This window comes from Trichechus manatus, unplaced genomic scaffold, assembly GCF_000243295.1.
Source record: "Trichechus manatus latirostris isolate Lorelei unplaced genomic scaffold, TriManLat1.0 scaffold00027, whole genome shotgun sequence".
In the NCBI taxonomy this organism is placed as follows: Eukaryota; Metazoa; Chordata; class Mammalia; order Sirenia; family Trichechidae; genus Trichechus; species Trichechus manatus.
Genome location: NW_004443963.1, coordinates 22,234,944 through 22,305,914, shown reverse-complemented (window position 1 = coordinate 22,305,914; position 70,971 = coordinate 22,234,944). Strand labels below are relative to the sequence as shown.

At 50.1% G+C, this 70,971-nt stretch overlaps 1 protein-coding gene across 4 annotated transcripts; it reads right to left on the bottom strand.

The window, feature by feature from the left end:
* Positions 1–36,143: 36,143 nt before the first annotated feature.
* On the bottom strand, positions 36,144–46,887 carry SMUG1 (single-strand-selective monofunctional uracil-DNA glycosylase 1). Of its 4 annotated transcripts, none has more exons than XR_002823670.1 (3): positions 42,919–43,248; positions 39,990–41,887; positions 36,144–36,220 (listed from the first exon to the last, which is right to left on the bottom strand). XR_002823670.1 is itself a non-coding variant. In XM_012554861.2 (3 exons), the coding sequence occupies exons 2-3, from the start codon at positions 43,150–43,152 to the stop codon at positions 41,357–41,359; spliced, it is 765 nt and encodes a 254-aa protein (XP_012410315.1). In that variant the 5' UTR covers positions 43,153–43,220; positions 46,851–46,887; the 3' UTR covers positions 38,177–41,356. The 4 variants fall into 4 exon arrangements, 3 of the variants coding, with proteins under 3 accessions (XP_012410315.1, XP_023584866.1, XP_023584865.1); XM_012554861.2 differs by lacking the exon at positions 36,144–36,220 and adding an exon at positions 46,851–46,887 and having other exon boundaries at positions 38,177–41,887; positions 42,919–43,220; XM_023729098.1 differs by lacking the exon at positions 36,144–36,220 and adding an exon at positions 46,785–46,827 and having other exon boundaries at positions 38,177–41,887; positions 42,919–43,220.
* Positions 46,888–70,971: the final 24,084 nt, after the last annotated feature.

Genomic DNA, 70,971 nt, shown 5'->3' with positions numbered 1-70,971 from the left:
TTTTCATCCTTAACAATGAACTAAGCTTTCCCTAAAAGGAGAAAAAGGGAAGGAAACAAATTCCTGACCCCCTTTTGGGTCAGGATCCCGTTTCTGATTTCCACAGATTCCCATGCACGAGTGTAACCAGGGTGGCTAGGCTTTTCTGTTTCCAAGAACCTTAAACCTAGAGACTGGAATGGAGACTTGGTTTCTGATTCACCTTATATTAACTGCATATTTACTAAGTGACAGGCCCCAGGTGCTCACATAAGGGTTATCTCTTTCAGTGTGGGGATTTAAGATAGTTTTCCTTCTCTGATTGACTTTTTCATTTCTTTTCCCTGTTACCTAGTCTAAGACCACACATTACTCCATGCCCTTGTTCTGGAAGACCAGATACAGCTCCTGTTTCCTGGTGCCCACATCTCATGAAGCCTTAACTTCGGAGACCATTTTGTCTATCTCTCTGTCTCCAGACAAGGCACCGTTTAAGTTATATCTCTGGTTCTCAGGCTGACCAGCTTGGGGTGGTGGACAGAACTGTGTCCCAAAAAGGGCATTATGGCAGCCACAGTTGCACAACTCCGGGGGGGCATCATGCACATTGAATTCTATGTGCATGGCACCACCTAGAGTTGTGCTCCAGGAATGCAGTGAATGGTGTCCCCTGGAGCTGAGCAATGCTGCAGCCCTGCAGTCCAGAAATGCCTGGTCATTCAGTCAGCCTCACACAACATTCAAGGATGAAAAGCCCAAGTTTCAACAACCAAGGTGTCAACACCTCAGCCTCCGAAAAAGGGCTCAGAGTGGAAATCCTCCCCACCTCATTGATGGCTGGAAGATTTAGGCTCAGCACACAGCTCACCAATCTTCTCTCCATCAACTTCAAAGGCAGCTTCAGCCCCAGACAGGACCCCAAGGGTATGGAGTGAAGCTGGTTTGACCTGAGCTTGGTGTTGGGAGATGCTGCCGGAGCACAGGTCAGGTTGGGCCTAGAAATCATAGTGAGGCATAAGACCCCATCTGGCCCAGAGTTTGGGGAGGGATGGAGGTGGGTAATGGAAAAGGAAGGGGTTGTCCTCAGAGTATAGAATGACTGTTTACAATTGCCCAGACCTCTCCTAGACCTAGGCCTGCCAAACTCACACTTGGTCCTTAACCAGAAGGCAAAACTTCATCTGTCTCCTCATCATCTTTGAAGTATATCCCACTTGGATATCCTCCTGGATCCTCTGCCTAGCCCATCATTTCTACTCCTCTCAATCTCTTTTACACTCCTGTCTCCCAAAGGCTCTTTCTGGATAAAACTCACTGACCTCTGTCTTTTCCACAACATCCCCCTCAAGCACCGATTCTCTCAGCCTGCAGATCATTAAGGCCCCCAAGTCCTTACCTCACGGGGACAGGGGCTGCTTCACATGTCCCATTCACCCTATTTTAGCAGGATATCCCCTACACAGCAGCTCGTGGAAGCTCAGTCATCAGAGCTCCAGATAAAGCTACCATATCATAGACAAGAGACACTTGCGGAGAGGGTCAACTAGTCAACAGCCAACCTACACTGACTGGACTCTTCTTCTATGTTGGGCACTGTGGGCCATAAAAAGGGAAGGGGTAGTCTGGCGCCAAAGAACATTTGGTCTCATGTTACAAAAAAGACACATCTATCCCAGATTTTAAAAGTAATAATAAACCTGACCATGAAGGTGAGCCTTATGGACAATAAATTTCAGAGGGGGGAGAAAGTGGTGTCAACTAGGTCTCCCAAAAGACTCCCAGAGGAGGTCAGATAGGAGCAGCCCTTGTAACTTTAGGAAGGCTGACAGCCCATCATAGGCCCCCCCAGGCTACTGAAGAATCATCACATGAGTTGTCTTTTCTTTCCCCAGAACATTGGTCATGGGAGAATGGGCTCCAGCAGGATAACATCATTAAGCACCTACTTTCTGGTAGGCATTGTGCAGGCACTAGAAACACAAGAAAGAGTAAAGAAGTCCCTGCCTTCAAAGCGTTGACAGTCTAGAAAGGGAACGTAACCCATAAGCAGATCTTTCTAAAGCAATATGGGAACACCCTACACTAGAGCTAAACCCAAGACCTTGTGGGCATATCATGTGTGCGCCTGAATCTTTCTGGGATAAAGGGGAAAGGAAAGGGTCAAGGAAGGCTTCCTGAAGGGAGGTGGTGGGCAAACTGTAAGCAAAATGGTATGCAGTACCCCTTTGTTATGGATTGAATTGTGTCTCCCAAAAATATGCATTGGCATCCTAACCCTTATATCTATGGATGGAATCCCATTGGGGACTAGAACTTTCTTTGTTATATTAATGAGGTCATATCAGTATAGGGTGTGTCTTAAACCTAATCTCTTCTGAGTTATAAAGAACAATAGAGACATAGAGACAAGCAAGCACATACAGGAGAAGATAGACACTATCTGATGACAAGGAAGCAGATGAATCTACAAGCCCAGGAACTCCATGGATTGATGACTACTTGAAGATGAAATAGACAAGGCTCTCTCCCTAGAGCCACACCCTGATTTTGGACTTTTAGCCTCCTGAACCTTGAGAAAATAAATTTCTGTTCTTTAAAGCTACCCACTCGTGGTATTTCTGTTATAGCAACACTAGATAACTAAGACACCCTTCTTCTCCCTACACCCATTCCAACTGAAGGTCACCTTCCACCCCAAGAATAAGCCATTAATTTCTCAAACCAAGGTTACAGTTGGGCGTCAACATCCCAGTACTCTCTCACTTATCCTCCAGGCAGATTATCCAAATCTGAACTGAGATTCCAGCCAGATTTGGGGTGCCTCCCTAACCCACCTGCCTCACAGTCCATCTCATCCCGCCTGCATGATGTCCAGGTTCTCTCTGATTCCTGGGACTGGAAGGAGCCTGGGAGCAGGGATGGAAGGGCCAGTTCTCCTAGAATTCACATACTCTGCAGCCTTCCTCTTTCACACCTTTGGAGAATATGCTCTTCCCCTTTGTTTTCCGTCAGTGATCCAGCTCCCACCCACCCCTATTCCTGCAGCTGCCCCTTCCTCCCCCATTGAAGAAGACTGTATCCCTTCTCTCCAGCTCCCCCAACACAAGGGGCAGAGTCGGAGGGAGGCAGCATATGGCCCTATTTTCCTGGGCCTGAGTAGGTTATTTTGGAAATGAGAAACTCCCCTTCCCCTTTCCTCCCCTCTGGGGAGCACCCTCCCTCCCCTCTCCACATTCCCTAAAAGTTCTCAGGCCAAGATCCCTACGTGCAGTTATGTGGGGAAATCACCACTTTCCTGCCCTGGAGGCTCTGAAGCTGAGAAGGGAACAGACTCAAACCTTTGATGTAGGCACGTTTTAAGAGGCCCACCTGTCCCCTCTCCCTCCCCAGCCCCCAGCCTGAACTGCTGGAGCCCTTCATCACAGCTTTAAATCCCAGGCTACACTCTCCCAACACCACCAGGATCAGGTCACACACACCCTTTCCCGCTGGGGTAATCAAACTCAATCGTGCTCACTTGGGGACATCTGTCTCCGGTGAGTAAGAAGCAATCCCAAACTTGAGGGGTTCTGTGACACTTAAAAGCTTCAAGCAGGAAGATCTGCAATTTCTCAGGGCCTGTGGGGAGGGTCACTTGGAAACCCTCGTTTGATGTTGGGCTTTCATGGCTGCAGTGTGATCCAGATGTTCCCCAGTTGTGGAATTTTCTCATTGGGAGGAACGGGGCACTTGGTTATGAAGACATTTCCATCACGTGCACATTTGGATCAGGTTGGCTGGGCGGGGGCGCTCTTCTAGCTGATATCACGTCTTACTCTTACCAACCCCACCCTTTCCTCCCATGATCATGTTCTTTCCCTTCACATCCAAAGAAGAGAAGTGGATCATAAAGGGGGCATTCCCAGCTCCTTTGTTAGTTTGCCGTGTGACTGTCCAGAAATGACTCTGCCTCTCTTCCTCGGGATCCAAAAGATGGAGATGGAGATGGTTCCCAGAGATGGTTCCCAGATCATGAGAAGAGTAAGAGAGGGATTCCAAGAACCAGATTTCTGGCCGTGGAACAGATAATTATCTACAAAATTATGAATGGAATGGGACAAAAAAATGGATGAGTCAAGGCTCTTAAAAGAGGAAGTGATTGTCCCTCTTTTGGGACATCCTGCAGAGGTGGATATAAAGTTTTCCAGATTCACAAGCCTCTCTGCTTTCTTAGAGTTTGAATTGATTAAAGCCATCTCTCTTTAAGGGCTTCACTAAAAGCCCCAGGAGAGCTTTCCTTCAACCTTGAGATTTCAGAAGTTCTTCCTGTTGTTCAGCCTCAATCACTGATTGTATACACCTCGGAGGAGGTGGCTTCTCAGGGGAAGCTGCATCAGTCACACTCATTGATCCTCTAAGGCCCATCAACATCTTTCTAGACACTTCTGCCTTATGGAATCAGAAGAAGGACTGTCAACTATGTAAAAAATCAGGTTGCTTCTGGAGCTATCCTGGCTACCATATAAACATGTCGATCCTTGTCTGTATTGTGGAGGTCATAGCCTAAACTGGACATGTGGATGTTGAGCAACAGAGGACAGACAAACCAAAGAATATCCAAACTCTGCTAGACCAAAGCATCAACCCTCAAGTCAATTCTGAAGGACTTTCATCAGCCATAAGAATGGGTAAGTGTACTTTTTTTAGGGAGGGGGAAGGAGGCCCAGCATGGGGAGAGAAGAGGTCTGGGAGGCTTCTCTCAGGAAGGGGAGTTTCAGAGGAGACAAGAGAGGTTGGGAGCCACTGAGTGGGTAAGGAAGACCCAGGACAAGAGGTTGGGAGACCCATGAGAGACAAGCCAATGGGAGAATAGAATGCCGATTCCCCCATTGGACTAGATACAGGGGAGGGCTACAGAGAGGCAGGGGCACAGAAAGTAGACAGGAAATCTCCATATCCTATGGCTGCCCCACCTGGAGAACTTGAGCAGCTGTTTCAGATCCCCTTGTCCCGTGTAACTTCAGGGAAATGCACAGTTTGGGGATCAGCTTTGCCTGGGGGGCCTGAAGGACAGTTTTCATGCCTCCTCCTCCTTCCAAATTTTAATCCAGTCAAGCACAGATGGGTCAGGTCTTGATAGTGTTGGGGGTGGGTAGCCTTGGGCCTCACTGGCTTGAAATTTTTCTTATTCCCCCACGTCCTCTCTTTCTTAGGCAATAATTTCTTATTTTGCCTGGTCTTATATACCCCATATGTCTCTACCTCAGAGAGCTAAGAAAGATTCCATCATTCTTAAGCTGGGCCTTACCACCTGCAGACCCCTTCTCCCCCCCACATGATCACATAACTTGGGCAAGTGATTAGCTTCGCCATGGCCCCCTTCAGCCCCGCTTCCCATCCTAGCTTTCTCATCTTTCTGACCAGAGTTGGTGTTTCCTCTCGAAGTTGTGGTGGGGGGTGGAGGGAGCATGGTCAGGAATTGTCACAGGTGAAGAGCCACTGAAAAACCCCTCCTATTCTGTGCACTCACAGTGAGTCCCTGAAGGGGACCAAGGACAAGGGGAAAAAGTGCTGGGAAATCATGCGGTCGGGAGAGAGAGAGAGAAGGGCTGGGATTCATGTTTGACAAGTTGCCCTGGGTCTGGGAGAGGGCCTGGCCAATAGTTGGGGCAGCTGAAGACTTTCCCATCTCCCTCCTCTCTGCCTCTTCCACTCACCATTAGTATGGAATCCAAGCGCTGCCCTCACTCTTCCCTGTAACTCTTCTTCCGCCATGCTAAACCGTTTCCTTATGCCCCAAACAAGCAGTCTAAACCATCTCCCCTGCAGGGTTACTAGAGTCTGACCCAAACTCCAGAGACAAACCCATTCCCCAACTCCCACTGATACTATGATGGAGAAACTAGAATGGTACCAAAACAACTGCTTCTGTTGCCTCTCTAGCCTTTTCCCAGAATCACCATTCCCAAGCTGAGATGAAGTACCATAGAGGGGAGGAGTCATTGTGTACAAAGCTGGGGCTGGGGGCAACAATGCCCCCACACTCTCTTATTCGTACATGTGAACATAAGGGTTTCGCCCAGGATGTAAGGGTTCTGCTTTGGTGCCATGGAAGGCACCACCAGCACCTGCTACTCATCCTCCTCCTTGCCAGTCCCATAATTACCAAGACAGAGTTGTTTAGGCAAGCTCTACCCCCAGGCTTGGGTTAACAAGATTGAGTGGGAGGACAGAAGTGAGAGACACTTCCTTAGTGTTTCCTGAAATCCTGTCCAGCTGTGTTATGAACTGGCCTTCCTGAACCTTGTAGTCAGACCCAATGGAAACCTCCCCAGGGTGCACGTGAGGTCACTGGGCCCCCTGGAGCTGATAAATAAACTCGTGGCCAGTAAACAGTAAACACTGAGTACCTACTCTATACTTGGTTCTAGGCTGGACTCTGCTGGGGGAGATGGGGAAAGAGGGACCATGTACCACATTAACCCATAGAAGTACATATTACAAATACTTGAGATGATTATGCTTGCACAGACCCCCATAATCTTACCTTCATTCCCTGTCTTCTCTAAACCTGAGCAGAGGACATTGAGTTTCAGCTCCCCTTGGGAGGTAGAGCAAGGAGTGATCATACGTGTACATGTGATCATATGTGCATCTGAAGCACACAACTAGACAGAAGAAAGAACTTCCCTGCAGAGTGGATTGTCGATGCTGTAAGGCAAAATCATCAGACTTGATGGCTTCTCTTCTGGGAAGGTGGTGAACCAGGAAAGCCTTGTCTTGCTGAGCCAGGGGAGAGGTAAGGCACCTGTCTGAAGGCAGGGAAACAGCTGAGATGACCCCTCAAGGTCCTACTCAGGACAGGGTAAAGAGGTAAAGGTTCTAGTATATGGGGCATGAGAAGGAGAGGGCAGACAGAGGGACAGACAGATGGAGGGAGGGATTGGAGGAGTGGTGAGGGGGAGCAGTGAGAGAGAGGAATAGTCTTGGCTGGACTGATAGACGACTTCAGGATGGATGGATGGTGGCTGAGGTTTGTTTACTGGCAGCCCCCAGCCCACCATCACCCAGAGAGAGGAATGGCGGCTGGCACATCAGAGGGCTCTTAGGGAAGCTGATGGAGATGATTTAGATGGGAATGAATCAGCTCCATATGGATTAAGTGTCCCTGCAAATCCCAGGATCTTACAGATGAGGGGATGGGGCAAGGGCACCAAGGAGAGGGGAGAGAGGGTGGAGAGAAGAGCGTGGAGCTGGTGCAGGGAAGCCCAGGCCTGCAGCCAGTTGGAGGATGCCTCAGAGGGCACAGGGTGTGACAGCCTGGGAAAGATGAAGCCCCTCCCTGGGACTGTTGATACCATCGTTCCTTTTGCTTGGTACCAGGCTTTAGGAAAAGACCTCCTCTCCACCCAACCCTGTCTGTTGGACTGTTCTTTGTGGCTGAGTTTCTATCTGTCTCTCTTTTTCTCTGAGTCTTCATGTATCTCTTCATCGTCATTTTTCTGCTCTCTCATTCCCTCCGTACTGTCTCTGTCTCTCTGTCCTCCTTCCACACTCCTCCCATCTGTCTCTTTGCTGCTCTGTCTCTTTCACTAGAGGTTTAAATGGCACAGGGGCTAATGTCCAGTTTCTAGTACCTTCAAGCCTCAGTTCTGCCCTCCAGTGCTGGGGGCAAGTCTAGTGCTGCCCTCCCTAGTCCACCTCAGAGGTCCTCAGGTTCAGAGGTAATCACGGGAACAGAAAGGGTGGTCTAAAAAGTGACCTTTTGCATACAAAAAGTTCTTTCTCTTCCAGGCTGCCCTCGCTGCCCCCTTGCCTTCCCTTCTCCCAGATCCAGAGGAAGCTTAGATTGGGGCACCCATGCTCTTTGGATCCTGTGTTCCTGGACCACAGGAGGCAACGGGTCATCTGCTGGCTGTGGGGTTACTGGGGGCAACATCTCCCCACTTCCTCCCCATGCCCCATGCAGAAGATCCGGAAGTCAACTGTGGCTATGAAACCAGCTGCCATGTGGATGACCTGGAGTCAGAGCACAGAGTAGTCACATATGACAATGGGTTGAAATATCACAGCCGCTCTCCCCCCACCCCCACTGGTGATCTATGGACTGCGTGCCCTGTAAAAATTATTTATCAGGGCCTCAGAGTGTCCTGATTTAATGCCGCTGCCTCTGGGGCCGAGGGGTCTGCCTGTCCACTGGAACCTAAGCGTTAAACGACGCTAAAAAGTTAAATGGCCAACGTTGGGGGCTCACTTGAGGAGGTGCCATAAAGCTGTCGGAGCTGCTTAAATCAGGAGCGAGGATTCCCCAGGACATCTTCTCACCATATGCCACAAGCCAAGCGGGCTCTCTTCACCCCTCTGCAGCTCACCCACTCCCAGCAGCCCACACAGGAGAGATGACACCTGGGCCGAGGCCTGGGATGGAGGGGAGGGGAGGTCATAGATGGTTTCTTCCCTGCAGGCCTTACTCCCAGCATTAACAGGAGCAGGGACCAAAGGGGTGAGAGGCTATGTTGTCCAGACCTCTGTCTCTGAGCTTCTTTGCTCAGACCCAGTTTTTAAAGACTTCAGGGAAGCTCAATGAGGCAGCCTTTCCCAGTGGCCAGTGTAGGAAAGTTCTTTCTGGTGTCTCACTTCAATCCATTTTTCTGTGGACAAAACCCACTCCTTGCTCTACCTCCCAAGGGGAGCTGAAACTCAATGTCCTCTGTTCAGGTTTAGAGAAGACAGTCTATCCAAGTCAGCCTGTGACCTCTGGCCTCCTTCCACTGCACTCCGCCCCTCCCCCCCCCACATACACACCCTCATGAGCACTGCTCTCTAAGGAACAGAGCCCCACCCTTTGATCACCATCCTCTCCCCGGGCAACCCTGAGTGCTGACACCACACTCATGCTTCCCAGACCGTGTTTAGAGGCTGAACCCCAGTCCATGCTGCCACCGCCCGGCCGCAAGCATCAGAGAAGGTGGGTCTCCACAGGCTGTCTATCACACCTTCTTTCAGCAGCAATAAAACTTGCCCCTTAAAACCTCCGCTTGGGTCCCTAATATTTGCCTGGCCATATATCTCTGGTGATATATGGACAGAAATTGCTCGTAAACGGCTATAAAACCTCTTAGTCGAGCTGGGGAGGAGACGCATGAGGGTGGGCACAGCCCAGGCAGCAGGAGGATTGGAAGTGGAGCCACTCCACTGAGCACCCCAAATGCAACTCCAGGTCCCAGGATGGAGGCTGGGTGGGGACCCTCGGGGGAAGGATGGGGAAGGAGACCCAGGGGAAGATTTTCAAGCATCTCAGTGGGACGATGGTGCAGTCTCACCAGCTGCTCCAGTGATTTGCTGTATGGTCTTGGATGAGCCACTCAGCCCTTCTGTATAACCATTTCCCATCACTGACATAAGGACAATGACACCTGCCTAGGATCCCCACCAAATTGTCATGAAGATCAGGTGAGGACATGTATAGAGAATTAATCAGTGCCTTGTAAACGAAAGAGGTCATATATATTGGAAACCCTGGTGGCGCAGTGGTTAAGAGCTATGGCTGCTAACCGAAAGGTCAGCAGTCTGAATCCACCAAGCGCTCCTTGGAAACTCTATGGTGCAGTTCTACTCTGGTCTATAGGGTCACTATGAGTCAGAATCGAATCGATTCAACGGCAACGGATTTGGTTTTGTTTTGTTTTTTTTTAACCCCCCCGATGGTCATGCTATATTTTGAAGGCCTCCTGTGTTCTGGGTACTTTATCTAATTACCTCACATCCTGGCAACAACTCTGCCATGTAGACATTACTGTCACCATGTTACAGATGCCAAAACTGAGGTTTAGAGAGGTTTGCCCAGGTAGCCAGTGCCAGAGGCAGGACCCAAACCCAGGCCTGATTCCAGAGCTGATTCCCTTTCCACATATCAGAATGAAATTCTGAAGACAGGAGGGATAACAGGTAAGACGTTGGGGGAGGACTTCCAGACAAAGATTGGGGGGATGTTGGGGCAGATAGCTGGAGAAGACTGTGGCCCTTCTCTCCCTGGCCCCTCCCTGCTCCCCAAAGTTCAGGGACTGTCTTCCCTCCTGACATTGTGTTCCAACCTTCTACAGACTCCCTCAGGCCTGAGAGTCAAGGGGTTCCCCTCAGTGTATTCCCACCTGCTCTATCCCATTACCCGGAGAAACAGCTCCCAAAGAGGAAGGTGAAAACTTGGGACTTTGTGGAAGGTGAGAACCCTCTACCTTGGAGACACGGTCCTGGGTGGGCCAGGGGAGAAGTGGCCTTTGTAGGAGCAGGTATAGACCATGGCCCAGAGTCCCCAGCCCAACCCCACCAAGGAACCCCAGCCCCTGACTGTCCCTTCTGGCTGCACCACCCTCTGTCTCCCCATCATGTCTCCCCAGCCCCTGGCTATCCTCTCTGGCTACCCCACCTTCTCCCTCTCCGCACAGTATCCCCTCAGCCCCTGGATGTCTCTTTCCTCCATAACCCCCCTCATTCTTCTTCCCTTCATCCCATGTCTCCTCTGCCCCCAGCTGCCTGTCCCCTCTTGTTGCCCCATACTCTCTCTCTCTCCCATAGCACCCCCTCTCAGTCCCTGGCTGTCCCCTCTGGTCATTTCACCCTCTGTCCTCTACAGTGTCCCTTCAGTACCTGACTGCCCCGCCCCTGCTCTCTGCCATGACCCCTGGTTCTCTTCTTCCTATCTCCCTGTGTCCTCTCAACCCCTGGTGGTCCCCTATGGTTACCCATCTTTTACCTCCCCACTAGTGTCCCCAGCCCTGGATGCCTGTTCCTTCCATGACCATCCAGCCCTTGCTCTTCCTCCAAGTGTCCTTATAGTCCCTTCTCACCTGCCCTCCAGGACCCCCAGCCCCAGCCCTGCCCTTTGTCCCTTTCTTGTGACAAACCAGGATAAACAGCAGGAAGGCCATCCTTCTGCCCCACACCTCCCCTTCCCTGGTGGCTTCCGCCCCCAACCCCACTTTAAGTTTCCAAATCAACCTCCGTCCAATAATAATGATAAAGCTGGAAGCTGGGCCGGAGGACAGTGCAGATTTTTCTTCTTGACACGGAGTTTCCGATTAAAGGCAAAAGGACATAAATCCTCCCGTGTAATTGCTGTGCTCCAGCTCAGAGCCACATGGAAGGGAGGCTACCACCCGCTCTGCCCTGCCCCTGGGAACCCCCACCCCCATCCTGAACTGGGCTTGGTCCCTAGAGCCTGGGGGTGGATTGGGAAGACGGAAGGGAATATTGCTGGCATTGGCAGGGCTGTGGGAAGGGAGTGGGATAAACTGGGGCAGGGCTCCCTGCATTTTCCTTCCAGGGGTCTGAGTCCAGATGGACTGGTGCCCACAGGCCACCTCAAAGCCCTTTTCCCCACCCCTGGCAGCACCTCAACTCCTTACCTTGAAAGTGTGCTGTATACTTTGCCAAGTGTCTTGTTCTTTATTATCTCATTTGATTCTTGCAAAGATCTTATAAGCTAGTAAACAAATATCAGATGGGAGGGGGGGCCCTGAGAGATCAACCAGTGCAACTCCGCTTGTTTTACAGATGGGGAAACCAAGATCTGTAGAAGGAGCTGGTTGGGGACAGAGCTAGGACTAGAATACTGTCCTAGCCCCATCTGATCTTGACTTCGCACTCACCAGGAAGGGGCTGACACGACTTCCATCTATTAAAGTGTGGGTCTGAATAGCCTCCTCCCAAGTGGTTTTCTTAAGAAGTTTTTTTAAAAAAAAAAAAATCATGCATGCTCTATGTTTTTATTCCTTCTTTATAGATTAGAGAAAGAAGACACTAGAAGTGGGCATGAATTGCTCAAGGTCAAGGGTTAAGGGCAGAGCCTCCTGACTCTACTTTCTTTCCTTACATCTGGAGATGCCAGTCTCTCACGACTCTACAAGTTGAACTCTCAGCCTGGCCAGGAAAACCTGCCTCGAGGCCAAAAGTAGCCCTCACCGGCTGTAAGAGCCACACAGAGCTCCCCCCAATTCTGCTTCTCCTTCTTTCCAAATCCTGCTGCCCACTCACCTCCTCCACGAAGTCCTCCCTGATTCAGAAGCTTTGGTTCCACTTTTTTTGTTTCTCCCTTCACTGAACAACCTCCTCCAGCTAGTCCTAAGTCAGGTTCTTGGTGTGAGTCTCTTCTTTCGCATCAGACCAGGGAAATGAGTCTGTGTCTCCTCCCTCAGAACTGCCATCCCCTAACCCTCCACCCTACCTACCCATTACCTTTGCCACCACCTCCTACCTCCCACCCCTGACCCAGAACTGGTCTCTGCTCTGTGTATGTATGTGTCTGTAACCATGGGGACCCAGGAGTCCTATCTCCTCTTCATCAGGGGAAATTTTCACAGAAGCCCCAGGATTCCCACATCAGGTATGAACTTCTGAGTTCCCCTGGCCCTCTGGAGGCTATCTGGCTTGTTGTCTTCCCAGATGCCTTTCCTCCAGCTTCTCAGATTGAGGGGACCCTCAGCTGGGATTGAACAAAACAGAAGTGACATATCCTTTTTCTGCTTACCCATCTCTGAATAAAACTTAACCTAACTAAGCAGGGCCTCCCAAGGTCTAGCCTCTAGGTCTCCTGCTTGAGCTCCTTGGACACTCTGATGAGGTGGCAAATAGCTGGGTCCCTCTCCCCAACCTTGTTGGAAGTCCTCCATGCTCCCCCCAACCCACACCCATGTAGTGTGCACCAGTTGAAGGACTCAACCACAGCAACGCTTATTGGACAGCAAGGGCCAGCGAGGGCAGGAGTCCTCAAGAAGGATGTTCTGTCTGGGTCAGAAAAGCAAGCACACACTGGGGGAGCTAGAAGACCTGCTTGGAAGACTTAGGCTCTCCTGTAGGGGTCTGTGTTGCAGCTCCTGTGCGATGTTTGGGGATGTGCCATAGCACTACCTGGGCCTGGTAGTTTTGGGTGCTACTACAGGGTTTTGGGGGTATTATTGTAGATTCTGATGCTGTCGTAGAGTTTTGGGTGTTACTGTGGAGTTGCTCTGGAGATTAGTGTGGGGTTTTCTGGGCTTCATAGTAGGGTTTTCTGGGCTTCATAGTAGGGTTTCTCTGGGGTTTCTATAGGGTTACTCTGGGAGGTCAGGAGCCTGTGCTACTGTCTAGGCCCACAAGAGAGGAAAGAGCTAGGGCTGAAGAAGAAAGCTAAGGAGTTTGGAGGGGGACAAGGGTGGCCCAGGTTCGCAGAGGAGAGCGGTAATCTGCAGTTGCAGGGAAGAGAGGCCCTAATCCACACTGGCTTGGCATTCAAGTCCCAAGCCTGGCAGACAATCTCATTTGTTGGCAGTGAGGGGTTGGGAATGAAGGATCCTTGCTCCCTTGTGAGTGATTACAGGCCAGATAGTGTACATGTTCCTGGCTTTCTAAAGGGAGGAAGGACCAGGCACAGGGGCCTAGGCAGTAGGATGGTCCTCCCAGGGATCCCTAGTGGTCTTGCTGGGTGTGTGTCCCCAGCAACAAACAAGCTCTGAGCTCCCACTTCATTTCTCAGAGTCCTGCCCTGGGTGCTACTGAGGCAGGGAAGACTCCAGAGTAAAAAGATATAGATTCTTCTCGTTGGAGACCCTAGTCTTATAGGGATGACAGACTTGCATCTTGGACTCAAGCAAATAAATGGGAATTGTCCTTGCAGCTGGATCATGGAAAGCTTCCTGAGAGAGGGAAGTGTGGGGCAAGAATTGGGCAGAATTGTGGGAAAGAAGGGACCCCAAGCAGGAGTCAGGCTGACGTAGGGTTTAGAGGTGAGCCAGGATGAAGGTGAGTTCTCACCCCAGAGACCTGGGTAAGAGAGAGAAGAGTTACTCATTCTTGTATCCATCATTCACTTCACAAACATTTGCAAGAGTAGCTATGCATCAGCATGATATAAGGGACACGGAAGAACACAGAGACAAATTAGAGAGGCAGGGGCAGCAACTACGGAGGCTCCCAGAATCTCAGTCCCTCCCCCAAATACCAGCATCCACTTGCAGAGTCTCTGGGTCCATGCTGTCTAAGCTTCTGCCTCCATGCCTCTCCATTCCAAAAGAAATTCATTCTCCATAATTCTAGCTTCCTCTTTCCCAGGGTCCCACCTCGTGCCCTAGACCTTGCCCCAGTCCCTGCCACTCAAATATGCCATCTTCCTTCCCTCTGGGCAGACTTGGGAGCATCTTCTTAGCCACACCTACAGCAGCAGGGATTGGAGCTAGACATTCTGAGCACCTTCCAAGTGGCAGGAAGGAGTGATGCCAGGGAGTTGCCCAAGAGGCCCAGGAAGGAATGTGTGAACTTCTGAGTCCAGCCCTGAGATCCTCAGCCTGACTTTGCATCTTGCTGGAAAAGGCATTATTCATCTTCCCAGGGGTGAAGATGGGGCAGGGGGAGGGGAATGAAAAACACCCACAGCCCATTAACCTACTTTTGCAACTTCATTAAAACAGAGTCTCCGACATGTCACCATAAATTGTCTTCTGAGGAGGAAGCCAGATTCCACATCCCGCTCTGGCAGCAAAGCCTCCCGAGAAGCAGCTGAAATGACCAGCGTGGAAGGGACACTGTGTGTGTGTGTGTGTGTGTGTGTGGCTGCGGGGAGTCACTGAGAGGCTGTGCAGGCTGGGCCAGTCCAGTTGCTCTCTGCAGGATTTCCTGAGTGGGCCGGCCACTGGGTCAGGGCCAGGGAGGGGATTTTATATAATATTGTGCCATTCCTGCCCTGATCAGCTTCCTGGAGTCCTTCATAATAAACCTAACCACTCATCCTTTAGAGATCTCCTTTAAGAAGCCCTGTTCTGTCCTGAAGCCCCCTTCTCCATGGTATACAGCACAGCCCCCAGCAGCCTCCAGAGAGCCTGAGGCCAGCACCGTCTGGGCTGGGGAAGGAGGGCTGGTTCAGTGGCAAGAGCACTGGCCTGGGTGTCAGCAGGGTCAAGCTCCCACTCCTCAGCAGGATGACCTTGATCTAGGCCGCAGTAGTGACTGACTGTACAGGTCCTGGAGAGGGACTGCCAGGGTTCAAGTTCTGCATTTGCCATTTGAGGAACTCCACCGAGTTATTTAACCTCTCTTTGTCTTAGTTTCCTCATGGGAATAACAACAATACCTTATAAAGTTGCTGAGTTTTAAATAGAATGACCCACGGAAAGTGCATAGCCCTTAGGGCCTGGCCCATCCTACAGGGTCAGTAAACAATAAACTATTGTTGCCATTTTTAAGGGCTTATTTACCTAGGGTTTCATGGGTCTGAAAAGGACCTGGAAGTTCATTGGAAGCTGATCTTTTGGTTTTACAGATGAGTGAACTTATCCCTGGAGAGGGGAAGTGACTTGGGTCAGAATCAGAGCCCAGATTTTCTTCCGCTGAATCCAAGGATCTTCCCTCTACACTTCCCCTCTGGGCCTCAGTTTCTTCATGTGTGCAATGAAGAGATTAGAGTAAACCGGTGGTCTCCTTCTTTCTTCTCCTTCTTCCTCCTACCCCTCCTCCTCCTCCTTCTTTGCCTTAGAACCTCTTTTCAAACAAACATCACTCAGAACCCTAATATAAAGGTTGAACTGCTCTGGAGAAAATCGTGAGGAAGGAAGTCTGGAGCCTGAGCAGTGGCTCCTCCTTCCTCTGCCCCAGCAGCACCCAGAGGCCTGTTGGAGAAGCTCTGGGGTTTCACATACCCCACATCAAGAGCCTGCCCTGGATGATCTCAAAGGCCTCCACCACTGGTCCTCTAGGAGGCTGTGCCCCTGAAAGAACAAGAACCTCTAAGGCCACATTGAGAGAGGAGGGGAGGCCTTAAGAAAGACTTCCTGTGGTTAAGGATTGTTTCAACACCCTCTGTGCACAGAAAAAGGGTAGAGGAGGGGGAGATGCCGGGAAATGGACCAGAGGGCCTCCATGTAGAGCAGCTCCTTCCGCCTGTCCAGGTATCCCACCCTGACATGCCTCCACCCTCTCCCCACTTCCCAGCTCTGGGCCGCCTGCTCTCCTGCCATAGCTGCAGTCCAAGAAAACATGGCCATAAAACAGACATTTGCTTTAATTTTCACTTGAAGGGGCAATTTAGCACAGGCCGTTTGCCAGCTGTTGGAGTTCTTTATGAAGCTGTATCATGTTTTCCCCAAAATGCTCCCCCAAGGAGATTCCTGGGGTCAAAGTTCACGGATAACTATTTAGAGGGAAGAAGGGTTAGAGGGAGCATGAGAGATTGTGGAGAGTAAAGCATATGTGTGTGTTTGTGTATGTGTGTATATGTGTATTTGTATTTGAAATCAGGTCAAGAGTGGCTGAGAAACTAAGAGCAACAGAAAGCCGGGTCAGGCCAGCCCCCGGTCAGATGCTAGTGCTGTGTGACTTTGCCCGAACTTCCTCCCTCTCTGGGCCTCCTGCAAGCAGAGGCCAGTCCCAGTCATAAAAATGAAACACTGTGACTCAGCCCCAGCCTCTGGGGCCCTCACACATTTATTCACAATGGCCTGGATACTCATATTCACAACCAAACCAATTTCAATGAATCCCGACCTTGGCATTTTCTGTTCTGGGATCTCTGTTAACTCTCACTTCCAGCAACTTCAGCCTCCAACAAACTGCTGCCCCTCTCTGCCCTCAATTTCCTCCTCTTGGGTTCCCCCTTGCTTGCTAGGGTCCTTCTTCCCTAGGAGAAAGTGGTAGATTTTACTAGATTCTCCCAGCTGCTCTGTGGAGGGGGGAAGTTACCAACCTCACCTCCTTTTAAAGCTGGGCTTGGTTTCCTCTACCTCCATTTTCCCATCGTTATCACCTCTTCTCTCTGGAGCCATGGGCTGAAAGGCATCAGTGGGAATAAGCCTTCCACACCATAAACAGAGCAGCTGCTCCCGAGTCTGGATGCACCAACATCCTCGGAGATCACAGAGTGGGTAGGGGCTGGGAAGCTGGGATCCATACTCCTGTTCCCTTTCAGCTCCTGCAAAGAAAGCGTCCTGCCTCTAAGGTCTTATGGAGGCTGAAGCACAGAGGTGTGGCGGTGTCCTTTGGGGCCTTCATCCAATCCTCTCCCAGGGGTGATGTGGGAAGTGAGAGTGAGCCAGAAGGCATAATATAGGACAGGGGTCTTTCCTCATTTGGACCCCTTCTTCCTCATTTCTGAGGAATTTTCCTGGCCTTTCTGAATAGTTACAGCCTCAGTGTTCTCAGAAAGGGTGATGAGGCAAGGTGGACATTTCTCAGACTGGGAGAGACCCCAGAGGTCAGGGTAGATGGGGGGCAGGATGTCCTGGAGGCAGAGGGATTGGGAATATGGGAATCTGGCGTGGTGGGAAATCCTGTGATTCCCAAAGAAGTGGCATTTTGCAAAGGAGACTCCACAAAAGGAGCTGACCCTTGGAAGCTCATTGAGTCATTCTGCAGCCCAGACCCTCCAAGCAGGCTGGGGATCAGGGACCACATTTAGGCCTGATGTCAAGCCACTGGGGATGATTTGAGAGGAGGTGAGTGTGGGTTCTCTCCAGCAATAATTAAGGACAAAAGAAACAGGGCAAAGCCCACAAGAGGAGAGAGGTGAAGGGAGGGAACCCAGACACAACTCCCCAAAGAACTGAGTCCCTACTACGTCCTGTGTGCTGTGAATTAAGCTTCCACATGCTTAACTTTCTCTAATACACACAAGAATCCTGTAACACTATCCCCATTTTTCATGTAAATAGACTGAGGGTGAAAGATGTAAAGGAGCTAGTCTAAGATCACACAGATCTGCCTAGACCTGACACCAGTCTGCTTTCTCCCTAGACCAGGAGCTCTTAGGACTGTTGGATTTAATTGCCACTGTTCTAGTTACCCCCTCCAGCCTTGTTACTCTCTATTCTGTGTATCTATCTGTACTTATCTGTCTACATCTTCACAACCACAGAAATACAGAATCTTAGAGCAGGAGGTCCCACCTCCTCATGCTGCAGTTAGGAAGCTGATGCCCAGAGAGGGGAAGCTGCTTGCCCAGGGTCACACAGCCAGGAACAGCCAGAGCAGAAACTTAATCCAATTAAGATGGATGTTCCTCCCTAGAATCAGGTTCTTGGCTATTTATACATACTGCTGCCAGGCACCATATTAGGCACCAGGGAAATAAAGATGAATGAATACAGGCCCTGTCTCAAGAGGCTCAGAAGTGGGGAGACAGGTCCTCCTACCCCAACCTGTATGAAGACTTATCCTCTAAATGCCAAGACTACATTCTAAGGGAGAAGTTGCTATAAGCTGGGACAGTCAAGAAAGGCTTCCTGGAGGAGATGGGTCTAAACCAGTAGAGATGTGTGTGGAAAGGGGGCACTTCCCCTGGTGATTCATTCAGGAGTAGGAAATGTAAATGCATATGATTCAGTCTTCTTGAGGAAGGTACTTCTGTGGGAGCATTACAGGAGATGAGGCTGAGGAGGCAGGTTGGGGCCAGTTTAGAGACCTTGAGTGCTAGGCTAGGGAGTCTGAGCTTTACCCCATAGGCACTGGGAAGTCATGGAAGGCTTTTGTCTGGGGTAGGAGGAGACCCAGAGATGTATTAGGAAATTTACCCTGGAAGCAGCTTACAGGGCAGACTTTCTGGGAGAAAACCCAAGGCACACAGGCATGAGTGTGTGTGTGTGCTCTCTAGGGGTGAGGGTCTGTGTGTGTGTGCACATGCATGTGCACATACGCGTGGTACTGAAATCAGGAAAGCCTGGTGTCTCAGTCATCTAGTGCTGCTATAACAGAAATACCACAAGCAGATGGCTTTATCAAAGAGAAGTTTATTCTCTCACAGTCCAGTAGGCTACAAGACCAAATTCAGGGTGTCAGCTCCAGGGGAACGCTTTCTCTGTTGGCTCTGGAGGAAGGTCCATGTCATCAATCTTCCCTTGGTCTGGGAGCTTCTCTGCTTAGGAACCTCAGGTCCAAAGGACGCGCTCTGCTCCCAGCACAGCTTTCTTGGTGGTATGAAGTTCCCCATTTGTCTCTGCTCGCTGCTCTCTTTTATATCGCAAAAGAGATTGGCTTAAGACACTATCCAATCTTGACCTCATCAGTATAACTGCCGCTAATCCATCTTATTACATACATCACAGTGATAGAGTTTACAACACATAGGGAAATCACATCAGATTAAAAAATGGTACACAATTATACAATACTGGGAATCATGACCCAACCAAGTTGACAGATATTTTGGGGGGACACAATTTAATCTATGACACCAAAAGCAGATCAAAACCTCCCTGATCTGCTTTTGGGGGAGGGGGGATTATGGATCACCACCTCTCTGCCCCCCTTCTTTCTCCCTCTGGTAACCACCCTGAATGGGCAAGAGCATTGCCACCTCCCCCAGACCTTCTGCATGCCCCACACTCTCAGCAAGCACATGAAGAAAGCCCTCCTAGGAGCAGACACACACACACACCCAGGAACAGAGTGAGCTTCTTGCCACTGGACCCCTCCCCCAAATCTTCTGCAATACCAAGGAGGGGGGGAAGGGCTAGGATGGGGTGAGTAGAGAGGACACCCATCCAGCAGCTCAAGCAGCCTGGAAGGGCAGCAAGGAGTCAGGTGCTGGAGGGTGGGGGTACTTCTGGAAGACAGCCCAAACAATCAGGACCCATGTAAACTCAGAAGGGAGGGGTCACTAGGAAAAACGCTCTGCAGAGACAGAGATAGAGATCAGGAGGGGGAACCATTCAGAAGAGGGGTCACTAGGAGCATTAGGAGCCCACCTGCCCCTTGGCTTCCTGCTCACTACCCTCCTCACTACAGCACTGACGGAAGTAAGGGGAAGACCTACCTAACCCAAACAGCTGTTTGATTTTGTCCTCCTTTGGACCCGAGGTGCCCAGGGGCTCAGGACACCTCTCCCTCTTCCTTCAGCTCAGAGACCTCAAGAGATGGGGGGCTGTGACTAATGAATCCTGGTGGGGTTGTCATTACTGTGACCTGCAGTGTCAATTAACAGTGATGAGCAATTATCATAGCCACATCATCACAGCCACAGTTGCCCAGGGAAAGGGAACTGGCAGCCAGGATGCCTGGTGCTATTCACATGGTTTCCCCTCTGGAAACTTATGGAGAATCCTAAAGCTACAGAACCATAGGAACTCAGAGTCAGAACCAATCTTGTAGAGGTCCCAGTCCCTCCGTAACCCTCTGTTTGCCCACCTCCAGCTTGGGGAGCTCACACCCCACCTGGCATCACACTCCACTGTTGTTAGCTTGTTGAATACATGCCTTTGCCCCCTAAAACCTTGGTGCCCCTGTCGGGAAGTCTGGAGGATTTCTGCCATCTTTACAGTCCCAAGATCTTCCCCATCCCTCCTCCAGCCAGCTCAGACATACAGCCTGCCATCCTGATACGTGATAACCTCCTCCAATGTTCAGTCCAGGGTAACCTAACTCTGCCCTCCAAGAAATCATCCTAAATTCTAACCTCAAGCCCTCCTACTCTAATTCCAGCCTTCTTCTGCAGCTGTGTTGCTACGAGCCACTCGCTGGACAGGAAACAGATTTGCCTTTTAAGGAAACTTCCAAACCTGCCCCCACAGTTCTGTCTTCTTCTCAAGTGTATCTCCTCCTTGACTGCCAGGAAGTTCTCCTTGATATTTAACCTGAATCTCGCCCTCACTAGGAAGGACTTGGAAAGGTCATTCATTCAAAGTCCTATCCCAGCCTCCCAGGTCACTGACATTGTGGCTGTGATATGTTTTTTTCCCTTCTGTCAACCTTCCAGAACAGCTCCCTCACTCCACACCCCAGGCCAGTGCCCCCACTTCCCCGCATCACCCCAGAGCAGTCTGGGAGTGCCTGCCTCCAGGCCTGGCTATAGCTCAGGACATCAGCCTCAGCCCCAGTGGATTGGCGGGGTGGGGGTGGGGGGGCATCATGTAGCCCAGCCCCCAGCCCTTACTAGAAAAGGAGGTAATTAGGAGCCGCGTGGTCCCTGTCCCCCAACAGGTACAGCTGAGCTGCTGCATCCATCATCCAGGGCAGCTGCCAGGGAAGGGGAGGGTCACGTGGCTTGGCAGGACCAACAGGAGGGCAGAGGGTGGCCGCGGGGGCCAGGGATTGGCTAGTCTGCGGCTGGAGAGTCAGGGCTGTAGGGGATAACCTGAGAATGACCTTGTGGGGACTTTAGCCCCCCCACCCTGGCTCTGTTCCTCCCTAGACACCCCCCACCTGCCCCTAGTTCCTCACCCCTAGCCCTACCAGACACCATAGCCCTGGCATTTTCTCTTTCCCTTCCATGGTACCTGCCTAGGGTGTAAAAGCCCCTCTTACTTTTTTTTTTTTTTTTAAGGAAAATGGCCTCTTATGTGTGCTTAATCAGCCTGAATAAGTTTGTACGGGGTGGGGAGGTGGGTAGTTTTCTGGCCTGAATAAGGGCTGGTGACTCCGTGAGAAACACACTTGGGCTGGGCTGCTTCAAAGGAAGAAAGAACAAGAGGGAGGGCGTCTGTTTGGGTGAGGGAGTGCTGGCGCCGGTGCGTTTCTCTCTAATTGCCTGCACCACTGACCCGCCATGAGTGTGAGGAAGCCGTGTGCTGGCTGTGCGTGCACCGCGCTCCCGCGTGCGTGCGGCGAGGATGTGTCTTGCATACTTGCACTGACCTGGGCGTGTGACCACATGCGGCAGTGCACTTAGGGCAGAGATGGTGTGCTGCCCTTGTGCCTACCTTTCTGTGTGCAAGCTCGTGTTCACACATGCACACGTGTTGCTGGGCCTGTCTGTGCACACCCACACAATGCGCTTTCACCTTGACTGTGTCTGACCCAGAGAGAAGAGTGCCCCCTCACCAACTCACCTGTACCTCAACCCCTCTTTCAGCTGAGTGGGCGCAGTAAAGAAGAAAGGGAAAAGGGGAGGGGTGGCCTCACCAACACCTGTGAAGGTTCTTCGTTAGATATGCAAATGTCCTCATTAGAGATGCAGAGTGCTTCCCAGGCTAATCACTGCTGCTGCAGCCGTTTCTGTGTAGATGTGCTGAGCAGAAGGAGGCTGCAGGCTGGGGGAGAGGGAGGAGGCAGGTCCCCACGTCCTCTGGCTGGACAGTGCCCAGGGAGTCCTGGAGATGGGGGTGAGAAGTTTGTGCCCGTGCCAGGGACGAAGGCCTGCTATGCGTAGGCAGGGCAGAGTCAGCAGGCCATAGCATTAGACACTTGGGTTTGCCTGGGCAGGCAGGCCCAAGCGGCCCCCTACCCGAACCAGGGTCAGGACTTGCCAGCAGGGTCCTATGGGAAGTGCTGCAGCCGAGTTGCACTTGGGCACAGAGGCAGGGTGGGGTGCTCACCCCCCACCACCACTTCTCCATCCACCAAGCTCAAAAGCAAAGGTCCCTCTGGATCCTAGAGCAGTGAGCTGACCCCTGCCCCGTAAGACCCTAGAAGCCTCCATACCCGCAACGGCCCAACCAGACGCACAGACAGAATTATACATAGCCTGCTTCCTCAGGTCTCATCTCTTCCTCTTGTCACCTCTTGTCAAACACCCAGAAAAACAGTCTCATTGTAGTCTTTTTCTGCCACTTCAACCATACAGAAAGGAGCCTGACCATCGAGAAGGGAGTCAGGTCACCTCCCCTGACCCCTGCCTTCAGCCCCATTAGACACCCATTTATAGACCAGCCATTTCTTGGGGCTGCCTTGTGCTTTTCCAACCTCACTGCCACCCATGTGGCAGCAGAGACAAACACATATGGTAACACACAGTCAACTCATAACCATCCTCAGAAATATGCAAACAATCGTTCCCCTCATCACAGGGACACACACTATTCCATTTATGCTAACTTGTACTTGAACACACACCCATACTTAAACAGTCCTGCCAGCCTCCACTGTCCTTGTGCACGCAAGTCACCCCATTTTGGGGACAGAGTCCACAGAGACCTCCCCTGCCCTACCCCCCACCTCTTCTTTCTTCACTTCTCCCTCTCCCTCCCGCCCTCCTCCCTGGGCACCCGTTTGCCAGGGTTATTTATAGAAGCAAGCGATAAATTCAGTGTGTTTCTCGGCGCACAAAGCTATAAATAATGGCACAGATCATTAAACCCCAAGAGCAGGCCCAGCCGCCCCGCAAACAAGATGAAGTACAAACCACCATGTGAGAGGGAGAGAGGCAGGCACAGGGCAGAGCCCCAGACCAGGGCTGGGGGGCCTCCACTTGCACCCCTCAGCCCAGTTCCAGTAAACTTGGGCCTTAAAGGGGCCTGTAGGGCACTAGCAGAGGGAGGAGGGCAGAGCTGAGGCCTGGGCTTTCAGGCTGGTGACTGGAGCTCTCCCACACACACACACACACCCCCTCATCCTTGCCCCAGCTCCTGGTGTCCCACCTAATTTCCACACCCTCCCTCTCTCCCTCTTCCATTCCCTTTCCCATCTCCACACCCTCTGCTTCTCTACATCCCTCACAGTTCTTCGGTCTTTTCTTATCTTTCCTTCTTCCAATTCTCCCCTTCTTTCCACCTCTCCCTTTATCTCTCCATCCTCCCTCCTCTCTCCTTTACCTTCTGCCCTTCTTCTCTCCCTCTCCATCCAGCTGTTCTCCTCCCCAGCCCTTCCTTCCTCCCACCCCGAATCCCCAGGCGGGGCCCTGATCCCACCCAGGAGACCTCGGAAGCACAAAGTCCCCTGTCAGCAGAATGCTGGAGCTGGCTGCTGATTCAGTGTCTGTAATCTCCCAGGCGGAGGAGGCGGCTGTGGCAGGGGGGCAAGGGGGGGGGGGGGGGGGACAGGGAAGATGGATGAGGAGTGCAAGAACAAAATGGCACTGACATCAGGGACAGGCTCCCGGCTAAGCGAGGTTCTGGGGAGTGGAACCGGAGCCCCAAGCTTCAGCCCAATCCACCACCGCCGGCTGGTCAGTTGAACGAGAGAAGTGCTTTCAGGGTATGGAGAGAGAGTACTATGGGAAAAAGAACAAGGCAAACAGAAAGGAGCTGAGGTGGACAGGCGAGGGCAGCAGAGAGAATACATTGGAGGAGTTAGAGAAAGGGGGGGCAGAAAAACAAGGGGCATTGAGGGAAAGTCCCGTCCAGTTCTACCTCATCCCCCAGTTCATGCGTGGACCCCTGAGCAGGTGTATTGTGCTCCCAAGTCTGGACCACAATGTGGGAGGTTTGGAGGTCTCAACTGTGGCAACCATAACCCTACCTCATTCACATTTAGAAGTAGCTCTACCTTTTGGGGTTCATCCACCCTGACTCTGGCCTACTTTTTGGAGGTTTCCCTCAGTCCCCACTCTGGGTCACCTACATTCTAGGGTCTTTCACCACTTCCAGCTGGAAAGTTTTTACTATCTCTTACTTCAGTTTGAGCTTCCCTTGGGAGGGCAGAACCTACGTCCAATAGGAGCCCCAGAAAACCAAGCAATGCTCAACTCTTTTGAGGCATAATCAAACCCAACGATGGTGGTCATTTGTCTCCTTCTCCAGGGATGTCAGGTAAACAGACTTCAAATGAAGCAGCAAGGATAAGACTCAACATCAACTCAAACCTGCTGGTGCTGACTGTTGGGAGATGCTGGATGCGGTAGTTAAACACTCTGAAAGTTGTGGGGGAACCCATGGGCCTGAACAAGGTGCAGCCTGGCCTTGTGGCCAAGGGTGACAAGAGAGTCTTGGGGCCTCTCCGCCTGCCCCTACCCTCCTCACCCCACGACCAAAGTGGCCATCTGCTCCGGCTCGCTCCCCTGTCGGCCACTTTGATGCAGAGCTCAGTTATTTGCCCGAGGATTTATAGTAGGAGCCAGGACAGCAGCTAAATCCCCAAGCCACGGAGGTAAATCAGCTGCCGCGATGGGCCGGAACGAGGGAGCTGTAGGGCTGGGAGGCTGCACAGCAGGGCTGGAGAGGAAAACACTTGTCCCTGCTCCCTGAGGGTGGCCGCCAATAAATCCCCTCAGACACCAATTAGGGCTGGCAGCCCGGCGAGAGCTTGAGGGCTGTCTGTGCTGGTAGCAGAGATTACACCACAGTGGGCAGTGCCCACAGAAACAGGCTGTGGCCACAGGCTTGAGGATGGCCAACAAGAACTGCTCAGACCAACTGGGCTAGAAACAACGGGTGGGAGACCAAAACCTGTGTTCCCCGGAGTTGGGTGAAGCAGTGCTGTGGTTAGGAGGGCAGGGTCTCTAGAGCCAAGATGCCTGAGCTCAAGTCCTGGCTCTGCCACTTATTACCTGTGTGTCCGTGGGCAAGTTTCTTGACCTCCGGGTACCTCAGTTTCGCCACCCGTGAAATGGAAATGAGAATAGTGGCTACTTCACAGAGTTATTGTGGTGATGGTTAAATGAGATCCATGTATAAAGGGCTTAGGACAGTGCCTGGAACATAGGAAGTGTTTGATGTATTGTTAGTAGTACTGTCACATAGAATATGTTGTTGAGGTTGAGTTAGAGGTGGTTTACACAGGGAAAAGCGAAGGAACCAAATGACCTTTAAAAATCTTTGGAGAGGATGTTTAAAGAAACAGGGCTCTCTTTATCTCACTGGTAGAGAAAGTGAGAATAGCTTCACCCAAGGCCGCATAGATTCTTGTGACTCAGAGCACAGGCTCTTTAGACAGAACTGCATTTGAGTTTCAACACTTTATTAACTGTGAGATTTCAGCAAGTTGTCTAACTTCTCTAAGCCTTACTCCCCTTATCTGTAAAATGGGGATAATAATATTTACCTCACAGAGTTATTGAGAGTACATGAGATAATACACAGATAAAGTGCTTAGTGGAAACTTGACCATATTAAGTACTCATTAAATTTTAGTCTTATTTTTACTATTATTTCATCAAGAGAACCAGGCTCATCATCGAGCTCTGAATCTAGGCACTGAGCCCTCCAAAGGTAAGCAGTGCAGCTGACAGGGTGCTACTGACAAAGGCAAGAGGAGGGGAGGAGGGGAGGGGGGCAGGGGGGTAAAGGTTGGGGTACAAGGGCTAAGGGGATAATAAGGAGAAAGAGAGCCAGGAAATGTAAGAGGAGGACAGAAGCAAGTAGGTAGAGAAAAGATGTGGGACACTTGGAGTCAGAAAGGGAGAAAAGGGGATGGCACAGAGATGTGGCGAGGGGAGAGGTAGGGGAAGGGAGATGGAGGAAGACAGAGGGGAACCTTATGGGGGAGAAATGGATGGCAGAGAAGGGGGGAACAAGATGAAAAATTAAGGGAGCCTCAGAGCAGGAATCAGGGAGGTAGAAAGGAGAGAAGGGGGCTCAGAGGCCTTTGGACAGAATTGAAGGGAAAAGGAAACAAGGGGAAGTGGCCGGGAGGGAAGAAAGAAGAAAAGATAATGGCTGACAGACAAAGGAGGAAGTGTCCTATCTGGGAGAACAGCAAGCTGGAGAGCAGTCGCTCCTTACACAAACATGATTCCAGGCCCTGCTCTGCTGCCCCCTCCCCAGCTTTCATTTTCAGCTTGGCTTCCCCAGCCTTCCTCCTACGCCCCTCCAGTCATCATCATCATCCTCATCATCAGCTTCTACCTTCTCTCCACCATGCCCCAGGGCACATGTGGCAGAGGGAAGCTGAGGGGTTTGGTTCTCCAGTGGGTGAGGTGGGGAGGAAGGAAACAGTCCCTAAAGCAGAACAGAGCCCAGGGGTCCATGCCTCCTTCTGGCAGCTCCTCCTTCATCAGCATGAAGAGGGACAGTGGCTGAAAGAATTGCAAGAGTGGGAGAATAACAATAGCTAAAACGTTAGCATTTTACAAAGTGTTTTACAAGCCCCCATCTCACAACAACCCTTGTGAAATAGGCAATATTATCCACGTTTATTAGCATCATCATCAGTTAGATAATACTACTTACTATCTGTTAAGCACTTCACATGTATTAACTCTTATTCTTGACAACAACCCTATGAGGCGTTATTATGCCCATTTTATAGATGACAAAGCTGAGGTAAAAACATTAGGTCCTATGCCCCTCCCTCTTTGCCTCTTCTCTGATCTCTTGTCTTTGCTTGACCCTCTTTCTATTCCCTCATCTCTTTCCCTCTCTTAACTCCCGACTTCTAATCATGCTGCCTCACCAAACTTCAAATTGGCTTTTTGTTCACTCTCTGGGCACTTCCCTGGTGACCAGCTGGACCTAGTGTGATTGGATGAGACTGGCAGCCCCTTCATTTGGGGGCCAGTTGGCAGGTAGCATCCAAAAAGAAATCATACAATGGCTAAAGTGAAATATGACCATGTCTTCAGAGCTGCTGTTTTCCTCCACTTTCTTCCCAAAAAGATCTGAGATGACCTGCAATACAGGACACATACAATAGAACCATTAAAACACCTGTGAAAGAACAAGGACAGGTAAAGAATTGGGGGTTAGAAAGCTGTCCTCAGAAAGGAAACCTAAGAATGGATAGTTACTGCAGAGGAACCCAACACTTAGCCCTCGGCTTTCTAACACTGAAAATAGACAAAACCAGGTAGTAGCTAAAAAACCTCTTTGCCTACACCAGAAATTCACTTACTTGTTCACGGATCATGTACTAAGCACCTACTATGTGCCATGCATTAAAGACAAGATCAACACCAAGGACATAGATTTCCTTTCACTCTATAAGTTCAAGGAGAACTTCCTGGGGCACACTTGCTCCAGAAGAATTAGAAGTCCTCTGGGCTGAAAGAGCTTGAGAGCAGTGAGGAATGTAAAAGTCAAAGGCCAGGGGACCCAGGGAGAAGAAGGGCCCCCACAAAGGCAGCCCGGTGCCAGGCCCCTCCACGAGCTGGGAAACTGAGGCTGAGGTGTGTCAGTGATAGCCCTCAGACCTGGCTTCCTGCCCTCAAGCTCTCTCAGCCCCGACTCCTGCTCCCAAATGGCCTATCTGGGACTAAGTCCTGCCCCTAGTTGGTCTATCTACCTTCCATGTGATGTTGGTGAAGTCTGCTCCTGGCTTCTTCTGCTCATTAGCACACTAGCATGGGGATCATCAAGGACCAAAATAAATCAGATGAAAATAATATCCCACTCTCTCCCACGGAAACAAAATCTGCCCTCCCTGTTGGTACAAGTTCAGGCTGCAGGAGGAACGAGCACGGTAAGAGAGGGACCTTGGGCACAGGACAGGGGACAGGGACTTACAGGGAGGAAGGAGATAGATCCCTGTCAGGGAAAACCTCAGGATTGCAGGCCCAGCTTCCTTCCACAAACGATCACAAAAATGCTGCCCCTCTCCCAGCAGCAGCAAAAAACAGCCTACACCCACATATGCCTGTGTGTAAAATATACTCATATTAAACTTAAAAGTTAGTTCTTAGGAAGGCTGACACCTAGCCAGGAGATATTTAAGCTGGAAGAGCCTCCAAGCATATGACATTGATGATATACCCAGGGGCACCCTCTCCAAGGTCTTACACTGGCCTTGAGGGAAGCTGAGTGGTTGTGGGGACTGTGGACTAAAGCACAGTCTCTGGGGAGGTGGGTCCAAGTATTCACCAGCATGTACCAGTCGTGCTGTTACCTGCTCATTCATCATGCAAAACTGACCTCCTTATTTCCCCCTCCCTTTCTCTTGCCTAGGAGCCCTGGTGGCGCAGTGGTTAAAAATTAAAATGTTCAGGAAAGGTGGACAGTTTGAACCCACCAGCTGCTCCGCTGGAGAAAGATGTGGCAGTCTGCTTCAGTAAAGATTACAGCCTTGGAAACCCTATGGGGCAGCTCTACTCTGTCCTATAGGGTTGCTATGAGTCAGAATCGACTCGATGGCATTTGTCCTCAACAGGGTCTCCTGAGTAAAAGAACCTGGAGTTAAAGCAGTTTATAAAACTTCCTGCAGAACAAAACTGTTCCAGCTCTGTCACAGAGAAGGTAAAAAAACAAACAAACAAACAAACAAAAACCTCACCCCCAGCTCCTCCCCAAACCAGGGACCACTCTCTTACTTTTAAAGCCTGATCAAGCCTCCAGTGAGTGCATAGTCTGACAAGACCACCCACAGAGAAGGATCTCCCAGGTAGGCCAGGTAACCAATAGATGGCAAAGCCTTCCCTGAAGTGACTGGCTCTACAATCCCTTCTACACAGTGAAATTCCAGCCCTCTTCCAACAGCACACGTTCCCTCACGGGACAATCTTCAGTGGTTCCCTAACGCATACAGAACAAACCTGAATTCACACTAAAGTAGTAATTCCTCAAATTGGCATTTAAAATGGACAGTGGTAATAGTTGCACAACATGATGAGCACAATTAATGTTACCAAATTGTACATGTAAAAAATGTTGCAATAGCAAACGATTTGTTATATATGTACTTATCACAATTTTTAAAAATTGCTTTAAATGTGATGGCTAGTTTATTCTCAATGTATATGAATAAAATTATTTTAATGGTTAAAATAAATTGGCATTTAAAGCCTTCCTCAATGCAAACCCATACTGAGTTCCTACAATCTTTCCTTCCTCCATCACTCCTAGATATTGGTCCCCTTATAGCTCAAGGAACATGCCCTCAAACATCCTGCCTCCAGTCCATCTTGCCTGGAATGGCCTCCCTACCAGTTCCCAGAGCTTCCATATGTCCATCAAATCTCTCTCAATCCTCCTCCAAGGCCAAGTTCAAATCCCAACTTTTTTCACTCATGCAAGTTGTCCCTCTCCCCACTACGTGGACCTCCTGGATTTGTTCACTTGTGTGCCTGGTGCTGAGAGATAGCCTGGGTATATTTGCAAAATTGAATTAAGAACTCCAAATCTGTTCTCTGCCAGGCTTTCTTTTTTGTGACTCACAGGGTTGCCGGAAGTAAGGAGGCCAATCAGGGACAGAGAGATGGTAAACACCTCCAGAGCCCCACTTTCCCAAGGCAGGGGTGGGTCCTCTGGAGGATGAAGGCTACTGTTGGAGATGCTGTAGTTGCTTCTAGGCTTCCTGTGACCACTGGGCTGGATACTTCTGAGGGGTTATGGGGCCTTTAAACAAGTGGCCTTGGGCCCCCTTTCTTCCTTTGGATCTTCTGTCTGTCACTGTCTCTCAACCATCTTTGTCACCTTCTTTTCCAGTTTTAGGCTGGGAATGCCTTCTGCCTGGGCGATGCCTTCTCTTAGGGCCTTGCTACTCAAAATGTGATCTGAGAACCAGCAGCATCAGCATCTCTGTTAGAAATGCAAACTCTCAGGCCCCACCCCAGACCTATTCAATCCAATTCTCCAGTTTAACAAGATCCCCAGGTGGTTTGTGCACGCATTAAACTTTCAGAAGCACTAGTCTAAAGAACTAGAAAGGCCAGGCCAGGAGCCCAGCAGAGAAGCTGAATACCTAAGACATTCATACATTCATTCGTTCAATATTTAATAAGCACCTACTGGGTGCAAAGCATTGTGCTAGGCACTGGGGATACAGTGGTGGATGATTCAGACGAGGTAACCAGGCTGGAGAGGATGAGATAACTGTTCCCCACCTGGTTGTGGCAGCCCAGCTCCCCAGAGTGGAGGGAAGCTTGGGTCAGAAATAGAGGTGCATTGTAGAATCTCTCAGGAACCTGAGGCTGGTGAGGGAAACCCACCTCTAAATCTAAAGACAGGGCATCTGTCATAAGACAGAAGAGAAGGACCGATGAGACTGAGAGAGAATGCCGAACAGAATGAAACAGAGAAAATGGAAGCGAGGAAAAGTGAGTCTAAGACTCCCAGAATGCTCTCCAGCACTTCACGGACATACCCGACTCTACTTCTTGACCTCCTCGTTGAGCCCCCCTTCCAGGATAGCACAGTATCCTCCATCTCAACTTCCAGTCAGATGGTCTCCAATGACAGGGGTCCTCAGCCGCACTGTCTGAATGCCCAGGCCCCTCCAGTCCCCAACCCCCATCCCAGAACTGGGAGGAAAAAAGATAGGCCTCACCTGGGAAAGGTGAGTGGTCCCCCAAGAGACCCTGGGGCAGTGTCTGGAGAGGCAGGAGGATGTGATGCACTGTTAAGCATATGGCTTCTGCATCTAGACCACCTGGATTCGTCCAACTGCTCGAGATATAAAGACGATCACCAGTCACTCACAAAGGCCATCACCAGCCTTGCTCTGACCAGTCTTCTAGGGGGTTGGGGGACACAGAACAGTGCTCTGAACACTACGATATGCATGGACAAAATGCCATGGGAGGGCAGCAGACAGCTGCATGAGCCTAGCCTGGCCTGTAAGTCAAGAGCCTCAGACACTAAACTTGAAGGATAAGTAGGAGGCCATCAAGTGGATAAGACATTCCTACTAAGGATGGGGATAACCGTCAGGAGGAGATGAAAGGCAGGGGAACTCGTTTGAAGGGCGTAAGAATATTAAGAAGCACACAGACTCAGGAAAGTTTGTTAGGGGCTTCAAGTGAAAAGTAAAAAACAAAGGAAGCAAGGAAGGGAAAAATAAGGGGCAATGTCGCTGCTCCCTGGGGAGCTAACCACTGTATCAGGAAGATGGGACACAGACCCAAAACAGAGTAAGGGCAGGTATGAGCAACACAAACAAGTCCAGGACAAAGAATACCAGGCTGGAGACTCAATAGCTAAACAGTCGAATATAAGAATTCAAAAAAGAGTTCCTCCATGGCCATGCACTGTCCTAGGTACAGGGATGCAAGAGTGAACAGAACAAAGTTCTTACTCATACAGCTTATCCTCTAGTGGAGGGATACAAGCCATAATCGAGTAAACAAACAATTAATAGAGTAACTTCTATTTTTTTCTTTATTTTATGAAGAAAATAAAACATGGTAATGGGGTAGAAAGCGAATGGGACGAAGGGCTACTTATAGAGAAGTGAGGGCTTCTTAGAGGAGGGGATATTGGAGCTGAGCTGTGAAAGACTAGAAGGAGCCAGCCAGGTACGCAGACAGACAGCCCCAGTATAAAGGCCCCACTTCCTGAACAGAAAGGCCAGTCTAGCTGGAGCCTGGAGACTGAGAGGAAAAACAGTTGGAACTCAGGTTGGAGAGGTGAGCCTGGGCCAAATCACCTAAGGTTTTGTGGGTCCTGGTGGAGTCTGGATTTCCTTTAACTGTAATAGGAAGCCATTGAGAGGCTGCAAATTGTTGTGGTTAAGACTGCCTGGGTCCAAATCCTGACTTTACCACTACTGGCTACATGCCCTTTGGCAAGTAATTTAACCGCTCTGTCCCTCAGTTTGCTCATTTTTAAAATGAGAGTGATTATGGAACATATTCTCATAGGATTCTTGCGAGGATTAAATTAGTTACCATATATGAAGTGCTTGGAACACTGCCTGGCACATAGCAAGAGCAACGTGAATGTTAGCTATAATTATTGGAAAGTTTTTAAACTTGAGAGTGACATGATCAGACTTTTTAAAAGATCATTTTGACTGCTGTGTGAAGAATGGACTATATAGGGGGACAAGCAGGACACCAGTTAGGGAACAGAAGACAATGACTTGGCTAAGATCATACAAGAGGAGATTGTGAGATGTGGTCAGATTTGGGATATATTTTGATGATGAGGCCAATAGAATTTACATATAGATTGGGTATGAGAGATGAAGGAGAGAGAGGAAAAGAGGAAGACTCTTGGGTTTGCAGCCTGAGCCACCGACTGGATCAGGGTAATCCAAGGTAAGCTGGGGAGGGCTTCTGGAAGGTCATAGCAAGGTTTGGAGGGAGGAAATACCAAAGGCATAGAGCAGGGAAGAGAAGAGTCCATGTCGGGAAATCATAAGGAATGAGAGTGATGAGATGGAAGAATGAAAAAGTCATTCAGGGGTCCTAGGTTCAAGCTTCTTGAGGGTAAGAAAACTTCCGTTTCTATTGGACACCTTAGAGTCCCCCATTGCTATTCTGTATATGGTGGGCGCAATCAGGTACTCAGTAAACACTTGTAGCTTGTTGAGGAGTGGTCCAAAATATAGTGTGGGATGGTATAAAGAGCACTCAACTATGTCTTGAGAGCCCTGGCCACCTACTGGCTGAGGGACATTGGACAAGTCACTGTCTCTAAGGGCCTCAGTGTCCCGCAAAGTGGTGAAGATGGACCAAAATCTTCAAGGTCCCTTCTAGCTCTGATTCTCATTTCCTGACTCTGAGACCAGAATGCTGAGCTTTAGGAATCCCCGTAGGTCCTTGAGAAGAGGTAGCAAGAAGTGCCAAGTATAGATAGATATTGTGTAGTGTTTGAAGGAGAATGAAGCAGAGGCTCAGTGAGTGGACTAAGGCTATCCAAATATGGGCCAATGAGGGCCTGGCTCACCAGGGTGGCTAGGAAAAAGGAAAAATAATCAAGCCAAGAGGCCGTCTCCCTACATCCTCAAACTCTCCTCCCTGTGATATTTCAGCAGTTCTTTTATAACCCAGCAACTTCTAAATGTTGAAGTGCCCAGACTCAGTCATTGGACACCTTTTCTTTTCTATCTGCATTCACTCCTTAGGGCAACTCATTCAGTTTCACTGATGACTCCCAAATTTATATCTCCAGCCTGGATCATACCACTCAACTTCAGACCCATATATCCAGCTACCTACTAGACACCACTACTTGGATGCTTACCGGCCATCTCAAACCTAATGTGTTCAAACATCTCAAAGCTAATGTGTCCAAAACTGATACCAACTCCTCCTGCAATATTCCCACATCAGTTCATGACAACACCATTGTTCTTGTCACATAGGCCAAAAACCTTCATCTCACGTTTGGCTCCTCTCTTTCTCTCACATCCTGCATCTGACCCATCGGCAAATTCTTTGGTTCTACCTGCAAAGTATGCCCAGAATTTGACCACTTCTCTCCACCTGCACTACCACCTCCCTGGCCCCAGACTCCTTCATCTTTACCTGGTACTGAGCTAGGCTCCTAACTATTCTCCCTGCTTCTGACCGTGTTTTCCTCAGTCTATTCACAATGCAGCAGTAAGAATTTTCTGTAAAAATACAAAGTAGATCATGCCATTCTTCTGCTCAAAACTCTCCAATGACTCCCCATCTTACTCGGAATAAAAGCTAAAGTACTTACTGAGACTTATTAGTCACATGATCCTGTTCCCCATTACCTCTCAGATCTCATCACTTATTCTCTTCCCTTATGCTCTCTGTTCTTGCTGTATCAGCCTCACTGCTATTCCTCCAATACACCAGACATACTCACATCAGGGCCTTTGCCCTTGCTGCTGTCTTTGCCAACAATGCTCTTCCCCCAGAATCTGCACGAGCATGCAGCATCTGGTAAATGGCAGGCTCCATATGTTGGGGGGCCTGAGTAGAGATGAGAAAAGGGGGTGAACAGGAAGAGACAGTGGATTCAGGTCCCATGCAAGAAACAAAATGGCTCATCTTCCTTCTACCTGGCTTCACGAGCTCAGGGGCTCTCCTTATGGGAAACTTGCCCTACCCAGGTTCTCAGGAAGTATCCTACTCCCCACCCTACCCTGAGAAGAGCCTCAAGCCCTGATGGGATCACATCTCTTTAGCATGTTTATGGACCTACTAAAAAGGAAATATCTCACTCCCCTGACACTGAATTGACCAAGCCTCATAGGCAGCCAGTCCCTTCTGCTTGCTCATTCCAGTTCTACCTGATGCATCAGAAAAATCATTCCCCTGGATTCCACCCACCCTTCCTCAAGACACCCCCTGCTCCTAAAGGGCATAGGGAAGAATGAGTCTTCCTTCAATCATTCACTTTCATATTTATTTCCACCATTTTCCCTGAACCATCCATAGTAAGTTCACTCCCCACTCCCCTTCCCTGTAGCTCTTCTTACTCTATCTCCCTTCTCTTCCTCTGCCCTTTCTTGCTGCTTCCAATCACCAGGCCTACCCCATTATCATTCCTTTGTGAACTCTCTCTGAGGTCTCAAAAGAGAGGGAGGATGAGGAGAAGGGAGAGCAGGTGGGAAGACTGGTGTGGCAAGGCCACAACCTCCAGGACACAACAGCCCAGGACAGGGCTGAGTTAGGAGGGAAAGGCAAGTAGACATGAGCCGATGGGTTGCGGATGGGAGGATGCAGAAGGCCGAAGAGACAAGGAAACAGATGCAAAGAGAAAGAGAACCTGTGATGAGATGGTGATGCAGAGATAGCATCAGCCAGAAAAAGGGGGTCAAAGTCAGAGGCAGAAACGGGGAGCGAAGCAAAAGCTGATATATGGCAGAGAAGCCAGAGACAGGAGGGGCAAGAGAGAGTCAGGCACCCAGAGATAGAGTAAGACAGACGAACAGAGAGGAGGCCAGAGACAGACCAAAAAGAGAGAGAGACAGAGGCGCCAGCCAGAAAGGGAGGGAAGGAAAGAGAGAAGGGCCCACAGACATGGAAAGACGGTGGCAGCAAGAGAGAGGGAGAGAGAGACAAAGACTCAGAGGGAGAGACACGCACACAGACCAGAAGGTTGCAAAGAAGGAGAGGGAGAAAAAAGTGGCGACGCGGGGAGTAGCGGGAAGCGGCCTGGAGCGGGGCGGGCGCAGCGGAGCGGGCACGGCGCCGGGAGCGGGCTCATAAAAGCCGCGCGCCGAGCGGGGAAATTGCCGCCAGAATCGCTGAGCTCCACAAAACGCCGCCCGCGCGGCCCGCCACCGCACCAGCTCCAATCTCCAGCCTCATCGCCGCGCAGGCTGGTTATGCATTTAAATGTTATTTAATTGGATTGCGGAGGAGCTGGGGGCCAGAGCACCAACCCCCGCCCCCGCCCCGCACGCTCCGCATGCCCGGGCTGCTCGCCTCTTCCGCAAATCTGTTTTCCAAGTCACAGATTGCAGGGCGCCTCCTCCCAATACGCTGCCCAACACACCCCGACGGCTCCCCCTTCAAGTCTGGGCTCCCTCTGTTCTCCCTCCCAAATCGAGCCAGAGGACAATCAGAAAGACACAATGAATCCCCTAAAGATGCACGAAAACACAGAGGATACACAAAAATACTATAGTCACACAAAGACACAATAGTAGCAAAAACAGGTCACACACTAAATTACACAGGTGTCCATCCGGAAGATTACAAAATGCTGAGGCAAAAAAAGATCCCCATGAATCATGAGAGGACACAAACGCACATAATACTCCAGAGGGAACACCACCCTACCCACTGGAATGGTGATTACAGAGTGACATTACCACAGAGGGTAACAAAATGATGCTAACTTGGAGACCGCACAGCGAGACACACAGACCTTCCTCAGAGCTGGGTAATGAGCAAAACACACATTCACTCCACACACAGAGCAAACTCATCACACCCCAATCATTCCACTGTGTGGCTTTCTGAGGTTGGAAGGCAAACTCCTCCCTCAAAGATACCTTGTTCTTCTCCCACATAACAGCAGAAAGTATCCTCAGATGAGGTTCTGAGAGGCAATTTTATCAGTCATCAAGCTCCTAAAAACTAAAGAAAGAAACAACAAACTGGGTCAAAATTACAACAGGAAGGCTTAAGACAGTCCCTGTGTGATGCAAATGGTTAACACGCTTGACTGCTAACTGAAAGGTTGGTGGTTGGAGTCCACTCAGAGGCACCTTGGAATAAAGGACTGGCAATCTACTTCGGAAAAATTAGTCACTGAAAATTCTATGGAGCACAGTTCTACTCTGACACACATGGAGTCACCATGAGTGGGATCAATTATAAGGCAACTGGAAATGGCTTGAAAGTAGAGACCAGAAAGGCCCTTCTAAGAGGAGAGATACTGGGAGGTGAGTCTGGGTATTTGTATGAGGCTGGACATCTCTACTGACTGCAAAAGAGACTCATTTTTGCAGCCTGGATGAGAAGTTAGTACCATAAAGGTAGATAGAAAGACGGAATGACCTGCAAAGGCATGTCCTCCACACGCTCCCAACCAGAAGACAGGAAATTGTTCAAGCTGCTTCAATTAATAAAAATGGCAATGGCAACTGGCTTGGCACAGACCACCATGGAGAGCTGTTCTGGGCTCTTGGCCACCCCCTCTGCAAGCTCAGCCTAGAGACTGACGTCAGACTGAGGATCCTTGAGCTGGATGTAGGGGCAGAAGAATGGGCAAAAAGAGGTGCAGGAAAATTCTATTGCCATTGTTTTGTTCTGTTTTTGAGAGAGGGCCAAAACAGGGAGGGAGAGAAAAAGGGTAAGTTTCCCAAAATACATTATAATTCAACCTTGACTGGTAAGCTTGGACTTGGGCCAGGTTGGCATTAAGGCCTCTGGAGAAGAAAGCAATTCAGCTTCCCCCAAAGCAACTTATTTCTGCATCACCTAATGGTCATGGCTGGGAAGTTCATCCATGTGTCTAACCTCAATGTCTCATCCTCCAGTTGAAGTTATTTCCTTCTTTGAGGCATTATGAAAAAAACAAAACAAAACAGAAAATAGCTGTCCTACATCTTCCTAAACAAGGATCCTTGAAGAATCAAGACTCAGTCTGGGCTGGGCCACTACCTCTATTCTCTTCTATTCCACCCCTAGTCTTCTCTGCCCCAGCTATGCCCAGGCTGGGTTTCCAAAGTCTTTTTTGATCTAGCACCTAGACACACCTTGTTAATACCTGTTGCAGTTTTCCAGCCCGTAAGTTAACAGAACAAGAGATCAAAGACGGAGCCCGAGAACAACCTACTTCCCATCTCCCATAGAGTCAAACCCAACCCTTAGCCCCATTCTAATTCCTGGCCTCCAGCACCCTTTCCCTCATCCTGTTTCCTATCCCCTTGCAGGTGAAGCAGAGAAATTCTTGGAAATATCTGACATAGTGGTCCCCTTTTAAAAAAAAAAAAAAATCAACTTCGTGGCAGTGTTAAGATTTAGCAAGTGATGAAAGAAGAAATCTTCAGCCACCGCCTGCTCTCACTGGCACACATGCCTTCTACCCACATTCTGAGAGCTAATCACTTCCTCCTTCATTGTGTCCAGAGCACTGTTTATAACTTATTCACAACACATTTTCAGCCTGATTTACACTATAATTATATGCCTGTATCTCTCTGTACCAGACAGTGAACATGAGGGCAAAGAATCATCTAACTCACTTCTGTCGCTCCCTACAGTGCCTAGCATGGGGGATGGCACACACAGCAGCCGCAATAAATGTTTGTTGGATTGAGAAAGGAAAGGAAAGTGAGGGACCACAAAGAGGTCAAACTCAAGACTCAGGCTTCCTTGAAGCCATCCTGCTTCAGTAAGGGAAAAAAAAAAATGAGGTAAGAAGAGTCTCTTATCTCCCCAACTCACCTCACCTCTCAGTCTCGGAACTCCCACCCCGAGCACAGCCTTGACGTCTATCAAGTTGAGTGAGTGAGTGAGTGAGTGAGTGAGTGAGTGAGTGAGTGAGTGAGTGAGTGTGTGTGTGTGTGTGTGTGTGTGTGTGTGTGTGTGTGTGTGTTGGGGTGGGACATTTAAACCTCCATCACTGCTCGGAACCATCACTGGGCAAAAGCAACAGACTCTGGGCACTCATATTACTAGACAGACACTCTTAATTTTCTAGGGCTGCCATAATAAAACATCACAAATGGATGGCTTTAAAGAACAGAAATTTTGTCTCACAGTTTAGAGGCTAGAAGTCCAAATCAGGGGATATCAGCTCTAGAGAAAGGTGCTCCTTTGTCTCTTTCAGGTTGCAGTAGCTGTGGGCAATCCTTGGCTTTCCTGGGCTAGTAGATGCATCTGTCCTTCCCCCCTGTGTATGTGTCTCTGTGTGTCTGTACTCCCCTTTATAAAACACTACTCAGAAGGGATTAGGTTTAGGACCCGCCCTACTCTGGTATGAACTCCTTAACAGAAAAAAGGAAAACTTTATTTTCAAACAGGATCACAGGTACACTCATTAGGGCTTCAACATATATTTGGGGTGGGGGGATACAAGTCAATTCATAACAGACAACATGGAGTTATCTCCAAAACCAGTAGATTCATACATTACTTACACATTTGTACTGAACACCTACTTTGTGCCAGGCAGGGGGTTACATACTGGGGAAAGTAAGAAAAAAAGCGATCCTCTCCTTGCCTTCAAGACACCCGACGGTGCACTGACTGCATATTGGTAGCAAAAAGAGATACTGTTAAAAATACAGACACCCAGGTTGCACTTCAGACCTCCTAAATCAGAATCTCCTGGAGTGGAGCTGGACCCTTATATTTTAAATCCCCACAGATTAATTCTGATTCACAGGCAGGGTTTTAAGCCACTGATCTCTAGATCAGCGCTGTCCAATATAATTTCCTGCAATGATGGAAATGTACCATATCTGCATTATCCATATGTGGCTATTGTGTACTTGAAATATGGCTAGTGACTGAGAAATTATTTTACTTTAGGTTTAAACAGCTACACGTGGCTAGGGGCTACCATACTGGACTGCAAAATTCTAGATGTTCGCAAATCATTTAAATTTGACTTTAGAATACTTCAGACAATATTGTTTTGTAGTAACTAAATTGTTCATTCCCTTTGGCTTAGGAGAAAATACGAGCTTCCTTTCCCTGAGGACACTCTCATTTGTACTGAAGAAGCTGCTCTGGGATGAGTTGGGCGATACAAGCCTGTGGAGTGGGATTAAATCCTATCAGGTAGCTAACCTGCCAGACAAGCCTCCACCCCCAACCCTGGAGAACTTTCACCAACTCTAGGCTTTCACCCAGTTTCTGCTATCCCCCTGGGACTCCCTTCCCACTCCTGACCCTATTCCACCTACAATGCCTCCTATATGGCTAGCCCCTTCATCCCCATCTGTGGGTTTCTACCTATTGTTGGGTATTTTACACGTGTTCTATGCATCTCACTTGCCCCACTGGAGTGTAAATTCTCAAAGACTACCCTTATCATTTAGGACTTTTCACAAGCTGGACCAACTTACCTCTCAAGCTTTCTCTCCCAACTGGGTCAGCATTAATCTATTTGACATCCCTTGAACATACTGATGCTCTTTTCTAAGCTCTCCAAAATTGTTTTTGAAGGCCATCTGAAATGCTACCTCTTCCAGAGAGCGTTCCCTGATCACCTCAGCTAGATATATAGGGAAACAACAATGGCTTCTCTTTGCAATTACCCCACAGTGCTTAATCCAGTGATCTGCAAACATGAGGTACTCGCTCTTAGCACTACAGCACTAAAAGCAGAAAGAGAAGAAAAGGAGTTTAAAGGGTGGGGGAGTGGGAGAGGGTGTACAGAGGAAATTGTTACCAAAAACTCTTATTTTGAAAGTTGGAGATGACTGTCCCAGGAGATAGATCATGGGTTCTTCATTGGGGTGGTCTCCAAACCTGTTCTACTTCCAACTTGATTCACTTTTCAGTCCTTACCAAAGGGGCATCCCAACCTGCCATTGGGCAGACGTGAGAAGTGAGTTAGCTGGAGATAGCAGGCACCCACCCACCCATCACCTGCTCCTCACAGTGCCCTGAGTTTCAGACAAACTACTGGACAGGCCCCTAACAGAGACCCTGTAGCTTTGGTAAGGTAAAGGTCTGTTTACACACACCCCGTGCCCAAGAGAATTCTTTGCAAATAGCGAAGAGGTAAGAGAAGGGAAAATCTAAACAATCACCTCCTATCCCAGACATGCAGGAGGAAAAAGAAGTACCAAGATAAAAAGGTTTAGGAGCTTTTAATGCCTAGACTGAAAAATCAGACTGGGTTTTTCATGAAGTCAATGGTCCGTCCCTGGCAGCGCAAGAATTGGCCCCTTACCCGGCCATAGGTAGAGGCCCCGACTCCCCCACAGCGGTCTTCAGGAATGGAGGGGTTTCTCTTGTAGTGCAGTGCAATACCTCCCCCACCCAGAGGCAAGAAAGGAAGGAGAGTATGTAATGAGCACCCGTGTGCCAGGCATGATGCAAGGCACTTTCAAGTGTTATCTCTGTGAATCCACACACCAATCCCATGAGGTAGGGATCTCCATTTCACAGATGAGGATCCTGACCCTCAGAGAGTTAATCAACTTATCTAATGCCTTAGAGTGTCCAAGTCTCAGAGGTGGGATGAAAATCCAGGCCTTCTGACTCTAAGTCCAGTGCCTTTTCCACTTTGCCACATGGACTTCTCCCTCTGATCCAGCCTCAGTCTCCTATAAGAAATTCACTCGTAATATCCATGTTTGTCCTGGTCCCAGTGAGGAAAGGGGTCAGCTGAAGGCAGCTGAAGTATGAGGATGGGTGGGGATCCTGGCAGGATCTTTTCTCTAAACAGCAAATATGACCTTAAGAAGTCACTCTCAGCTGAATAGAGGCTCCCAAGGAAACAGTGAGGTAGAGCAGTTTGCAGGTGCAGCAAAGCCCACCTTCCGCTGATTCTCTGTGGAGTTAAGTATTGTAAGACAAAAGGGACAAGGATCAAAGGAAGGTGAAGAAAGCAACAATCAGGAGGGGGAGCAGTAGTAGTGTAAAACTGCCAAGGGAGGTCAGAAGATAGTTCAACAGATCAACGAACACGTTTCCCAGCAATCAGGCAGCCTGGAAGATCTTGTTGCTCCAGGCCAGGTGTGCAGTCATCTGCTTGCTGAGAATGACTTGGGGGCCTTGAATGTGTCCTATGCCAAGGCCTCAGGGCACTTATTTCGTCAGCAGCAGCGGCAGCAGCCCCAACTCATTCAGCCTCTCCTTGGCCACTGCCTCCCAGCCCCTGTTGGCCTGTGGGTTACGGGGTGAGGGGTGCAGGAGCCCCTCCACCTGGACCTCTGGCATCAGGCCCGCCAGAGCCCGCCGTGCACGTTGCTCTGCCAGCCGCCCCACTCCCACCACTAGCCGCACCCCCAGCAGCTGCACCTGCCGGCAGAGGGCTGCGTCACAGATCCCAAGAAGCTGTTCTCGCTGTTTGGTAGGCAGTTCGGCAGGGGTGAGGTTGCGTCCACTGGGAGCCAGGAAGAGCAGAGGACACAGGTTGTGGACAAAGCAGTGACGGAAGAAAACCTCAGGCTGCCCACAGAGGTTCCGGAAAAAGCCCCAGAATCGGGCACCGCTCACCTCTGACTGTGGGCACTCCAGTCCCAGCACAGGTCGCTTAGGGTGCTCTTGGGGAGGAGGCAGCACAGGCCCCCCAATGCCCAACCAGTCCCGGACCACACTCACCTCCCCAAAGGGCACCTGTGGGGAAAGAGAGAAATAGGAGGGCTTCAAATGGAGACCTGGCACCTGGGCTCTGGACCAGCTGACCCTTTTCTACCTTCCTGAGGATCCAGCCTGAACCACCCAACCCCCCACCCAAAGGCCTGAGACCAGGATTCTTGGTCCAGTGGTTTGATTCTGTCCATCCTTCTCTCATTTTTCATTGTGGACCATGGTCCAGAAGATTCTATGTATTTTCCTCTACCCCCAGTAACCGTTGGGACCAAGTGCAGAAGAGTATATGGGGATATCTGGACATACACAGGGCGTGATGGGCAGACAGCCTGAGACAGAAAGGCAGCCAGCGTTAAAGGAGGCACAAGGACAGGGCTCACCACTGCTCTCTGGATGCCCTCTCAGCCCCAAGCCTCAGGCTGTCATTTCCATCGATCATCGCTGACCATCTTTCATCACCCAGTTGGGGTCAATAAAAGCGATTGAGCCTCCTGCCCTGAAGCTTCTTCCCCTCCCCCACCTGCCAAGCACTCCCACTGAGGGGCAGTCACTCATCCTGGTCTGAAAGGAAAGCAAGCAGGCCCTGGAGTCCGGCTCTGTTCTGAGCCTCTCCTCAGCTAAGGAACAGGACCCAGGTTGCCCGAATGCCCTGCATCACTTCCACATGTACCTGTCTACCAGTCTTCCTTGAGAATCCAGTAGTTCTGGTCCCTCTCCTGACCCTAGCCACACTCTAGGGAGAGGAGAGATCCGGCAAGGTAAGGTATGGATGGGGCTGGGACTGGCGGAAGGAAGGGCTCTCAGAGACAATTAGTGGACAGCTCACAGGGGAAACAGAACCACCATTAATGTGCTTGGTTAACTACCGGCAGAGAGACCGGGAGAGTGTCTGAGACCACAGGAGCCAGTGTGTGTACTGGGAGGGGATGAGGGCAGGGGAAGGGAGCCCACACATGTCCACAGCCGTGCACACACTTCTCCACAGCACAGTCAGTCAAACACCCCCACCTTGGGAGCCTCCAACTCCACCCACCAGGGCAAGCCAGAACCTTTACCCCAGTCTGGGCCATGCCAAAGGGTCCTGGGTTCATTCCCAGGAAGAGCACTTCCTTGGGGCCCTGGCAGTAGCGGGTCACATAGTTGCGATGGGGCTCCCATGCATACTCCACAGGATTGTAGATGCTGCCCACAGGCTCCGAGAACTGCAGCTGACTCAGCTCAGCATTGAGTCGAACCTCCTCCTCCAAGAAGCCCTCAGCCAGGCTTTGAGAGCAGGGCTGGGGCTCCATCAAGGCACCTGCAGACTCAATGAGGGGCCCCAGGAGGAAAGACTGGGGAATGGTCACACCACTGTCACCTAAAAAAGAGATGGACAGAGGCCCCATCATCCCTCAGCCCCAGAATAGAGGGACCCATGCTGGCCAGGGCTCCTACTACTGTTTTCTGGGCTCAGAGGGGACCCTAAGAAACCATGTTAGTCATTCCCCAGCCTCCAGGAAGAACTGAGTTGACCTCATTTCTTCCATAATAAAGGACCCTTCCCTTCCAGTATCCTTCCTTTCTCTTCATGTATCACCTAGTGAGAATAAGCCAGAACCACCAACCACCCCCACCTCAAACCTCTTTCCATCAACCAGTAGGCCCTGAGTCCCTAGTTTCTAGGTCATGCTGAGCACACAGTAAACCAAAAAAAAAAAAAAAAAAAACCCGTTGCCGTTGAGTCAATTCCGACTCACAGTGACCCTACAGGACAGAGTAGAACTGCCCCATAGAGTTTCCAAGGAGCGCCTGGTGGACTCCAACTGCTGACCTTTTGGTTAGCAGCCGTAGCTCCGTGAGGACATAGTAGGTTTTGAATAAATATTTACTGGTGACATCCTTTCCGCATCCTTAACAAGCCCACCCAGGACAGGTTGTGACCTGGAAACCATGTGCTGAAGAACAAGATGCAGGGCACACACCTACAGCCCAGAGTCTTGGAAGGGCTAATTACAATAGCTTCCAGTTGGTGAGCAATTGATCTGTGCTGGGTACATCTCACTGATCCTCACAACAACTCCACAGATAGGTGTTATTGCTCCCATGTTACAGGTTAGCAGACTGAGGCTTGGCAAATCAAGCAATTTTCCCAGGGTCACACAGCAAGAAATGAAGCTGGACTTGAACCCAGTCTATCTAACTGAAGGCTATGCTTTTAACCACCCACATCATCCTCCCTTAGTTGGTTAAATCAGTCATCTCACTAATTCTACAACCCACGGTCCCCCCAATCCCAGCCTAGCTTCTTTCCCACATTCAAGAATCATCAGTGGTAAGCAGGAAGATTATTGGATTCAGAACAGACTCTTACAAGCTATGTGACCATGGCCAGGGCACTTCACCTCTCCGAGCCCCAAGTTTCCTCATCCGAACACTAATATCTACTTCATAATGGTGACATAACGACAGAATGAGGCGTTATGTGTACATGGGGGGAGGGGCAGTGTGTGTGAGCCAGTTTTGTAAGCTGTAAAGGCTATTCCCTCCAATCTTCCTTCTCATCACTCCCATACAAACCCAGTGCTCCTGCCTGACTATTCTACGCACGCTTTTAAAATGCCTTTCTTATCCCAGCTTCTAAAACTCTGCACGTGCCACTTCTACAAACCCAACCAAATATACTCCTCAAATCCAGTCAACCAGGAATGTGACCTCCCCACCTCGCCACATATCCTAATATCATACCCATCCTTCAAGATGCAGCTCAAACCATCCCTTTGGTGAAGCCTTCCCTCCTGGGAACACTGCAGTGTTTGTCACAGCTTCCCAGCCACCACACAAATACAAGTAGGGCTGGTGTAGGGCCTGCAACTTGTATTTTAAACAAGCTTTCCCCAGGCGATTCTGATGGTCCATGAAGACTGAGAAGCACTGCGTGTCACCATGGTTAGTGGCTTCTTCAGAATTCACACCCAGTTAGACTTGGGAAGAATGCCCTGTTCAATTTCCCTCAGTACATTCTTCCAGAGTCCTAGCTCTTATTATGTACTCAACAAACACTTGCTCAGCTCCATCCATTCCCTCTTTTTCAATCCTGTTCAAAACTACCTTCTACCAAGGAGTCTTTGCTGATGCACTCCTCTCCACTTCTACTCTGAGTCCGCTCAAGTCTCAGCTGCCCATTTTGCACTCTGCTTGCTGCTTACAGGCTTAGGCTTAGCCTCTGGATGTGCTTCCATTGGATCTGGGCCTCCTGTGGGGCAAGGACTGTCATTTCTTCCTCCCTCTAAATCCCCTCCCTGGATGAAGAGTAACCTCTTCCCCCAGATCCATCTTATGCAGCTGCCAACCTGTTCTCTGGCCCTAGCCTAGGAGATGTGGGAAAGAAAAGAAAGTAAGGCAAAACTTAGGAAATCCTTCCCCAGCCTGATCTCAGAAGTCTTGAACTGATCCGTCTAGGTGGCTACCAAGAGTCAGCTGGGTTCACACAAAAACTGAGAAGGGGTCTGTAAAGAACTCAAACACCTCAGGTGACCTCCTTCTCACCTCACCAAGCAATGCCAGGGTTAGTGAATTGGTTGCTTCAACTCTGGGATCTCTCTCAAACCCAAAGTTGGACGTACCTCCTTAGACTTTTAAGAGACCTGTGCTTGAGACAGCAAGGCTGGGGGTACACAGAAGAGTGACAGAGCCTTCTTTTAGCGTTCCAAAGTTTCAAGACCCGATCTGATAGTATGAGCCACAGGCTGAAAGTCAATCAGTTCAAATTCTAGTCCTGACTTCATCTCTAACTAGGTAAGTTCTCTTGAGCAAGTCATTTAACTCTCCTCTCTATGAAATGAAAGCTACCCAACCTACCACCAGCTGTTTACTCATTTATTTTCAGTATTTGAATCTCTTACATGCCAGGCACTGTGGCAATCTCTTGGCAGGGAAGAAATCCAAAATGAGTAAATGTAGACCAGGCCTTCAATAAGCTCATAAAGTGTGAGAGGACCAACAACTAACTGTAATACAATGTGATCTGAGCTTTAAACATCCTGAACAAAACACTGTGGGAGGCCAAGGGAAGAACTTGGAAGTTCTATCTAAAGTCACCAAGAGTCAGTGACTTAACAAATGGAGGTATTTTATAAGTTACAGTTCATATTAAGTGCAAAGGAAGGGGAGGGTGACCATGATTCCATCTACTTGCAGCAAAAGGCTCTCGCCACTCGGGGCGCAAAACAGTCAAGACTCAGGGCAGCTAAAAATGAAGTACAAAAGTCTAATTTTTTTTCTAAAGTCCTCAAAGAGACTGAGAGATGGTTACATGGGACAACTGTGAAAATGGCATATTAACAGCAGAAAATAAACAAGCTTTTCCCCTGCAGAATTAGACTGAAGCTGGCTGAAGACCTTCACTGAAACATGGGCTGAGGGGGCTGAGCGTAGTCCCGAAGGCTAGACAAAGGACAAAATCACCACTTCTGTGCGAGTGGTACAGACTCATACATACATGCAGGTCTCTGGATGCATGTGAGCCAAAATGAAGGGGTCCGGAGATGCTTTCAAGTCAAAGTATAAACACCAGTGTGGACCCAGCGATAAGTCTTGGGCACCTAGGTTCTCCGACCAAATCCAGAAGTGAAGAAGGAACAGAAGGCACTCTATCCACTCCCCTGTCCCCTAGGGGCACTCCAGGGATCCTCAGGGAACCACCAAATCTTTAAACCACTTATACTAATAATAATATAATAGAGCATGTACTCAAAACGACCATTTCATCCTTCCTCCTATCTCCGAGAAAGCCGATCGTTAAGCCACCACCCGAAACCTCTGCATCCGCCCAACGGGAAAACCTTGCGCTCGCAGGCCTCCCAGACAGTTCCGTGGACTTGGCTCCCCCTAAGCCAGAGCGAGAGGTCCCAAAATAGACTTTTAGATTCTCCGCCAGCCTCACCCGAAGGCCCCTGCAACCAACCGAGGGGCCCCCAACAGCCCACCTTCCCAGCGTCTACTTTCTCACCTGATCGGACTCCCCTTCCGGTTTCCGGTTCCTTTCCCCACCCTACCCCAGGCGCGGAGGACAGTGGGAATCGTAGTCCACCCTGTTTAGGGAAGGAGATTGGCGTAGCGCGATCATTTCCGCCGGAAGTATTCAAATCCCCGGAAGGTGCGCTAAATTAGCCCTGAGTGACGCTGGGGGTTGTAGTTTATTCCTTGCATCAGGGCTAGATCAATAAGTGTTGGCAGGTAAGAGGTCAGACTTTGTAAAGATCTCGGAGATCCTGGATTCTAGCTTCAGAGAGCATCAGGGAGCATCACTCTTCAGAAAGTTCATTCGCACAACTTTTCCCAAAGGGATTCCGAAGCAGGGAGCTTCAGTCTTCCCTACTCTCTCACCTATTTGAGAGGTATTAATAAGGGCTAATGGGAGCCCTGGTAGCGCAGTGGTTAAGAGCTCGGCTGCTAACCAAAAGGTCACCAGTTCACATCCACCAGTGGCTCCTTGGAAACCCTGTAGGGCAGTTCTACTCTATCCTAAAGGGTCGCTATGAGTTGGAATTGACTCTACTGCAGCAGATTTAATAATGGCTAAAGACCACTTCTAGACCTCCTACTGCCCAGGTACAAGGGCCAACACTGTATATAGAACATCCATGGAGGCACTTCTGGCATCTCCTAACAACTCTTTAGCAAAGACTTTAAGACTCTTCCATCCCCTACTACTGTCCAAGCCCTATCACTACGGCTTTACTATTTGATTTCTTTCTCCTCTGCCTTACTATTTGCCCCACCCTATAACCTCCTATCTTTCCAAATTTTTCACATCAAATAATCTGTCCAGGAAGCCTTTTCTGACCCATCGTAACCCAATGGCTGCACCTAACAGTATTTCCCACACCTCCCCATCCCCATACCAATGTCCAAAATTGTCCTACTAGTCCTGTCATTTCCCTATATCGGCATCTGCACTTGTATCCTGACTATAAACCTTTCATTAGATTTGAAATCCCCTAAGACCAGTTATCTTCTAGATTCCTTCCACCCCCACCCCCTGCACACACACCTCAGCACAGCCAGGATTCTGATCACAAAAGCAAAATCTCCCTGCAGGTGGTGTGAAAGAGATCAATGAGCCCCAGAACAGGAAAAGGTAAGATATCAAGGAGGCTACACTATTCCAAAGTCTCCCCTAGTCTGTTACCAACAGGAAAAAAATTAATGGGTGCAAGAGAGCTTTAGGGAGCTGTGAGCAGTGACTCTCTGAAACCAAGGGTGAGAAGCCACCCATTCCACCCTGGCCAAACAGTGAAAACTGAATTAGTCATCCACCACACAAAGCCCATTATCTGCTGAGCTTTAACTTGTACCAGATTCTCTCCCTCTTTCTGGTTCTTTGCCTCTTTCTCCACCTATATAAATGTATCTCTGTATCTCTAAGTCTCTTGTATAGCTTTCTCTCTGTATCTGTGTATCTCTGTCTCCTTCTATGTACATCTCACTTTCTCTGCTCCTTTCTCTGGAATGACTGAAATAAGAATATCCTAAACTTCTAGGGGGCAGTGAGTTTATGTTAATGAGGGAAGAACAAATCAGAAAAGGTGGATGAGAACGGTTGCACAACTTGAAGAATATAATCAATGTCATTGAATTGTACACGTAGAAATTGTTGAATTGGTGTATGTTGTGCTGTGTATATTTTCAACAACAAAAGTGAAATAAATTTTTTTAGAAAAGTATCCTAAGCTTCTGGAACATCTGAAACCCATCTCAGGTTTCCCCTACCTCTGTGTATCTATGCATTTGTGTGTGTCTACACAAAAATTGGAGCCCTGGTGGTGCACTGGTTAAGAGGTTGGCTGCTAACCAAAAGGTCGGCAGTTCAAATCCACCAGCTGCTCCTTGGAAACTCCATGGGGCAGTTCTACTCTGTCCTATAGGGTCGCTATGAGTCGGAATCGACTCGACAGCAATGGGTACACAAAAATGAGGGGGGAGAGGGAGGAACACTGTGTTATCATTTTGTTGCTTAATAATTCTAGGAGGCCCACCATCCCTTGGTAAAGTAGAAGGTCAGCAAAAAAGAGGAAAACCTTCAATGAGATGGACTGACACAGTGGCTGCAACAATGGGCTCAAGAATAGCAAGGATCACGGGGATGGCGCAGGACCAGGCAGTGTTTTGTTCTGTTGTATATAAGGTCGCTATGAGTCGGAACAGCACCTAACAACAACACCATCCCTTGGACAACACTGCCTGCCCACCCCACCCCTCAGCCACTTTGTTGTCAAGCACTCTCAGTTTATCATCTTGGTAACCCCTCCACACTCCAAGTCGGCTGGCAGAAAGGTTCAGACAGGACACTAATGAGTAGCAGGTGAGCAGGGATCCTGCTTCCTTTTAGCTTCCTGGAAGAATTGGATAACTCTTTCTGTCCCTATAAGCCCATCCACCCCAGGGAGTCCATGGCTAGGGAGTCCAGACAGAAGGAGAAACTGAGGCTTGGACAGCCCACAGTGAGTTCCCGTAATGACTCCAGAGGGACATGGGAGCTTCTCTGCCTCTAGTCCATGCTGCTCCTCCCTACTTGGTGAGTCCCTCTCCGGGAAAATAGGAGTGAGGGGCTCTCCTGAAGTGGGGGTGAGGGAACTTAGAAACAGAAACCCCGAGACTTCCAAGAGATAGAGCCTGAGAGATGAAACATGGGATGGGGCCTTCTCAACCTGCCTTGTGCTTTTCTTAGTCTCCTGGCCCTCTGGATGGTCTCCAAGGGGCTAGCTGATTGTGATTTATAGATAGCCTGTGGAGGCAGGGACAGAAGCAGATCCACGCTGTGGCTTGGATGAGAGCCTAGAGAGCTGGGTCACCTAGGTTGGGGCCAGCCAGGCCTAGGACTGGCTCTCAGCCACCTACCAGCCTGCTCCCAGGGCCAAGTCCAGGCAAGAAGGGGTTAACCTGCTTGTCTTGTTTTCCTTTGGTCTCCTTGGACTGCCAGAGCTGCGTTGGGCCATGAGCGCCATCTATCGGCCTCTGCAGGACCTAGCTCTGGCTCCCAGTACACTTGGGCTAGGCAGATCTTTCCACCCGTCCCCTGTCTCCATGCTCCCAGAGTAGGGAGGGGGAGTTGACTAGCTGCAGAAAACAGGAATTAGGTATTGAAGAGGTTGAGGACCATGCTTCCCCCTCTTCAGGTACCAGGTGTCACCCTGTCAGATCCCATCACCTATTGCCTGGGGAACCTCAAGAGGGCTCTGGTATAGCCACCTCCCCCAGCTCTACAACACTGGGCAGTCAGTCATTCTCCCTCCATCAGTCCACCAAACTTTAAAAGAACATTGCGGGGGTGAGGGGACATTAGAGAGAAGGTGGTACACAGCAGAGACTTTTAGAGTATGGGCTCTGGAATCAGACTGCCTTGGATTTGACTCCCAGTTCTGCCACTCACTAGTATTTGACCTTGGACAAGTTACTTAGCCTCTCTGTGCCCCAGTGAGCTCAGCTGTAAAATGGGATAATCATTGTAACCTGTGTCTTCTTTTATGATAATTAAAAGATTTAATACATAAGATGCCTAGCACAGTACTTAGCACGACATCGTGCCCCATAAATGTTAGCTGTTGTTGTTGTTATTGCAACCATGAGCCAGGGTCTCAGGCAGATGCTGGGTCTCAGGGCCCAAGATCCAGGCCCACAAGCACAGAGGGACAAGACTGGACATCTCATTCCTAAAGATTTCAACAAAGACAGTGACCCATATGGGCTAGGCTTGGGGGCTAGAAGTTCAGAATTACAAGCAAGTACTCTCCAAAGTCAGCAGGAGAAGGGGCTGGGGACAGGAGAAAGAAAGCTTGAGGTAAAGATATAGGAGGGAAAGACATTGACAGGCCCTGAAAAGGGCCTGGATTTAGGGAAAAGGAGGGGGTCCTTGATGTGTGGGGCCAGCAGGGGCAACTGCACCCCAAGGACATGACCTCCTAGGCACAGGCACAAAAGTCTTGAGGTTTGTTCAGACTCCCAAGCCTCCAGAGATATATTGTGTCACAGCCCCACTCCAGCTCTGTGGAGCCCTAGCCTTCAGTGTCTTTCTCCCACAATGGAGGCAGCTATCTACAGGTCCTACAAGTCCCATCTCCAACTCCCTCCCAGAACTGGAGAAACAGGGGAGCTAGTCTGAGAAATAATCCATTTGTTTCTTACCAGGCTCAGCCATCTTCCTGTTTCTGTGTCTTCTGTATCTCTGCCTCCATCTACCTTACTGGGAAATGGGTACATAGGATTCGCCTTCAAGGGGTAAGGGTAGGAGGGAAATGAAATCCTCTCAGTTAAGACAGAAATGCAGAGCCAGTGGGGTCGCTGGCTCAACCTCACCACCCTCTGCCCTTCTACTGGCCTCAAGGCAGCACAGCCCAGCTTTATGGATTGATGACCACTTAACTGGAGCTCCCAAATCTCTCCAGCTCAGGTGGCCTCCCTCTCTCTGGATCCTGGACACCTGGGTCCCCAGGAGAGGAGTACAAACAGGCTGGATGGGCTGATTTGCATCACTTACTTGGGAAGCAATTATCGGAGGAGCTGTCAGCTCAGGGAAGCTCTCTCCTTGCTAATCGGATTTCGCCAGAGCCCGGGGCTGGGCGGGGCTGAGTAATTTGGCTTGATGCAATGGTGGGAAATGTCGGAGCCAGAAGGCTGGACAATCTGTCTGAGCGGTGTTAGAGTTGTCCAGAGCAATTATTCTGAGGGGACCACACAGATATCAGACGGACAGCCAGCCAAGGGAACTGGACTGATCCCCAAGTCCTGCAGCAGGAAAGAAGGAAGTTAGACTTTTGGCAGAGTGGGAGGAGCATCTCCAACAGGTTGGACCGAATTAAGGAAGAGGGGGCAGGATGAGGCTGGGAGAGGGGCTGAGCAGCTAAGTCGGAATAGGACTCAAGAATCCCAGCTCCAGCCTGCGCAACACTCAAGCCCTTCCCTGCCCTCCCAGGGAACCAGCAAGAGCAGGGACTTGAACCAAGTATTAGTTTTCCCAGCCCTGCTCCTCCCGCTGCAGCACTCTCAGCCCACATTTTTCCTGCCTCTGTCTCTGGCACTGTCACTTGCCTACTTTTGCTCCTGCAGCCCTCTTGAACCTGTCTCCTCCTTCCCACCCACACCGCCCCACCCATCTCTCCCCAAGTTTTACAATGGCCTGTTGACCCCTCTCCCTGCCTTTGCCCTCCTCCATTCCACCCCTTCCAGAATAGTGGTGAGGATGATAATAACGGCAATAGCTAACCATCATGGGGGGGCAGGGGCGGAGGGCAGTGGTGGTTCAGTAGCAGGATTCTCCCTTCCATGTGAGAGACCTGGGTTTGATTCTTGGCCAAGGAACCTCATCTACAGCCGCCACCTATCTGTCAGTGGAGGCTTGTGTGTTGCTATGATGCTAAACAGGTTTCAGCCGAGCTTTCAGACTAGATGGACTAGGAAGAAAGGCCTGGATATCTACTTCCAAAAATCAGCCAGTGTAAACCCTATGGATCACAACAGTCAGATTCACAACCAATCGTGGAGATGGCACAGGACTGGGCAGCATTTTGTTCCATTGTACATGAGACTGACTTAAGTCCAGGGCTCACTCATTGACAGCCATCAACAAAAACAACCTTCTCTATCAAACACCATCCTAAGTACTTTACATGGGTTATCTCATTGAATCCTCACAGTAACAATATGATATACTATTACTATCTCTTTTTCACAGATGAGGACTGCTGCAGTCTGAACTTCCGGAAGATAGGAACCACATCTGATCTTTGCATCCCCACCTACCAGGACAGCTCTGGTCGCTGATTGGTGTACAGTAAATGTCTGCTAACTGAATCAATGACTGAGTGAATAATTTACCCTGCTCCCCACTCCCGGCTAGCCTCCAGGTAACATCCACATTCCCTGATTTGGCCTTTCAGCCTTCTCATTTCCTGACCCCCTTACCATCTTAGCTTGGCCTCCCTCACACTCCTCCACACACTCTATGCTCTAACCCATTGGAAAGCTCAATTTCCCCATCCTCTCCTGCCTTTGCGTAATAGCCCATGTTGATCCCGTTGCTTGGAACATTCTTCCCACCTCATCTTTGGCATTGAATACATTCTACCTATTCCCCAAGGACCAAGTCAAATGCCACCTCTTCTTGGAAGCATTCCCTGGTCTTCTCTTTGCTTGTGCCTCCCTGGTGACCCTTGTCACCAACTGGTTAGTGTTTCACTTATTGCTAAAATGTCTTATGGCCCCTGCTGGACCATGTGTTCTGAGAGGTCAACGCTCAGTCTTCTCTCTGTCAAAAACATAAATCTCTATTTTCTACTTTTATTTATTTCATTCAGAGACACTATTATGATAGGGTGAAACGTGCACTGAACTTTCAAGCAGGAAACTTGGAGTTGCAGTCTGGCACTTACCAGCTGTGTGACCTTGGGCAGATCTTTTCCTCTCTGAATCTTGGGCAGATCATTTTTCTTCACCTGGAAGAGAGGATGACAATGTCTACCTCACAGGACCTGTGACACATCCTTGTCTTACCTGCTCAGGGTCTGTCTCCAAAGCTCTCAGGGTCTGTCTGTCTCTCTCCATCTTGCTGCCTCACTGCTGAGTCTCTGACTCTCTGACCACCGTCACCTCAGGCATGAAGCCCAGGAGTCCTACCACCCAGCTCCCTCACTGTCACTCAGGCATGTCAATTCTCCTGATGTTACCATTCCCAGGGGTGACTTCACCCTTTCCTGGGGATCTGAGAGGACCAGTCTAACCTTGGCTCCCCCATCCCCTTAACAAGTGAGACCTTGAGTTCTCCCTCTGAAAAGATTAATAATGAAGAAACAAGGCACTGGGCAGGGAACGGGATGCAAATTGGCTCTAATTCTCAGTCCAAGAAAGAGAATGCTTGAGCTGTGGACCTAGAGAAATCCCGTGCTCGTTTGCATGTCATTTGCATTATATTTACATGTGATCAATTTCATGTTCAAATGCACAGTCCTCCCTTCCCAGTCTTTCCCCCAGGGTCCCCTCAGTGGCTGCCCCCATCATTCCCCAGCCCCTTCCCCTCTTCCCCTAGCCCCTGCCACAACCCTCCTCATCTTTCTCCTTCTTCCTGCCAGGGTCCCCAGCTCTTACTCCTTCCCCTATCGGCAAGGACCCACTTGCCCAGCACTCGGAGTAGCTTCCTGGGGTCTTACCCCTTAGTTCAGGAGGGGCATCCCTGCCTGCCCCCTCCCGCCCTGAGGCAGGCGGGAGCAGCAGACAGCAAGCGCGGCTCTCGGCAAATCCCAGTCCCATTCAGCCTAGTGATTAATGGCGCTGCCCTCCCCATGAACCTGCCTTTAATACTGAGGAAGTTATGAAACCGCTATACATCAGCAGCTCCGGCCCCGCTGCCCCCGCCCTCAGCCTCCTCCTCTCCTCCACCCCCTACCCTCAGCTCCCTCTTCAAAATCTCATTTGGGCTCTTGCCGCCTGGGCCCACCCCTCCTCTGGCCTTTGGGTGGGGCTGGGGGGTCTGTCTGCCTCTGCTGCCCTCCCCGGTGAGGACCCACATCTCATTTTCCCTTCCTCTCTCCCCCCTGCTCCGCCCTCTCTCCCCACCCCCACCCCCACCCCCCACGGCTGCATCTCCGGACCCATTTAGAATTGCTGACATTTTATCTGCATTACATACATCACTCCGTCCCCAGCAGCCATCTCTCATGGATGGGGGGGGGGGCGGGGGCTGGGTGGTCCTGAGCTTGGGAAGATGGTGGGGAAACATGGTGGATGGAGGTGGGGAGATGGATAGCACTTCCTCCACACCCCTTTCCCCTTGGGGCCCTCTCCCCAGCCACCTAGGCAGGTGGGAGCCTAGGATAGGTGATGGCAAGGGCTGGGACCCTAGCCTCTGCATGCAAGCCCCAGCTACCTCACAACATCAAAAGACCTTTTTTTAGGCTTGGCAGTCTCTGGGGAGGGTCATGTTACCCATCCCCCTGCAATAGGGCTCCTCCACAGGAGATTATGCAGGTGATTATCTAACCTCTTTTAGCTGACCTACTGCAGTATTTCCCACATCTTGCTTTTGGGAAGTCCCTCTGGATATCTAACCACTGTGCCTCATGCTGCAGTCAGTATTTTCTTCTTGCTTTGTCCTTAAAGAGTTGAAGAGCAGCCATTACCTCTCAAATGCATTAAATCCTTTGTTCCAGTGCATTAGAAATCATAAATACAGTCATCCTCCCCACACACATTCCTCAGTCTTATAAATATGATAGGAGGTAGAGGGTGGGGCCACTTCAGAAAGGAGGAAACTGAGACTCAAAAAGTCTGGAGGAGGAAAGGCAAGAAACTTCACAAGACCAAGAGGCAAGAACCCAGGGGTACCGGGATCCCAGAAGGCAGCTTTCCCTCCATGGAGAGATGAACAAGACAGAGGGCAGCAATAGACAGAGGTCTGGACCAACAGGCAGTCAGCAGAGGAAGAAAGAAGGTAATCTAGGAAGGAGACAGACAAACAAAGAGACAAACAAAGAGCTAGACAGACAAAGGGACCATCAGCCAGGGACAGGCTGACGGGCAGGCGAGAGGAGACTGACAGAGGCACTGATAGGCATGTTCCAGGCAGGACATGTGAGAAGAGCTCTCAATACTGTCTGTCTGTCTCTGTCAATAAGGGTCTCTGCTGGAATGTGTCTCTCAGGGTCTCTGGGGTTTTTTGCTCTCTGAGTCTGCATCTATTCATTTTCTTAGGAATCTCTGTCTTCCTTGGGCCACTGCACGCCCTATCCCTGACCCCTCAGTCTCCCCTCTGTGGCCCCATCCCAGGCTCTCTCAGTATCTCAGGCCATCTTTCTGCCAGGTCCCTCGCTTCTCCTCCTCAGCTTTGGGAGGCTCCCATGAGAACCAGGATAAAGCTCCAGGGATAGACAGGAGGGGCCAGGGATCCAGCCCAGAGGACCCTGAGGAGGGACAGAGCAGATCAGATCAGCCTCTGTCCCCACTCTGGCCAGGCTTAGGCAATGACGCAGGAGGTGGCTTGGCAGGGAAGGTAAAGAGAACAGGACCTTCTACTCCCTGTGGCTCAACCCCCCGACAGACCAGACCTAAGGCAGGAGGCGCAGGGGGGCGTGACTAATTTACTTGTTATTTGTATTTCATTTGCACATTCCTAATTCCCAGCCATCCTCACCTACCCAATCCTTCCAATTCCAGGCTCTCTCCAGCTCAGTTTGGCCCCTAGAGGCTGTGGGGGGGGGGGTAGGGGTGAGGATGAGGCTTCCATGCTGGTGCACTTGAATCCTTCTCATGCACCTCCTACTGGCACAAGACACATTCCTGCCCTGCCAGCAGAGACTCCTCTCCTATCTTAGTGCCAGCCTCTTATCCCTGTGCTCCACCCAAACACATGCTCCTCCAGACATGACTTCTACTGTCCTGCCTTTGACCTTTGTCCCCATGGTCCCCCCAACTTTCCTCACCATTCTCTTTTTAGCTCAATCTTAGCCATCCTTTAAGGCCAGGCACCAAGCCTTCTCTTCCATGAAGTCTTCCTTGGTCACACAAACCCAGAGTGATCATAAAACTGCAGCTCTCAATGCTGGAAGTCACCCTGAGAAAACAGTCTGACTTACCTTCAGGTAGATAATGCATTGTTGTTGCTTTTATTAGCTACAGTTAATTCAGCCCCCAACCCATGGTGGCCCCATGTATTACAAAATAGAACTGCTCCATAGGATTTTCTTGGCTGTAATCTTTACAGAAGCAGTTTGCCAGGCCTTTCTTCTGCAGAACTGCTGGGCATGTTCAAACCACAAATCTTTAGGTTAGCAGCCTATCAAAAACTGCTTGAGCCACTCAGGCTCCTAGATAATGCATTATTATCCCCATTCTATAGATGAGGCAACTGAGGCCCAGTGTTGGTTAAGTAAATTTCCCAGAGCAGTATAATTAGCCAGTAGGGAGGAAATTAAGGCACTCTTCTCAACGTCCCCACCTCCTACTCTCTTCTGCAGAGCTATTGGCAGTTCCCTGAATTCTCCTTGCTTTCTCTTAGAAATACTTTTGCCTATGGTGGTCTCTGCTAGAATTGCCTTTTTCCTCACCCCTTGTGAGCCTGGCAAGCTCCAACTCATCCCTCAAAACCCAGCTCAACTATCACCTCCTCTGTGAAGCCTTCCCTGATGTTCCTCCTCACTCCCCAGCACTGTATTTAAGCTTCCAAGGTGGCACGTCACACTGCTGCCAACAGCTCAGCCTCCCTCCCTAACCACCAGTCCTTCAAGGGCCGGATCACCACATCCTGTTCAGCTCCTTCATTAGACACAGGCACAACATCATTTAATTGAACCAGATTTCATTGCTTTCCTTCCCCATCCCAGGCTCACAGGACAGGAACATCGACCTATTGGAGAGGTCAGGAAGAAAGACTAAGAAGTTGGAGCAAAAATGCAAGAGAAGAGGTCTCAGGAGATGATCCAGGGGTGCAGGATGTACATTCTTTGGTTTTCTAAATAATCCCTTTCACCTAACTTAGTACTTAGTGAATGAATGCATGGATGGAGGAAGGTGAAGAACAGGAAGTAGAGCTGAAGGGGAGAAGAAAAAAAGGGAGACAAGAAAGACAGAAGAAGGAAAGAAGTAAAGAAAGGAGATAGGATGAGGGACAGAAGGGAGAAAAGGAGAGACAAGGGAGGGGAGTAAACAGAGAAGCAAAGGGAAAGAGAGCACCCAAACTCTTGACCTTTGAGCATGTCCAGCAGAGATCTTGGCCTTGGGCCATAGCCTCACCCCTGCCCCTATTTTCCTGTCTGAGAAATGGACACATCTGCCCTTCCCCGGGATTAATGAGACTGCTTGGGTGGGGAGGGAAGAGGGGGAATCGAAGGACCTACTGCACACCCTGAGGCCCTGAGTCCTTTTCACATACGTTATCTAACAAAGCTCACAGCAACCCTGAGAGGTAGGAGTCATTATTTCCACTCTACAGACATAGGGACTGAGGCAGAGGTAAGCCAGTTGCCTCCATGAGGTGGGGACTGACTCCAAAACCCTGCTCTTCCCACAACTGTAAGGCCCTCTCAGCACTGAAGACAAACGAAAAAGAGGCAGAAGACATTTCACTTCCCACTGGGTAAATCAAGATGCAGAGGATGGAGGGAGATCAGTCACCTCAACACCCCAGGAAGCATATGAAGTTGTGGTGTCATCTCCCAGACCAGGAAGGGAACCCCCTGCATCTAGTCAGTCTTTGCCTAATAGGTTGATGATGTACAATCCAAGAATCTGAAGACCTAACAGGGGCTCTTGAAAACACATTTAAGTAGATGCAATAAATGGCTCAGTCATTTTCTCTGCCAGAGATCACCAGCCAAGGGAATATTTCAAGTGTTTCCCTGTCAACCCCTTTGAAAGACACTGCAGGGATCTCTTGGATCTTTTCCCCATCCCCAAAGCCCAAGAGTATAGCAACATCCATGGTTCCCAGAGGCTCAGAGATGCACAGTGGCAAGTAACCATACTCAGCCCCCTAACCCCAATGGGAAGTACAGACGGGGGGTATGAATTATGGAGGGCTCTCCCCAGCCCCACAGGACCAGAGCCTCACCCTAGATGAATAGGCAACTTCCCTGGGTTTAGCCTCCCTTAGATACCCAAACCCAGTGGCCCATGCCCTTCTGTGTCAGGAAGTCCCTCCTGATGTCTAGCTCAAATCTCTCCTGCTGTCTATACAGTTCTCGGCAACGATGGGAGAGCAGGAATCTGAGCTCTAATGGTCAGGGGACCAGGAAGAGAACAAGTACTTCCCTTCAAGCCTGGAATGGGGGTGGTAATGCAAAAAAGAAGGGTTGCTTACTCAGCCCTATGTCTTCCCCCTAGTCACAGTAGAAATTGAGTGTGGACAGCTGGAAGGACTTACTGACTGAGAGAAGGGAAGTACTTCTGAAATAAAATTATGACAGGCAAAGGCTGCGTCCCCCTCCAGTGTTCTCCCAGCCTGGCAGAGACCCTCAGTAGCAGCTGCAAGAGCATAGCCTGCACTTTCAGAAGGGCCTTGTGCTGGGATTTCTGGGAATCCTTGCAACTCCAGAGGAAAGGATAAAAACCTGATTCCGGAACCCCCTTGTGGTCATACGGAGGCATGACAGGCAGCTCTGCCTCTCTTTGCCCCAGAGGTCAGAGCCAGAGTCCAGGGCTTTGATGCATGGGGACAGCCCCCAGTGCCTCACCTTCAGTGAGAGGCCCAATAGGCAGCCCCAAGAGCACGTGGTCAGGAGGCAGAAGGGCCCCATGAGAGCACTGGAAGGGGTGACGGATAATTCAGTTCAGCTCATAATCTCCTAATCTACCACTCTCCATTTATGTGACCCTGGACACACCCACCACCCCTCCCGCCCCGCCCCGCCACTGAGCCTCAGTTTCCTCATCTGTAAAAAGGGATTAAAAACGCCCACTGACCCACCAATACCTTATAGGAGTGAGATAAGAACCAAATGAGATAATAACGTTCTATACGTGAATGACTTTGAATAGTTTTTAAAACTGCTTTTCAAATACTTGGGGAGAGGAACTGTGGGTCAGGAACTGGGAGGAATTCTGGACTTGGAATGGAGGGGGCAGTCAGGATTAATGGGTTGTGCCTTTCCCTAAACCCTACTCAAGATCTCCTGGAGAGAAGGGGCAGGGGGCTAGGAGCCCTTAGAAGGCAGAACAAAAATCCCCCAATACAAAAGAGGAGAAACCAGAATGAGGAAGAGGGTTATAAGCCTATACAGAGACAGATCAATCTTTCCCCCTGAATCCACACCTTCCTTTCGGGACTGCTCTCTTTGGCTTTTTGGAAGTTCTCCCAAACATCTAACCTCAATCCTTCCTGCTGGGATCAGAGCGGATTTCTCCCTAGGGATTCCTCTGGCTTTTTGATTTTGTCATAAGCCTAACAAACAATTCTGAAACCCTAAAGAGGAAAGAGGGAGAGAGGTACGGGGGAGTCAGGTAGGACAGGTGACAGTCAAAAAGGTGATGTTTATCATCCTCTCTCCTCTGTACCCATGAGGCAGGAACCACAAGACGGACTCCCTTGGAGGAGGGACTTAGGGCAGATGACCGGGAGGACTTCCCAGGAAAGGGTTGAAGAGCACTTTCTCTCTCTGAAAATATTTTAGATTATTAGGAACTGGAGATGACAGGGAGAGTGAGAGGGAAGAGGAGGGAAGAGGGCAGGAGATGGGAAAGGGAAGAGTCCTGTGCATCCAAAAAAGAAAAACCAACACAGAGTGGAAAAGAGCTGTGGATCTTAACCACTGGGGACCGAAAATAGAAAAAGCTCAGGATTCTCCCACTTACCTCTCTGGGCTGTAGTTTATTTCCTAGGATGGGGCTGATAGTATGCGTGTGGGGACTAAATGAATACAGTGCAGTGAGTGCCTAGCACTCTAGAAAGTCAAACACAGTGACTTCCTCCAAACTGCAGGCTGATGAGTGAATCAGAGCAGGAGGGGCCCTGGAAGGTCCCTAGCCTTCAAGAGGGGCTCTAAGATGTCCCCAGGCTTTAGGAGTGTCCCTAGATGCTTCCTGCCCCCAGCTTTCAAAAGGGGCCCTAGAAGGTCACCAGCCTTCCAACTCCACTCTCCATCACCCAGAACCCATGAGAACCATGGCAGGGCTTAGGGGAACAAGGTTAGGTCCCCACGCCAGAGCTCCCAAATCAGGCTCTCCAGGCTAAGCCCAGGAATCTGAATTTTAGCCAGCCCCTAACTCAGCCCCTGCTGATATAGCCTCACGTTGTCATTTTGCAGGGGGGGGAATGTGGCAATCTGCCCAGATCACCATCTGCAGACTGGACCCCACATGCGCAGGCAGGGAGGGCTCCTCACCTCTCCTCCAGAGCTCCTCTGCCCCAGACTCCAGGAAAGGTCTTCCTGGCCTTGCCCCTGGGTCCTGATGGGGCAGGGGCCTCCCTCCCATTCTCTGGCCCCTGTTCAGACCCCTCCTCTTTTAGCCACCAAGACCCATGTCCATCCCAGCACCTGACATATGGGAAGTGTGCAACAGGTATTTGTAGAATGAATTTACTCCATCAGTGATCCCTCCTGGCCTCCACCCAGGGAGCAGGAGCTCCCCTAGAGTCCCTGGATGAAGACAAGAACTATTTTCTCCTGTTTCTTCCAGTTCAAGCTATGTGGGGAGTTAGGACCCAGGACACGTTGGCTCCCATTTCTTCCTCAGCCAGAAGGACACAGGACCCAGCTCTGAGATGTGGCTTCCTTGGGAAGGTGAGGGGCTGGTTTATTCATCCTTGAGGTAAACGTGTAAGTTGACAGACCCCTCAAGAGACCAGGCAGTGTGGGTGGCATAGAAAGACCAAGGGTTATGGATGTTCCACCCCACCCCCATCCAAAGCTCAGGGGTAGAGATCAATCTGAAGGCTGCTGCTAGATGCAGGGTTGAGGTTTTCCCCACCCCCATCCAGCCTTGCTTATGCAGGAGGTGCGTCCCCCAGCCTGGAAGGGGAAGAAACCCACCTTCCTGATCCGGGTTTTCCCAAACAGGCAGGCCCCCCTCTGTCAGCCTCAGGGAGTACTGGCCTGAAGGTCTCTACTGCAGAAGACCAGAGGGCACAGATCATGAGAAGATCAGGTTGAGCCTGGGAAGGGGAGAGTGGGCTGTCCATGCAAATCGGTCAATGAGCATTCAAAGTCACACCTGTGACTCTGAGTCCTGGCAGGCTGGGGACAGGTGGGATGGAGTCAACCAGAGAGGAACAGAAAAGGGCAGATATACCAGGGCTTAGAGTGTAGAGACAGCAAGAAGCAGAGAAGGTAGGGAGAGGGAAAGAAAAACCAAAACAGACAGGATGGGGCAAAGAAAGGACGGTGACCTGCTTCCACATGCCTCAGTTTCCCCTGTGAAACTGTAGCCCATAACAAGCACTTATCATCCAGCCTGTTACGGGAGCCCCCATTCCTCCCATTGTCCAACAGTGGGACCTCTCTGTGAATTCCTAGAGCACCCAAGACCCTTTCAGAAAGAGCATAGAGCACTAGACTGGGAGTCAGGAACCTGGGTCTAGTTCTGTATCTGTTGCTGACTTGCTCAACTTGTTGCCATCGAGTCAATTCTGAATAATAGCCACCCTGTAGGACAGAGTAGAACTGCCCCATAGGGTTTCCAAGGCTGTAATCCTTACAGAAGCAGACCACCACATCTTTCTCCCATGGAGCAGCTGGTGGGTTTGAACTGCTAACCTTTTAGTTAGTAGCCAAGTGCTTAAACCACTGCACCACCATGGCTTCCCGACTAATGTGCTCAGTGACGTTGAAAAGGTATCTACCCCCACCAGGTCCTTAGTTTCCCCAACTGTTAAAAAATAGGAGGTACACTGTTGTTGTTAGCTGCTGTTGAGTTGGCCCCTACTCATGGGGATCCCATGCACAGCAGGATCAGATCATCATGATCCATACGGTTTTCACTGGCTAATTTTTGGAAGTAGATCACCATGACTTTCTTCCTAGTCTACCTTAGTTTGGAAGCTCTGCTGAAACCTGTTCCATATCATAGCAACACAAAAGCCTCTACTGACAACAAGTGGTGGTTGTACATGAGTTCCATTGGCCAGGAATCAAACCCAGGTCTCTGGCATGGAAGACGAGAATTCTACCACTAAACCACCAATGCCCCCAGGGGGTACACTAGGAGGTCTTTAAGATCATTCTACCCACTCCACTCTGACAGGCCATGATGCCAAGTGCTTAGAGATGGTATAAGGCAGCGGCAGGGTGGCGTAAAGAGCCTAAACTGAAAATCTAGACTCCTGGGATTCTCTCATTTCGCAGATGGGGACACTGTGGCCCAGAACAAGTCCATTGTTCCAGAACTAGGAGGCACTACAGACCTTGGTGCTCAAAGTATGATCCATGCACCAGCAGAGTCAGCACCACCTGAAGGAGCTTATAGAAATGCAGCATCTCAGCAACCCCCCCACCAGACCTACTCAATCAGAATCTGCATTTAAACAAGTCCCCAAGTGATGTAATGTAAAGCTTGAGAGCACGGAGACAGTGCATGGTTAAGTGCATGGGTTTCACGTGAAGCCACACAGAGCTCGGACCCAGGCCTGGTTCTTCTGTGAACTAACTGATGCTTCATTTTGCTCATCTGTAAAATGGACAAAATCTACTTCACAGGATTGTTGTGAAGATTAGAGCCGATATCGAATGAGATGTGTTTGAGACAGTGCTTGGCACATGGTGAGCACTCAATGAGCAGGAAGAGGTGGTTTGGGGGACAATGGCTATCACCATTGTATGGGATACATTATGCTTAGTGCTTGGTAATTGGTTGGGACAGCCTGGTTACCTGCCAGCTGTGTGATCTCAGGCAAGGCCCTTGACCTTTCTGGACCTCAATTTCCTCAGCTATAAAATGAGGTCAGAGTACCTCCCCTGTAAGATTGTTGAAGGATTAAGTAATTAAATGATGCACGTGGCAATAACAATTCTACAAATGTTGGCCACAACAATAGTAATAATAATAGCTTCTACTACTACTACTATTATTATTATGAGAGCCCCCATCTCCAGATGTCCAGATTCTAGGCAAGGAGGGAAATCCCCTTCATCTAGATAGTCAGCTGGGCCATGAGAAAGAGGCCAGAGCAGTAACAGGGGAGCCAGAGAGAGAAGTGGAGGACAGCAAGACCACTTCCAGGAGGGAGGCAGCCTCAGCCATGGGGGACTGAGCAGTCCCTTGTTCTGAGGCCCAAGTTTCTGAATGGAACTGTATTCACACCCACATCATGCTGACCCACAGACACTGGTAAGAGAAATGGAGTAGGAGTCTGAAAGCTCTGCCACAAACTCACTGTGCAAGCCTGAGCAAGCAGCTTGCCCTCTCTGGGCCTCAGCCTCCTCATCTGAAGATAGGAGGATTGGACCCTTAGACAATCACCAAGCTCCTTCTGGCTGTGGCATGCTGATTTGGTGGTTCTGGTATATTCTAAGATACACACCTGCCCCTGTAACATGAGTAACCACAGGGCAGGCCACTCCCCTGCCTCCCCCCCTCCCCAAACACAGAGGCACAGGAGTAGGGGAGAGGAACCCTGGAATCAACTTGGCCTTGCCACAGACAAACAAGCACTGTGCTCTCCTCATTGCCTTCCTTGCCCACCTCCCTCACAGGGCCAGGTGAGCCTGGGCACATCCCCTCCTGCACATCACAGTCTAGGCATCTGCTGCCCCCTGCTGGCTAGACAAGTGTTGGTGGCCTAGCTTGCAGAGCCAGGCTTGGAGCCTGCCCTGGTGGGAGATGGGATTGTTCATGCACCCTGTCCTCAGAGCCACCCCATCCACCCGCTTCCGCTCCAGGATCAGGGTGAGAGTTGTGAGAAAGAATGAAGAGAAGAAAGTCCATTGGTCTACTGGATCCTTCTTCAGGGAAGAGAAACAGGAATAAACAGACACACTGATACTTATCACATTAACAATTACATAGCATTTATTATGACTGAGGCACTGTTCTAAGCACTTTAAAATATTATCTTATCTATCCTCTGAGCTAGGTGCTGCATTTGTCCCATTTTACAGATGAGGAGAACAAGGCAGGAAAGTTCCAAAGTTACCCTGCATGGAGGCATCTGTCTAGACCACTAGGTTGTTCTGCCCTGTAGAGAGGAAGGGGCTAAGAGAGACCAAGTAGAGGTAGAGACACATGGACACTGCTGTGTGAAACATGGGAGAAGTCTTTAGAAGGGAGGAGGGAAATAGGGAGGAGAAATGGGAGGGGGAGGGAAAAGGAGAGAGCAGCAGGATGGCCAGGACAGGGAGGGGAGGAAGGCGGGCTCCCCTTTGACCCCAGGGCCCCAAAGATGCTATCAGGCCAGACCCGGCAGGCCGGAAAATCCTTCCTGGATCCCTCCACATTCCAGCCTCTGCCAGGCTGGTTTTACAGCCTCGTGGTGCAGCCGGGACACTGTTTATGACAGCCCCATTCTCCGGTCCTTGTCTCCAGGCCCCAAAGGCATCTGGCCAAGCTGAGAGACGAAAGGCTTGTGGGGGCAGAGGTCCACCGCCCAGCTTCCCAGCCTCTCCTTTGAACCCTGCTGGGTGCCGGAAGGAGGGGGCAGGGTGGGCGCCACAGGGCCCCTTCCAGGCTCCTTACTTTGAGTCTAGGAGGGAGGAGGCATACCCCCAGCATGGGCCACCTCGGAAGGACCAGACACTGAATTCCACCTCTGCCAATTCCTGGCTACATGACCTTGGGCACATGATTTAACCTTCCTCAGCCTCAGTTTTTCCTTCTGTAAAATGAAAATAATAGTCTCTCATAGTTGTTTTGAGGATCTGACATATTACATGTAGAGAGTGCCTGCCCCAAATTGTAGTTGATATCATTAGCTATTGTAGAGTTTGTAGATAAAACAAAGAACTAGAGATTCCCACCCCATTTAGTATCATGCTAACGGTCCTAGAAATGTCCTTCTAACTCTGCCCCCAAGCCAGTCACTATGCTGCAACCTCTGTCTTACCTCTCAGCAGGGTCACCCCACCCTGAGCCCCCCAGCCTCCTCACCCCTTCTACCTGGGTTTGTGTGTGTTGCCCTCTGCTGACAAGGAGCAGAACTGCATGCTCTTCTTCCCTCTGTAGCAGGGAAACCTGACCAGCCAGTAGGTTCTCCCCAGTGCTTAGAGTGTCTGGGGAAACCCCTACCGCATCCATAAAAGGACCTTGGACTATAGCGCCCAGGTATGTCTTAGAGTAAGGGTCGGGGACTAGAACGCCTGTTTTCTAAGGAAAAGTTTGGGCAGATGAAACTGAATGGAAGAAGAGAGATGAAGAAAAGACTTGAAGAAGGGCTTCCCGGTGATGCAGGGCAAGGGTTAGCGAAGGGGAACAGAGTGAGAGACAATATAAGACACCTCTTTCCAGACAGGTCCCAGCCTGAGAAAGACTGGGAAGAGGGCAGCACATAGAGACAGAGTCGTATCTGTGATGCCTGCTAGAGACACACAGAAAAGGGGGGCACCAGGGATGGGAGGAGGATGCACCCCCAATATATACCAAAGATAAAAAAAAAAAACAAACATTGCTGTCGAGTCAATTCCGACTCATGGTGACCCTCTAGGACAGAGCAGAACTGCCCCATAGTTTCCAAGGAGCGCCTGGTAGTTTCGAACTGCCGACATTTTGGTTAGCAGCTGAAGCACTTAACCACTATCCACCAAGGTTTCCACACCAAGGATAGGAAGAGGTTAACTGAGTCTGTGTGCAGGCAAGACAAAGACTCAGGCAGAGCTGGAGCTCCTTCCCTGGAGTGTCTTCTGGCTGAAGACTAACAAGCCCCGGTAAGAATCTGGAGGAAAGAACAGGAAATCCCTACCCTCCCCACTCTCACTCCTTTCCCTCCCTACTCTTCCAATCTCTTACAGAAAAAGGGATGGACATTAGACAAGAGAAAGAACTTGAAACCTTGACTGTGACTGTGCTGCATTACCTTTTCTGACCCCAAGGTCTTGAGAACCCACAGATCTTCCCACCCTCAGCTCACTGCCCACGCCTGTGAGGTGCCCACTCAGAAGTGGTACCAGGTGATTTCCTAAGAAGGCAGGTCAGTCTCAGAGGACTTTGGATGCTAGCCCTTTCCTTCAAGCCCTCAGCAACAAGTCCTTGAACAATGTCAAGGGCTGCAGTGCTGCAGAGCTGTGGTCCCTCTTTCCACCTTCCCAGACTCTGTCAGATCTGCTCTCCCTGCTCCACACCCTTCCCCACCAGCTGCCTCCACCCCACACCACCACCATCCCCAACCACCAAGAATTCCAAACAAGAGACCTGCTTCCAGGCCCCATGTTTATCTCATGACAGGCTCTGTCATGTCAGGAGCTGCCCCTGGGCCTGACCTCCTGCCTGCCCCTGGAGCTCTGCTCTGATGAGAGGATATGCTGAACAGGGATGCCCAGTGGAGAGGGCCCCAGGGGCCAGGGGCCAAAGAGTGTGGGGATCCCATAGCCTCACAGCAGCCTAGCCCCAAACAGGTGGGGCCAGGCATTTGAGAGCCCCTTCTCAGGCCAACTTCTTTTCAGGATCTCTGGGCCACCTCCAGCTCCTTCCTCTTCCCAGCTATCTCTACACTCAACCTCCCCAACCCAGTAGTCTGACCCACGACCACTGAGCCCCCTTTCAGCCCAACTATCTCCTCTAGTCTGCAAGGTCCAGGCTCTCAGACCCAGTCACCCCCACCCCCACCCCCCACCCCCTCAGAGCAGGGTCTTGGTGAAGGGCCTGCAAAGAAAGCACCAAGAGGAGGGATAAACAAACAGTGCATGAGAAAGGAACTAGAGATACAAAATTGAAACTGACCCCAAGCAGGTCATAAACAAAGCAGCACCTACTGTAAATAAAGAGTAAATTTACCATAAACAGAAAGTGAAATGAGCTATGAACAGAGGGATCCAGAGCAGTTAAAAACATGATCACAAATCCTCCCCTCCAGTGGAAGGATGGGGATCTGGGCGCCCCTGGCCCAAGGAAAAGGAGCCCTGGGAAGAGGGACCCGAAGGACAAGAGTTCTCTGTGTCTGAAGGAGCACCACATACGTGTGTAGTTGATGGGCTCTCCAAACAGCAAGAGGGATGGAAGTCAGACTTGCAAAAGAACTTCCTGCTGTCAAAGGCAAATGTAATCTACCACCACTTCACTATCCCTTTTTATTCTCATATCTTTCCATAACCCCTGCCCCCTGCCCCCAGGGCAGTGGCTAGAGTCCCAGGAGATGGCCCAAAAGAAAGATTCAAGGAGCTGGGACCCACTCCAAACCTCAGGAGAGAGAAAGTCTTGAGTGGGGTGAGAGGTGTGGAAAGGAGGGCACAGCCACTCCAGCAAGACAGAAACCCAGAATTCTGGAGCCCACTGGATTCTAAATCCAAAGGTAAAGAACTATTTCTATCCTTCCCTCCTTCTTTCTCTTTTCTCCTTACTCTGTCTCCCCTTGCTCTTCCTCCTCCCTCTGTTTCTGTCTCTGGTGGCATCTCCACCATCCCAAAGCATCATGTTCAAAGGCAAAATTTGTAGTCAATCCCAGAATGGTTCTCACATACAAAATGACCAGTCAGACTAAGGAATGTAGGAATGTCTGGCACATTTAGGACTTGCTTCTGTCTCTCCATCTCTCCTCCAACCAATCTTCCCCCGCCCTGTCCTCACACACACTTACACGTGTGCAATTTCTCTTCAGTTTCCTTTCATCTCTGTGTACATCTCCTGCCTCTTTTCTTCTGTCTAAACTCTGGAAGTCAGGACACTGGTGCTGCCTTGGCAAAGGGACCCAAGTAGACCCAGCTCTTTCCTAATCTCTTAAGTGTGACTGTGAGGGTAGGGGAAGAAATGGGAGCTACAAACCTTCCCATGCCTTCCTAGCATCAGGAGAAGGTTCAGATGAAGCCAAACCTCAGAGCCACAACCTGCTCCACAATTCCTCCCCCCACACACACACAATTACTATTCACAGTGCACAGCTGGGTGATTAATGACCTGATTAATAATTACTCAGGCTAATAAAATAATTAATTAATTTGGCAAGCCATTACTTATCTGTTCATCTTCAGCCTGGAACTCTACAACCAGGAGTTTTGGGAATCTTCCCTCCAGGCTCTTTCAGAAATGTGATCATTTTAAGCAAATATCAGGGAGGAAGAGGGAACAGCTGATCTCCTGGGGGGGTGAGGGAGAGGCAGAGGCCTGCCCGGAGAGTGAGGTGACTGACCAGACAGTCTTTAAACAAATAAGGGCATCCCTGCCATATTCCAGGCCCAGGGGCAGACAGGAGACACCTCTTCTCTGGAAGCAGGACCCCATCTGGGGCTAAGGCACCAGTTGGCCATTCGCTGAGCAGGCCTATATTGGGCTCTCAGTATGTCCTGGGCTTGAGGTTATCTGGTCAGTTTTTTTCAGTCCTTCCCAAGTCTTCATTCTCAGAGAGCCCTCGGGCCCTTTCCTCTCCACCTCAGGAAGGTCTCAGGGTGAAGGAGTGTCTTCCTCTGCCCTTCCTTCCCCACAGATCTGACCCTAGAGGGACTCAAGTGCTAGAGGGAAAACAGACTTGTAAATAGATAATGTCCCAGGATAAATGCCATTTGAAAAAAGAGATGTTGAAAAATGTTGAATTGGCAAATGTTGTGTTTTATAAATATATATATGCATGTGTGTGTGTGTATATATGTATTACAACTTTTTTTTTAAAGTATGCATAAAGTCCATGTTAGTACAGGAACATCCTTCCTGGGAGAGTCAGAGGAAAAAATCCCAGAGGAAGGGACATTTGAACTGGGACTTGAGGAACCAAAAAAAAAAAAAAACAGTTGCCATGAAGTCGACTCTGACTCATGGCGACCCTATGTGCGTCAGAGTAGAACTGTGCTCCACAGGGTTTTCAATGGCTGATTTTTTGGAGGTAAATCACCAGGCCTTTCTTCTGAGGTGCCTCTGGGTTGACTCGAACCTCTAACCTCTAACATTTTGGTTAGCAGCGGAGTGCATTAACCATTTGTACCACCCAGGGACTCCAGGCCTTGAGGAATGTAGAAATTTGCCAAGTGAAGACAGAAAAGCATGTGCAAAGGCATGGAAGAGTAAGGTGTGTTTGAAGAATTGAGAGCAGGGAGGCAAGCAGGGAACCTGATGAGATGGGAGGCTTAGACTTGGCCAGGTGATAAAGGGTCAAGGTGGCATGAGCAGGAGTCTGGACCTTTTCTTGTAGGCAATGGCGACACTGGAGGTTTAAACAGAAAAGCGATCTGTACAGATTTGTATGTTAGAAAGAAAACATGGGAAGTGGAGAGGAGAGGCCACAGGGAGGCAGGGAGTCCAGTTAGAAGGCAGGAGCAATCACCCAGGTGAGAGATTCTGAAGGACCGACAGATTGGGACCAGGCAGTGGCCAGTGATCTGGGAGCCAGCAGACTAGATTTCAACCCTCCATAAGTCTGGACATAAAGAGGTCCTAAGCATGAGGCTACTAAGATTTTTTTTTCCTGGTCACCTCCTGCCTGTCGTCTAGTATGGGTGCAGAACTGAGCAGAAAACCTGGGACTTTGGTTCACCCACATTTCTAGTGAAGGGAGAGAGCTAGAACCACCACGGAGCTGAGGGATGGGTAGAGCCAGGCCCAGCTGGGGAGTCGGACGTCTGGGTTCCGTCTGACTTCAGCAGGAGGGGCGTGGCCAGGAGAACAGGGATAAGCAGAAACCCGCCCATTTGGTGGCGACCGAAAAGGGGAAGCCGCGGCGTTGCCCCCAGTGGCCAGCAGAGGGCGCGCGGGAGGCGGGCCGGACATAGAAAGGGCTCTATCTCGGGGGCCCACACTCTCTGCCCGGGTCCCGGCCCAGAAACTCGGTCCTGTCGCTTCCACAGTAAGGCCTCTAGTTCCGGCGTCCTGGGCTCGCGCCCTATAGGCTACACCCAGAATCCCCCAGGTAACTAGTATCCTGTTTGGAGAATAGGATCCTGGGTCTGGGACAGCCAGTTCTGGGGATCAGCGGTCGCATTCTTGGGTTGCCTCTCTACATCTAACAGTTGGCTCTCCAGCTTCTGCTTGATAGCCTCAAGGTAACCACTCCAAGAGCCTCAACACAAGTAGATGTGGGTGTATTTATGCCTGTGCACGCAAGTGTCGGCGTAACTCGGACTCCCATAGCTCATATCTGCATAAAACAGGATCCTTCCACTTCCATTACTTAACGCAGTCCTCCTTTCGATAGCCCGGGAAGTGAACCAGACAGGAGTGCATTTCCACTTCACAGGTAAGGAAATGGAGGCTTAAGCCGGGGTCACTTGCTGTATTTGGTGTCCTTGTTGTTGTTGGCTGCCATCGAGTCGATTCCGACTCATGGTGCTAATCAAGGTGTGGTCCCTGTTCACGGATGAAGGATCCACCCAAGGAAACAAACTAGAGAAGCGAGAGGACTCCCGACTCCGCTGCTGCGAGCGGAGCAGGCTTCCTGGAGAAGGGAGCACTTCTGCTAGGCCCCAACAGCCCTTTTCTAGGGATACGGGGAGGACGTCTTGGGAGGGGCCTGAGCGCGCCAAGATGATCGAGTGGGACGGGCAAGGTAGTGAGCTCTGAGGGGATCTGTGACTCCCGCGTGTTGC

Bases quoted from the DNA above. Each gene is read 5' to 3' on its own strand.
- SMUG1 (XM_023729097.1), bottom strand. From the start codon at position 43,248: ATGGGGCCTCTGTCCATCTCTTTTTTAGGTGACAGTGGTGTGACCATT. The intron at 41,888-42,918 runs GTAAAGGTTCTG...CTTTCCCCACAG, and splicing joins TTGGCATGGCCCAGACTGGG to GTGCCCTTTGGGGAGGTGAG.